The sequence below is a fragment of the Oncorhynchus tshawytscha genome, linkage group LG16 (assembly GCF_018296145.1).
Source record: "Oncorhynchus tshawytscha isolate Ot180627B linkage group LG16, Otsh_v2.0, whole genome shotgun sequence".
Lineage (NCBI taxonomy): Eukaryota > Metazoa > Chordata > Actinopteri > Salmoniformes > Salmonidae > Oncorhynchus > Oncorhynchus tshawytscha.
Window position 1 is genome coordinate 66,482,031 of NC_056444.1, and position 63,068 is coordinate 66,545,098.

Genomic DNA, 63,068 nt, shown 5'->3' on the forward strand with positions numbered 1-63,068 from the left:
GTGCTTTATACCTGATCTACCCCTTCCTGAGGTGCTTTATACCAGATCTACTCCTTCATGAGGTGCTTTATACCAGATCTACCCCTTCCTGAGGTGCTTTATACCAGATCTACTCCTTCATGAGGTGCTTTACACCAGATCTACCCCTTCCTGAGGTGCTTTATACCAGATCTACTCCTTCATGAGGTGCTTTATACCAGATCTACCCCTTCATGAGGTGCTTTATACCAGATCTACCCCTTCATGAGGTGCTTTATACCAGATCTACCCCTTCATGAGGTGCTTTATACCAGATCTACCCCTTCATGAGGTGCTTTATACCAGATCTACCCCTTCATGAGGTGCTTTATACCAGATCTACCCCTTCATGAGGTGCTTTATACCAGATCTACCCCTTCCTGAGGTGCTTTATACCAGATCTACCCCTTCCTGAGGTGCTTTATACCAGATCTACTCCTTCATGAGGTGCTTTATACCAGATCTACCCCTTCCTGAGGTGCTTTATACCAGATCTACCCCTTCCTGAGGTGCTTTATACCAGATCTACCCCTTCCTGAGGTGCTTTATACCAGATCTACCCCTTCATGAGGTGCTTTATACCAGATCTACCCCTTCATGAGGTGCTTTATACCAGATCTACCCCTTCATGAGGTGCTTTATACCAGATCTACTACCTTCATGAGGTGCTTTATACCAGATCTACCCTTCATGAGGTGCTTTATACCAGATCTACCCTTCCTGAGGTGCTTTATACCAGATCTACTCCTTCATGAGGTGCTTTATACCAGATCTACCCCTTCTAAGGTGCTTTATACCAGATCTACCCTTCATGAGGTGCTTTATACCAGATCTACCCCTTCATGAGGTGCTTTATACCAGATCTACCCTTCATGAGGTGCTTTATACCAGATCTACCCCTTCATGAGGTGCTTTATACCAGATCTACCCCTTCCTGAGGTGCTTTATACCAGATCTACCCCTTCCTGAGGTGCTTTATACCAGATCTACCGCTTCATGAGGTGCTTTATACCAGATCTACCCCTTCCTGAGGTGCTTTATACCAGATCTACCCCTTCCTGAGGTGCTTTATACCAGATCTACTCCTTCATGAGGTGCTTTATACCAGATCTACCCCTTCATGAGGTGCTTTATACCAGATCTACCCCTTCCTGTGGTGCTTCACAGTCCCTGAGGATTATTTACTTGAGGAGGTGCTAAAAGCATTGCATTTGGGACAAATTATTAGCTAAACACTAAACCTCAACTAAATCTTGTAAATCAATTAAAATCAAAGCACGCACCCCTGAGGGGCCCCCGTGTCGAGGATCAGCATGGGAGATGTGTTGTTGCCTACCCTTACCACCTGGGGGCGGCCAATCAGGAAGTCCAGGATCCAGTTGCAGAGGGAGGTGTTTAGTCCCAGGGTCCTTATCTTAAGTGATGAGCTTTGAGGGCACTATGGTTTTGAACGCTGAGCTGTAGTCATTGAACAGCATTCTCACGTAGGTGGGAAAGGGCAGTATTGAGTGCAATAAAGATTGTGTCATCTGTGGATCTGTTGGGGCGGTATGCAAATTGGAGTGGGTCTAGGGTTTCTGGAATTATGGTGTTGATGTGAGCCATGACCAGCCTTTCAAAGCACTTCATGGCTACCGACGTGAGTGCTAGGGGTAGGTAGTCATTTAAGCAGGTTACCTTGGTGTTCTTGGGGACAAGGACTATGGTGGTCTGCTTGAAACATGTAGGTATTACAGACTCGGCCAGAGACAGGTTGAAAATGTCAGTGAAGACCCTGTCCTGTTGGTCAGTGCATGCTCTGAAGACAAGTCCTGGTAATCCGTCTGACCCTGAAGCCTTGTGAATGTTGACCTGTTTAAAGGTCTTACTCACATTGGCTACGGCGAGCGTGATCACACAGTTGTCCGGAACAGCTGGGGGTCTCATGCATGCTTCAGTGTTGCTTGCCTTGAAGCGCGCATATACAGTTGAAGTCGGAAGTTTACATACACCTTAACCAAATACATTTAAACTCAGTTTTTAACAATTCCTGTCTTAGGTCAGTTAGGATCACCACTTTATTTTAGAATGTGAAATGTCAGAATAATAGTAGAGAGAATGATTTATTTCAGCTTTTATTTCTTTCATCACATTCCCAGTGGGTCAGAAGTTTACATACACTAAATTAGTATTTGGTAGCATTGCCTTTAAATTGTTTAACTTGGGTCAAATGTTTCAGGTAGCCTTCCACAAGCTTCCCACAATAAGTTGGGAGAATTTTGGCCCATTCCTCTTGACAGAGCTGGTGAAACTGAGTCAGGTTTGTAGTCCTTGCTCGCACACTCTTTTTTAGTTCTGCCCACACATTTTCTATAGGATTGAGGTCAGGGCTTTGTGATGGCCACTCTAGTACCTTGACTTTGTTGTCCTTAAGCCATTTTGCCACAACTTTGGAAGTATGCTTGGGGTCAATGTCCATTTGGAAGACACATTTGCGACCATGCTTTAACTTCCTGAATGATGTCTTGAGATGTTGCTTCAATATATCTACATAATTTTCCAGCTCAGACACCCATGCATACCCGACAAGACAAGCCACCAGGGCTCTCTTCACAGTCTCTATGTCCAGAACAGAGGCTAGGAAACACACAATACTATGTAGAGCCATGATGACTATATGGACCTCTCTTCCACCTCAGGTAACTCAAGCTGGCAGTAAAGTCTTATTTTTAAAAAATGATAAAACAACACCTCACGGAGCATCACGGACTACGAAGAGACACACACACATTGTAATATTGTACATTTTATATTTATATTACATTTGTATTATGCACAATGTATTATATGATGTAATGTTTTATTATGATGTATTACTTTATTCCTGTTTAGACCCCAGGAAGAGTAGCATAATGCCTCAATGACAAACAACGAAATTCGATGTTTGTTTTCATTACACTTAAATTACCAAATTCTCATTGGGTATTTAAGTAGAAACTACTCGTGAATATTGAATCTACTGATATTCCGACGTGCATGATTTGATTATCCATTACCTGTCTCTTCCATAAGAGTGATTGGATAGTTGGTGGCATACTATTTCACTCTGCAAACAGTTTTTCTCTAGCTGCTGTTGTGATTGGTCCTCTGACTGAAGACTGAATACCTCCTTGATTCCACCAGCTGTTTTACCCTGATTACAATATTCTTAAGATTTTGGCCAACAGCGAGATATCAGATGTTTCAAATCCAACTATGCTAATTTACGATAAGTACTTTTAGGCTCCTTCAAATTTCAGTGGTTCTCAACTTCTCACAGTTTCAGTCTTAGAAGACAGCAGCTTATACTGGGGCACAGTGAGGGGTATCATTGCAGTGTTGCCATTAGGCGCCTGTGCTATTTGAGTGTCTTCCTCAGCATGATGTCTCTACCCTGCTGGGAGTATCTCCACCTCATCCCCAGAATAATGTGAAGAGGAACAGTTTTCCATAATGCCATGGGTGGCAATGTCATTAAAGTGTTGTTGGCATAGTAATTCACCTCATCTACAAAATATACATCAGCTCATACATTATTCATTTTTCAGAATGCTAAATCTAAGTTTTTTATTAATAATTTGGTCATTTTTGTTCAATTTATGTTAGACTCACTGTAAGTGTAGCCTACACAGTAGTAGGCCTACCTCACAAACTGCATGGTTATGATGTTTTCCATTTGAAGATTATTGCTCTGACTGTGTTTTCATGTGTGATTCATTGTGGCCACTGGCAAGCACAGGAAGGGATGTGATGATTGTTGAAGTTGCTCACAGAATTGGCTAGGTACTACTCGTCAGGTACAATCGTCTATCATTATGGTACTGGGCGGGCAGTGGTAGTGTAAAACAAAATGCTGAGGACGGGACACACTAAAATAGTGCTGCTGTCTCTCAAAGCAAAAGTCATTCGCTGTAAGAGCCACCATGCTCTAGAAAGGCAAAGATACATGGATAATAAACTGGGTTTTCTCCCTGCCTGGTCCACAACTGCCATATTAGAGTGGATAAGCTCACAAAGCTCCTATGGAGTCTATGGGAGATTGGGTCTGACTACTATAGAGCCAGGATCTAGGGGTTAACAGCTCTGGTCAGGAGAGAATGGGTCCCTTACCCTCCCTAGCTTTCCTCGCTTCCTGCCTACTGTCCTTACCACTGGTACCTTCCACTTATGAGGACTTGGGCTTGTTTTAAGTGCTGGAGCCTGTCTCCATCTATGGTTATAAAACATCCCCCCCAAATCATTTTAGCAGTATAAAAAGAGTGCTTTTCCACAGAAGCTTTTTGCAGCTGCTTTTCAATGACAGAATGAGGACATGGTCTGTGAATCATTTTAAAACACAGATTCTTCACATTACTCTCCCAAACTAACACAGAACCTGGTTTCCAAATAAATAGCCTACAACTGTGGATAGCAGAGCTGCCCCTTCAAAATAAACAGCAAATCATTCAAATATAATCTTCACTCATTCTACAGTACTATCTATAATGATATCAGACACATCTCAAATCTTTTAGAAAGGCTAACAGATGAAAGTAACAGCGCCCACTGCTGGCAGGTGTAAATTATTCACACCAAAACATTTGAAGGTCATAAAAGCATAAAATTACCCTACAATGACCAAAAGAAGTGTAAATACACTTCATGAAAGATGTTAGTATGATGAAAATCTATTTTATATATTTTTTAAACACCTCATCCATCTGTTACAGAATGGGTCCAGTAGCCCTTAATAAAATCTTTAAAATTCCCTTGGCCTTTCCTCTGCGGATCCTACTGTGTGACCACCGAGGGGTGAGAGCGAAGCCCTCCTCTTTACCTGGAAGGAGACTCCTAAAGCCCAGCTTACCCTCTCTATCAGATAGTTCACTGTGTCTGCAGGCACAGACTAAGGAAAGTCCCTGAACAGCAGTGAACCTGATTAAGACTAATCAAGCTCTACACACCATTCCTAATGCATGTGTTATCTAAGCAACCCAAATGCATGCATCACATCACAGAGTACTCACATACGGCTGCACACGGAATGAGAGTCCACACATACGAGTGCACACACCATCCCATTTCGGGACTATCATTTTTTACTTTACATATATTTCACAGTGAAATTATGCCCCTGTCCTGTCCCCCACCTGACCTCAAATTTGAACCATCAACATCAAACTGTTATAAAATGTTTTTAGTACATTCTGTCAAAAGCTTCAGATGTCCCATGAAACTTCAAGTGTGCTCTTAATTCACCAAAACTACATGGTTATATTCAGTCCCCCTGCCACACACCAGCAAGATGCTGAGATCTGGGGAAGCTCCGCTATGGACTGAAATGGGATACTGCAGCGCTTGACAGCCATGTGCACAGAGAGTAACTTGCCTGGAAGCATTAGAGAGTCCCGCTCTAGCCTTCCCCCACCCTCTCTCTCGTTCCCTGTCAAGTCTCCATTATGTTCAAATTAAAAAAGGAAAAAATCTAAAAATGAATTACCAATGATTTAGATCCCATATCACTTCATGTCATAACCCAGTGTGAGAAACATACCCTCAATTATATCAATTAGATATTGAAGAAGAAAATAGATTCAAAAGCATCCCACCAGCCCAACAGTAGATGTGAAAAGCAGCATACCTTGGGTGCTGGGTCTCTTCCTCCTCAGGAAAACCTTCTAGCGGCTTCAGGGCACTTTGACATAGACAGAACAAAAACGACAATGAAGAAAAGAGAATAAATATTCCTTCAATAATGACTTTCTCTTATTTCCAGAGTTAGAATGAATAAGCCTGGACTACTACAGTATAGTCCTAGAACACACCTTTCCTCAGTCCTTCTGTGAACTCTTGCCTCACATCCACACACAATCACCCTAAGACTGGAGTACTACAGTAAATTGATAAAAATCAGCTCTTGGGAGGGATAAAAACTACACACTCACTGCAATTTATTTCTTGTCCACTCGTTCTTCTGTTTTTTTTTACTGCTGTATCTGCCTGCGCTGCCACCTCATTGGCTAAGATGCTCTTCAATAACATAAGCTCTCTGTTTTAATTGGGAGGAGGCAGTTTCATGGTGCATCAGGACCCCTCCCGCCTAGCTCTTCTCTTTTTTTTCTCTGAAGCGCCCGTGTAGAAGAGTGCTGAGCTCTGCAAATTCATACGCAGAGCGTAAAAAAGGAAGGGGAAGGGAGGATGGAAGGAGGGAGGACATGAGAAAAAAAACTGAGATTGAGTGTTAGGAGGGAGAGCTAAGGAAGAAATCAATGCCATATGACAAACACAGGCACACCGAGATAGGATGCAGCATTTTGCCAGGGTTAGGAGGATTTTTGAGACATAAGCAAGGACCATCTCTGCATGTCTGCAGTCTGTGATGAACCTCTGCAGTACAGTGGGGTGTCAGAGGAGTCTGAGGCCAGATAAAAGGGATATTGTCCGGGGCTAGCAGAGCGACTAGGTGGCTCTGCTGCAGTGTGCAGTCTAATTGCTGGGCAAAGGGGGATGGGAGGAGGAGGGGGTCGGATGCAGTGATGCTGAAGCACAGTCTTCCAGCCAGGAATACAGAGGGAGGAAGCCGCAGTGTACACAGCGGTTAATGCATTTTCCTCATGAATTATTGGTGCACCAAAGAAGGAGGTATAGGGAGTGGGTGCCAAGGGGCAAAGACTGAGACTCTACACTGTCTAGCTAACAACTGTAAGCTTGTGTTATCACAACCAAATGTATATAATTTTTAACTTAATATGCTCTTCATTTCAAGTAATGTTACTACAGGCAATCCATCGAAAGGATAGCTGGTTTTGTGTAGATTCAAATCAAGTTTCATGATGTACAGGAGGGCTTTCCCATATCTGTGGGTTTGAAATTGTGGTGGCAGATTCCCCACCCCCACTCTCCATTACATCTGGTGCCTACATTGTCTTTCAGCTGCGTTTAGAGTGCAATATACTCAAGATCAATATTACATCATACAATACCATATCTGCACCCTGCGGTGTTGGTCATAGAATTAGAATCACATTCAAGGTAGCTTTCAGTCAACAGCATTTTTATTTACCTTTATTTAACTAGGCAAGTAAGTTAAGAACAAATTCTTATTTTCAATGGCAGTCTAGGAACAGTGGGTTAACTGCCTTGTTCAGGAGATTCGATCTTGCAACCTTTCGGTTACTAGTCCAATGCTCTAACCACTAGGATACCTGCTGCCCCAAGACTCATGAGCAATGCCTGAATCACAGCACAGTGAATTAAGCAGTCAGTAAATGAAGAGATAGGTAGGAGTGACTGGATGTATTAGGCCCTCCTGTATTGTATGATGGGTGATATAGCTACATTTAGTCATAAGGTGAATATGATCCAATGATGACAACACCATTTACACTAAGACGTCCATTTCTGTATATTACACAATAACCACAGGTCTAGTGAAAGGTGTAAAACAGATGTTATTATATTGTGAAATTAAAATCACAATTTACTTTTATTATTCATGCAAGGTACTTACAGGGTTACATGGTATTTAAAATAAGCATATGACAAAAAGCAGTACAGAACAAGCCACTGAAGTGATGTGGAGAAAACAATCATTGGTGCCCCCTTCTGGTGGAGAGAATTCCTATGAATATGATATTGCTATTATATAGGACAGTAATTAAAGTGCAAAATATGAACATGTAATTTCATAGAACAATTAAAACAGGGGTAAAGAAGAGATGAAGAGGGGGTATGATTTCAAGGAAAAGTGTGTTTATTCTCTTTCAAAAGTACAGCCTTGGGCAAACTTTGTACAGGTGCATACCAGTATGCTGATGTATTGTCTGTGAGTTTAACTTAATTTTGTTTTACAGAAAACATTATTGGAAACTTGGTTTCCCCGTGGACTTGGTTTCCCTGTGGGTTTTACAGGGAGGGTGTACACAGTGATACTGATACTTGTGGGCTGGAATACCTTCTCAAGCATCTTTTCCACTTTGTCCCAGCTCAGTCGATCAAGGCCACAGCCAATGCTGTAGAATAGAGGGATAGAACATTTAGTTATACATTAAATGGAAATGATTGACATGTTAAAATAATTTAATGAAACCTTTTTATGTGTAGAATGTATTCATACAAACCGAGGCATTGATATTGCAGTTACTCTGTTTTTCAAGCAATGAGACTTCATGTCCTCAAGGCTCTGCCTCAGGCTGTCATAGGTGGGCTTGTTGCTGTACTTTTCCTTTGTTATCTGTAATAGAGTAAGACACAACCAGAGACAACAAAAAAAATGCTTTAAAATGTTTGTTGGTTGAATGAAACTAAGGCAACTGTCTTACCAGGTAGTACACAAAACGCTTGTGTCCTTTCAGTACAGCGCATTGTCCTGGCACCTTCTCTGTGAAGTAAAGCAAAACCAGTGAACAGTGATCTTGATCAATGACATGGGCTTAAGATATAAGCCATGCTTTTCCAAATTCAGGGCCCATTTTAAAATGAAAAGGGCACATCACAGCAGACTTCCATAGCATGCAGTGCATAATAACAAATAATACATTATACAGAACAACTCACTCTGTCCCTTTAGCTCAGCCACTCCACCAAACTTCTTCTTGAACATAACTGCGATGCCAGCCCCCATGTGGCAGTCTTTGCTGATACAGTGGGCCAGGGCCTCATCTTCAGGACCGGAGAACAGGTCCCCCTTCACATGACGTAGGCGCCAGATGCCTTCTGCAGGCTGGGCAGGAGAGAGCAGCATTACACCACAGAACCAGTCACCACTACCCAAAACCTTAGATACATTATTTATTTTTAAGAGTTTTCCCATCCTCTTCAGCTCCAGGTAAGTGGCTAGCTTTCTAAATAGGACTGTTCACAGTAATTAACAACATATTATAGCCATTGGTTACATGCCATTCAACGGTATGGCAGCATTACCTACTAGCTAACTAAGGCGTTTTCATGCTGGCCACTTACCTTCGATTTGTCAATAGAGCGCACTGGCTCCACAGATACAGTTGACATTACTTTGGCAGGTAAACTGTAGTCAACCAGGTGGGACAGATAAGCAATCTGTTTTGTTAATCTGCGAGGGAAAGCAATGCTACTTCGAGCAAATGAAAGTGCATTGATCATTTAAAACTGCATTAGCTAGTTATATCACTAACGTTACAGTCACAGCTGGCTATGCAGTGCCTCCCTGACCCTAGCTTTAGAATCTACAGAGCCGGCACATTTGTCTGAAAATTGCACACGGCAACTAGCTAGCTATGGTGCATTTGACCAAATATATCAATTTACTTAGCTAGTGTCGAAGTCGTTAAATTTCTCTTTCAATTTCACCAACGTAGGTATTATAAGGGTTAGAACTAGATGGGATCCAGTTTTTGTCAGATTTGACTTTTCGTAGGTTAGAATTTACGCAGCAGGTTGGGATGATTGGGTTAGAACAAATGAAAAAAATAACCAACTTTTGAGGTTAATTCGAAAAAAACTGTATCCCTTCTAGCATATACCCTCTATTATGGAGCTAGCATCTACTTCCTCTTTGCCACATGGTATAAGTAAGCCTATCAGAAGGCAAGGTGATGTTGACGCTTTTTCTTGTTCTTCTTCGATGGTATTATCGTGGTTGGCAAATATTAACGTTAGAGGTGCATGCTGCCCCCTGTTGTGTCAGCCTACTGTTCTGGCTTGTGTATTAATTACACTGTGACACACAAAGAGGAGGGAAATAAGAACGAATAAAAATAAATAAAAATTGCCCTACCAACTAACCCTACACCCATTAAAACCTCACCACTATTCCACTACCTTGGCTCTATCTGATCCTATGCCCGGCCGTCAGCCTGAGAGGGCATTGTTCAACACACGGTGCTGTAACTCTTTTGCAGTAACATTTTGTACACCCAAGTACTTCTCTGCAGCTGCCACCACAACATATATTTTATGTGATTTACATTACATGCCCCTACATTATTCATCTCATATGTATACGTATATACTGTACTCTATATCATCTACTGCATCTTTATGTAATACATGTATCACTAGCCACTTGTGTGTATAAGACAGTAGTTTTGGAATTGTTAGTTAGATTACTTGTTGGTTATTACTGCATTGTCGGAACTAGAAGCACAAGCATTTCGCTACACTCGCATTAACATCTGCTAACCATTTGTATGTGACAAATAAAATTTGATTTGATTTGATTAGAATTTCTGCAGTACAGTTGATAACCATGGCCAATAATGCTACTGATTCAACAGTCCCCAACCTCTTCTCCACCCAACCTGACATCACATATGGATCCACAAGAAGGAAAGGATCCGTTCTCTCAAAAAAAGGCTCAAACCCGCACATGGCACCACAGGTAATTCATCCTCACTCTTGTCAGGTTACATTTTTTCTCTTTGTACTTGACTTAAATCTTCCTCACCACACTGCTTCCCTCTACACTTAGCTCCTTTCCTTCTTCCTTGATGTCCATTTCCACAAACCTCCACGCACTTTCCACTCCTTCATCAGCTGTAGTAGCAAATGGTTCTTGTATCTTGAATTTGCCTCCATGTCTCGTCGATTCATAAAGCTCTACCAGCCGCAATTATCTGCCGCCTACGGCCATTACCCAAGGTGAAGCTGCTTAAACATATCCAGGCATTTAATATCTACAAGTACCTAGAGGTAGGAGGAGCTGAAGGTTGATTCTGCTCCTGCTCCAGTACCTACCTCCACCATCCATTCTGGAATGTGATGAAGTGAATACTGTCAAAGATGGGCAGTATGATTTCCATATTGTCAGGTTATTTATGATATTGTGATGTACGAGCTACCCTCATATACTCTGAAATTGATAGTGCATTTATTCGGGGTTATATAATAGACTTACATTCCATAAAATAGGTCAACATTGGTGTGTTTATTATACATCTTCATACACATTTACTGTTCAACATACACAAAATGAGTTGTTCTACAAATGCAAAAATTGTGCCAGATACTGTATGTAACAACCAAGTCTGCTACCGGAATACTATATCATTGTCAGCTCTAACCATTGATATTTTTCCCAAGCAAAACATAATTGCAAAATAAACTTTACGATCTGCCACTGCATGTTGTCTATCAACCATATAGAGATGGAGAAAACTGGTCACTTTTACTTTACACTGCACATACAAAATGAAATCATGGGCAGTAGAACACACACATAACCATCAGTGGGAACAGAAACACGCAGATATGTACACATTAGGGATTTCAAAAGAGAAAACAAAAAAGCTAAGAAAGAAGCAACAAGTGATAGTGTGTGGTGTGCAGGTTATGGGGAGAGAGGGTATTACAGCAATGGTTGCCCCCTCTGCACAAGAGTCCATAGTCCCCATGGGTATGGTGGTAGTGTCAGCCACCACCTGGGCACAGGGGCAGGGCACAGGATAGCTGAAGCTGCTGGTAGATGGATTCAAATTTTGATTGAAAGAAATCGATAAACTTATTACAGAGGTTCAGCTTCAGAGCTCGCTCCAGAGCTCTTGCGTACATTGATCCAGTCCCCAGGGTTGACGTCCATCTGCAGCATCTTCATCACCCACTTGTCCTTCCTGGCCCCATCGATGAACTCATCCAGAGACAACTCCCCTGAGGGAAGACACAGTTAGCATTACTCACTAACTACTGAAACCAAACACTGTTTACAATGAGGGAAAAACATTACTAACACCCATTGTCCAATGGTCCAATTTTCCAAATACTTTAGAATGTTACACACAATAATATGTTGCACACAGTCATAATGATATGGAATCACAGAGAACCTGCTAAATTATTACATTATTAAAACCACAGATCAAGCTGTCAGAGAACAGTAAGAGGGTAAAGAAAGCGTCCTCACCATCTCTGTTTTCATCAACCAGTTCAAATATTCTGTTGACCACTTGATCTGGGGTCAGGAGGTTACACTCTGCATCCAATTCTCCATGGCAGGCTTTCTTCAGTCTGTAGATGGACTGAGAGAGAAGACAAGCAGATTTTGGAATGATATCCCATAAATGTATGGGATATCATAACTGTATTTTATATAATCCTACACTAATCTTTGAACGTCTGTTACCTCTACAATCTCCAGCAGCTCTGTCTTGTCAATGCAGCCACTTCCATCTTTGTCGTACATTTTGAAAGTCCACTTCAGTTTATGTTCCAAATTGCCCCTCAAGACCAGGTTCAAGGCTGCAACATACTCTAGAAAATCAATTGTATTGTCCTGCAAAGGAAGGAAATTATAAAATAATGTTATGATACTCATCAAGAAATACAGAAATGAAGAGAAAGTGATGTTCAACAGTTATCACTTGAAGGACATGTGAACACTGTGGCCCTCAAAGGCCCCCATCAGATGACTGTAATCTGTAGGCTACTCACTCCGTTCTTGTCAAATGCGCAAAACATATTCTCAATATAATCGACCGCCTTCTTGTTGTTAGTAACACTGAAGAAGCTCTTGAACTTGTGCATGAAGAGTGTTCCACTTGGGCACTCCACCACAAACTTCTTATACCAGTCCTGCAGCTCTGCAACATCAATTTCCTGGTCTGAATCACTCTCCTCACTCAGTCGCTGACACATCAAATCAAATTTTATTTGTCACATACACATGGTTAGCAGATGTTAATGCGAGTGTAGCGAAATGCTTGTGCTAATCTAACCTAACAACTACCTTATACACACAAGTGTAAAGGGATGAAGAATATGTACGTAAAAATATGTGAATGAGTGATGGTACAGAACGGCATAGGCAAGATGCAGTAGACGGTATAGAGTACAGTATTTACATATGAGATCAGTAATGTAGGGTATGTAAACATAAAAGTGGCATTGTTTAAAGTGGCTAGTGATACATGTATTACATAAAGATGGCAAGATGCAGTAGATGGTATAGGGTACAGTATATACATATGAGATGAGTAATGTAGGGTATGTAAACATTATATTAAGTGGCATTGTTTAAAGTGGCTAGTGATACATTTTTACATCAATTTTTTTCATTATTAAAGTGACTGGAGTTGAGTCAGTATGTTGGCTGTAGCCACTCTATGTTAGTGGTGGCTGTTTAACAGTCTGATGGCCTTGAGATAGAAGCTGTTTTTCAGTCTTTCGGCCCCTGCTTTGATACAGCTGTACTGACCTCGCCTTCTGGATGATAGCGGGGTGAACAGGCAGTGGCTCGGGTGGTTGTTGTCCTTGATGATCTTTAAGTCCTTCCTGTGACATTGGGTGGTGTAGGTGTCCTGGAGGGCAGGTAGTTTGCCCCCGGTGAGGCGTTGTGCAGACCTCACTACCCTCTGGAGAGCCTTACGGTTGAGGGTGGAGCAGTTGCCGTACCAGGCGGTGATACAGCCCGACAGGATGCTCTCGATTGTGCATCTGTAAAAGTTTGCGAGTGCTTTTGGTGACAAGCCAAATTTCTTCAGCCTCCTGAGGTTGAAGAGGCGCTGCTGAAGTCCACGATCATCTCCTTTGTTTTGTTGACGTTGAGTGTGAGGTTATCTTCCTGACACCACACTCCGAGGGCCCTCACCTCCTCCCTGTAGGCCGTCTCGTCGTTGTTGGTAATCAAGCCTACCACTGTAGTGTTGTCTGCAAACGTGATGATTAAGTTGGAGGCGTGCATGGCCACGCAGTCGTGGGTGAACAGGGAGTACAGGAGAGGGCTCAGAACGCACCCTTGTGGGGCCCCAGTGTTGAGGATCAGCGGGGTGGAGATGTTACCTACCCTCACCACCTGGGGGCGGCCCGTCAGGAAATCCAGTATCCAGTTGCACAGGGTGGGGTCGAGACCCAGGGTCTCAAGCTTGATGATGAGCTTGGAGGGTACTATGGTGTTAAATTCCTCTTGTCCAGATGGATTAGGGCAGTGTGGTTGCGATTGCGTTGTCTGTGGACCTATTGGGGCGGTAAGCAAATTGGAGTGGGTCTAGGGTGTCAGGTAGGGTGGAGGTGATATGGTATCACGGAAATAGTTTTCAAATACTGTGATGAGCCTCTTTAGTTGAAGGTGTTGTCGCTCATGTTTGATTGGACTCCTTAGTTGAAGATGTTGTCTCTCATGGTTGAAAGTTGTCTCAGTCAGGGGTGTAGCTCTACTCTTTGGACATTCCACAAATGATTTTGCTCTTCCAACTTTTCATTTCCATCACAACTGCAACTTTTTAATCAGTCCACTGTGTCTGTACTATTACTGAAAAAATATATATATTTCCATAAAGGTACCACACATAAACAAAAACACTGTGGACAGAAACAGTGAGTTACTATATTACCCCTTGTCTGACAATTCTCCACTGATGGTAGAGATTGGGCAAGGACTGATGTAGATCACATGACACAAGGGATTAGGAATATATGCCTACTGTCTGGATCAATTAGTTCATAGTGAGTTCTTGAGAAGATTTGCTATTATCCATCTTCTATTGCCCCATCGTCAGTGTAAGAAGTCCAGTCAGTCCAAGGCAAGTGAACCTGCTAGAACTACTGCAACAGACAGGCGGTGAACAAAATAATAGGTATAAAGATGTTAAACTGCTAACTGAACTGCTAATTTAGACTACTAAACCTAAAAGAGCCCTTGACTTGACATTTTTCTTTGATCATGGTAATAGTGTGACATGAGGAAATTGAAATCAGCATACAAGTCATTGTAGAAAAGGTACAAGGCCAGTTTCTCAGACCCAGACCCAGTTTAGTCCTGGACTAAAATGCACTTTCAATGGAAACTATCAATTGGAAAAGATTTTTTCATCCAGGACTAGGTTTAATCAGGGTCCAGGAAACTGTCTCATGTCATCTCTACAGAGAATTACATTGAGCCATATACAGGCAGGACCCAGTATATTCCCATTGACTGTGTCTCCAAATACCCCGTGTTACATTTTTGTATACAAGACGTGAAAATCCCGATATCGATATGAGAAACATTTATCAAATTTATATACACTAAAGAGACAGGTTGCAGAGGTTGGAAAAACACACTTGTGGGACTGACTGTCCTTGTTTCCTATAGTTGAACAGTGTGAAGATCTCAATTGCATACTACTTGTGTACTCTCTCTCCGGCTCCTTCTCAAAACCAATTGGATCAGAAAGCCAGAGGTCCCTCCCCTCTGATCTCCGCCATTGGATTTTGAGGACGCGAGGAATATGCAATTGAGATATTCCCAGTGTGTTGACTGAACACCCCCGTCTAGCACATATTGGCTCATGTAATCTGCTGACTAGGTGTTTCATAGGGACACAGATAAGTATCATTAGCCTGAGTGTCAAGGCCATCTGGAGATACTCTCATAACTTTGCCTGAAAATGTACAGATAAGGACATAATATATTCAAAGGATGTATTCAGTTGGCAAAATTTACTTGAAAAACGTACTGATACAAATTAAGCAAACCCCACACTTAAAATGTTAGCATTTATTGCTTCATATGAATACTGTGCTGAAAGCCAATCATTCAATTTACAGAGATGTCAATCGGTTTCACAAAGGCAGTGAACACATATTACAATCTACAAAATCTACTTTACAGAAATGTTTATCCTAATATATAAAAAGACAGTTGCAGAAACTGGTAAAGATATGGCAGCCAGTAAACTCTCAAAATAAAATCAAACAAGATTCTTGTGATCAATGACAGTTAGTGCTGATATTGACATTTCAATTTGACAAATGTAATTTTATTCAATTGAAAAGATTGTGAGAACTAAAGTAAACCATGTTTTCTTACCATTTGAGTAAATCGGACACAAAAACTGACAGTAACTGTGGTCAACAAACAAAAGCATTCACTCAATACTGTCAGACAACCGAAATCAGGAAATTGCCAATATTATTGTCTTCTGATGTTTTGGAGGACTTAGCAACAGGTGAGAAGGTAGAGAACGATGAGATAGAGTGCTCCTGGAATGTTTAGAGCAATTTGTTCACAGCTATACAGTGCTGTCAGAAAGTATTCATTCCCCTCAACCTATCCCACATTTTGTTGGGTTAAAGCCCCAAAATTAAATTTTCCTACACAAAATACCCCATAATGTCAAAGTGAAAACATTTATTTTTGCAAATGTATTGAATCATAAATACATATAATTTACATAAGTATTCACACCCGAGTCAAAAACACCTTTGGTGGCGATTACAGCTTTGTGTCGTCTTGGGTACGTCCTGCATCAGCTTTGCACATCTGGATTTGGGGATTTCCTCCCATTCTTCCTTGCAGATTTTCTCAAGCTCTGTTAAGTTAAATGGGAAGTGGCGGTGAACAGCAATCTTCAAGTCTCTCCATAGATTTTCAATGGGCTTTGGTTGAGCCACTCAAGGACTTTCAAACTCTTATTCTGAAGTCATTCCAGTCATTCCAGGGGTCATTGTCCTGTTGGAATGTAAATCTTCACCCCAGTCCAAGGTCATTTGCACTCTGAAGCAGGTTCTCATCAGGGATTTGACACCATTCATTGTTCGCGGTATCCTTACCAGTCTCTCAATCCCTGCCACTGAAAAGTATCCCTATAGCAAGATGCTGCCACCACCGCTATACAGTAGGGATGGTGTTAGATGGGTGATTAGCTGTGCCTGTTTCTCTCTAGACATAGCGCTTTGCATTCAGGCCAATTTGTTTCTCATCAGACAACATAATATTTTTGCCTTATGCTCCATCTTTCATATGACTTTTTGCAAACTCCAGGCCTTCCATCATGTCCCTTTTTGCTAGGAGCAGCTTCTGTCTGGCCACTCACCCATAAAGCTCAGATTGGTGAAGTGCACAAAGACTTCTGGCTTCTGAGAACAGCAGGTTAGCCTAGTGGTTAGAGTGTTGTACTAGTAACTGGAAGGTTGCAAGTTCTAATCCACAAGCTGACAAAGTATAAATCTGTCGTTCTGCCCCTGAACAGGCAAGTCAGTTAAGAACAAATTCTTATTTTCACTGTTCCTATGCAGTCATTGAAAAAAAGAATTTGTTCTTAACTGACTTACCTAGTTAAATAAAGGTTTAAAAAAATCTAAACCTTCTGGCAGGTTCTCCCATCAGAGTAGTCATTGGGTTCTTGGTCACCTCCCTTACCAAAGGTCTTTCTTGCCTTGGTCGGACGGCTAGCTCTAGGCAGCAGGGTAAATCTATATTTTTTCAATGTCCCTATGATGGAGACCACTGCGCTCGCAAAAACTCTAAAATTGTTTTATACCCTTCCCCCAGATATATGCCTCATCACAGTTGTGTCTCGCACTCTACGGACAGTCCCTTGGACTTCATGGTAATAGTTTCTGCTTTGACATGAACTGTCAACTGTGGAACCTTATATAGACAGGTGTTTTTCCTAAATCATGTCCAAACAAATTAATCAGCCACAGGTGGACTCCAATCAAGTTGTAGTGACAGCTCAAGGATGATCAAAGGAAGTTGGCTGCTCCTGAGCTCAGTTTGGTGTGACATAACAAAGGGGTGTGTATACCTTTAAGTTAGATATTTATTTCATTTTCAATAAATTTGCAAAGACTTCTAAAAATATGTTTTCATTCTGGGATATTATGTGTTAACATTTACACTATTTTGAATTCAAGCTGTAAAAAAAATGTGGAATAAGTCGAGGGGTATGAATACTTTCTGAAAGCACTGTTTTGTTCAATCAGAGTGCAATAGTACATGAGGATTGGTTGCAATCCATGGTTTCGGTATGTTTACTTTGCAAGATTACCAAACTTGCAGGGCAAGGGCTTCCAGTGGTTTTATGGAACAGATGTGTGTCATGGACAATCCTTCGTACTTTACATTCCAAAGTATGGACAACTACACTAGAAATTTAAACATAGATGTGAACGGTAGCTTTACCAAGGGAAAACCCAAGGCATCCCACAGATCCAGAGGAGACCCTAACTGGGCCGGCCAACATGATACATTCACCACAGATTGAGATCACAACAAACACACAGAAGTGGCTGATTCATTCCTTATGACAATGTTAACCAAGCAGCTTTAGAACTGGTGTCTAAAATAGCAGTAAATATTAAAATGACAGTGATCCATGAGAGAAATAAAAACTATCAAGGTGATAAGAAAAAGTACAGCTGAGTCGTTTTTTTGAATGCCACAGGCTTTTAAAAAAAATAGCTGAAGGGGAACTTTAAATGATAAGTTCCAGTTTTTAAAAACGGACTGATGCGTGGCCGTCAGGAGGTGGGTGGGTCTTACAAGGCGTGAAGAGACCCGAGGGTGAAAATCCTCTGAGGCCTCACACAAAAAGCCTCCCTGTGCTGGGAGATTACAGGTCCATAGTGGTACAGAGATCTCCTGGGTTTGGTACAGTGTAAAGTAATGTTGGGCCTCAGGTTAGTCCTGTTCCATGGGCTCATCTGCAGTCTCTGAGCTTTCCGAACAGTTTTCTGCAGCAGCGCCCTCTGCCAACGACTCAGCTGTACTGCTGGGAGAGGCAGAGGGGATAGGCTCTTCACTGGGTGCTCCCTCCCCATTGCTGCTACTGCTGCTACTTACTGGGTCACTGCAATCGCCTTCCTCCTGTTCCTCTAAACTCAGATCATTCCCTGACTGAGCAAGCTGCTCCTCTGACTGGTCCATGGTGTTGTCACTCTTTAGTCTGTGGGTGGGGCCATACTCAGCCTTCCTCTCTGATGTCGCTTCCTCGTCAAAGGGATCTTCTGTCTGAGTACTAGAGGGCTCTGGGGGACAGAAGGCAAGAACAATAATACCATTACATCCTTCCATAAATCAATCCATTTTAGCAATGTTATTTTTAGATTCATGTAATTTTCCCTTTCACAAATCACGTAATGTGATTTGAAAATTCCCCATTGTACAAAATACATACCATGATCGTCTGTGGTGAGCATATCAGCAGACTTATCTTTTTCTTCCTCAACAACATCTGTTGACGATTCTGGCATGTCTGATGAACTTTGGGCAGGTGCAGGACATGACATCTCCTTGTCTACCTCATCCTCCTCTTCATCCATGTCTTTGTCAAACTTCAGCCTCTTGACTTCGTGGCTCTCTGCCTCCGTTGCATCCTCTTCCGGATGCTTGGTCTTCATCGGACTGCTCTGTGTGGCATCACTTTCCGATACCGAGGAATCACTAAAGGAAGGGTCAAAACATCAGAACCAGTTGCTCTAATTATATATATATATATATATATCTTCTAAAACATTTACATGTGGTATCAGTGCATATTTCTGCTGACAGTCACCTGGCTGTTCACACAATGCTATTTACCTGACAACATGCTCCTCCTCTTGTTCTGTGAGTGGCTCCTTATCGTCTGTGCTGTCAGGGAGACCGTTTGTAGCCAGAGAGGTGGATAGTGATAGCTTTGGTCTGTTCAGTGGCCTTGGGGTGCCTGGTCCATTTACATTCCTGCCGTAAGGAGAGGAAATAATCTCTGCATAATCTAATACTTTTATACAATCAAATGTTGTTACAACTGAATCCATGTTGCAATTTCATTTAATTAATAACAAGGAGATTAATTCAAGCAACACTACAGTGTCACCCACTGTCTTACAATCATATTTGTTATGAGTAAATTAGTAAACCTTCTCCCCCTATGTTCAGGGATCCCTGGAAAGAAAGACTGCTGGGTTTAATTTGGGTTCCTTATCCCTTTTTTTATGTTTTAATTTGTTTTAATAGCATAACTGAAAGTTAACCATTGACAAGTAGGTATCTCTCACCTTTCTGAATAAATAGTGGTATTGCCAGGGAACATCACTCCATTCATTCTATTAACACTGGTTGCCCCATTTTTCCTTTAAAAAGAGGCACAGCAAGTCAACAAATCCAAATGATTGTTAGCTTTAAAGTGCTATTCATAGCATTTTTTTTTGCATTGTAATTTCAGTACATTGCCATAATATATCTGGCGCTAATGGTGGAAGGATAGTGTTTCACAGTATTGCTTACCCACAGTGTTGTGATTGGCTATGATATTCGCCTATTGATTTTGCCTGCCGGTGCGGCATCTGTTGTCAAACTAGGATAGCTGTTCTGACTTTGTGGCTGTGTTATCTAGTGAAAACTAATTTATTGGTTGCTAAAATTCTACACTGTTCTTGTAAATGTGTGAAATGGCTAGCTAGTTAGCGGGGTGCGCGCTAATAGCGTTTCAATCAGTGACGTCACTCGCTCTGAGACCTTGAAGTAGTTGTTTCCCTTGCTCTGCAAGGGCCTGGGCTTTTGTGGAGCAATGGGTAACGTTGCTTCAAGGGTGACTGTTGTCGATGTGTGCAGGGGGTCCCTGGTTCGAGCCAAGGTAGGGACGGAAGCAGTATTGTTACATTCGCTCAATTTCTGTGAGAAAACAAGCACAATATTGTAGGGAATCATTGTACCATCTAAATCAATAACAACAAAAATCTTATTTTCAGCTGTTTGAAGAGGGTGAACCAAAACAAAGTTACTTTCGTTTTTTGGTTCACCAGCTTCAAACAGCTTTAAATATGATTTTTGTTGTTGCTGAAAATACGTTTCACAGCGATTCAGATGGTACAATGATTCCCTACAATATTGAGTGCTTGTTTTCTCACATAAGTGGAAATTGAGCGAACAGTGTAGAATTTTAGCAACCAGGAAATTAGCCATTTCCACTAGATAACACAGCCAAAGTCAGAACAGCTTTCCCAGTTTGACAAAAGATGCCGCACTGGCGGAAGAAATCAACAAGTGAATATCACAGTGAATCAAAATGCAACACTGTAATACTTTGAAACACTATCATTCCACTGATATTTTCTGTAATTACAATGCAAAAAATCCTGTGTACATGAGCACCTTTTAAGTATGTTTTGCTATATAAAAATAAAAATAAACACTTAGGTATAAGCTAAAGGGGGTAGGTAGAGAAACATGACAGAATACTTACTCTGACGTAGGACACACACAGCTGACCACCATCACATTCTGCAAAACATAAACACCATCAATCCCAAGCATTTATATTGTATATTAATACAAGCAATTCTAACTTGTTTATAAAAAATTCAACTTGGCCATGCGAGAATACATTACTCAACACAAGGACATGTAAGAATACCTATGTCACATATACTAGGCTTAATACCCTAATTCAAACACCCATTACAAGTAATGATGTCAGTAGAAGTGATGATACTTACCTTCTCCACTCCCCTGAGGAACTTGTCTGTTCCTGTGTAGTTCCTCTTTGGCTCAGTCAGTAACTCACACAGACGCTGGATGGTGAACGGAATCCTGGAAAAATATGGATTTGTCAAGAAGGTATACTTTCCTCATCGTGGCTGTATACTTGGGCTACACAAAAACCTACTGGTAAAACAAGAAAAAGGGTCATTTTATTAGACGTTTCAGCACTGGTTAGTAGAGGATACTCACCCGTTGTATCCTTCTACGATTTTGAGAATCCTCTCCTTCATCTCTTCAAATGGAATGTACTCCACATTAGGATTGGCTGGCCCTCGCTGGTCTGGTGTCGAGGCTCTGAAGTCATCCATTACCTTCTCAAGTTTAAACAGGAAATAACTTTTGAACTGTGACCATGAAATCCTGGAAAAGATGGAGACCAAAAAGTTATCCTCTCTAGATCAGACCTATCCAACAGAGATGCAGCCTTGATGCTGTGATAACTACCAGTCTTGGGACCACACAATCATGTCTCCTCAAACAACTTTGGATTTGGTAGCATATCGAGATTTCTGGAATATGACTATCCACGAGTTGTAATTTACCAGTCGTTTTATTTATATCCTGTATTGACACATTGTATTCTCATTATAAAAGTGGCTGGCACCGTTGGGATCATTTATCTGACACTCACATCGTTTCTCCCGTTTTGGCGACATGACACAGAAATTGATCCAGGGCAGGGCAGGCATCTTTCTTCCCTTTCTTCTCGAAGTCTGAACGTAGATGCATGAAAATAGGAAACTATTTCAAGTTATGTGCAGTGTTGGGTAACGTTAGCAGGCACCAATAATTAACTGCACGGCAACCACAGCGTTAGCGATCTAACAGTACCTAGCTAGAAAACTAATTAACCATCCATGGCCAACAAACTAGGTTACAGCGACTGGATAACTATGTAACTACAATGTGGGTAAAATAGTTAACACAATACACCTATTCACATACGTTTTGAATTATACAAGTACAGTAACGTTATCTAAATAAAATAGGCCTAGCGCGAGTTAGCTAGCTAACAATTTCGACTGATAGCTACAAGCTAGCTAGCCAAGTTAGCCGTCCAACGAGTATAATATATGCAGCTACTTAACGTTACGCTTGTAAATTCAAATGTAGCTAGTTAATCATGTACATATACGGAAAATCAGCAAACGCGAGTTGACTTACCCGTAAAACCCTCCAAAAGTGTGTCGATTTCCATGGTTGTAACGTAAGCTATTTTATGGCAACCGAAGTCCCCTACACACCAGCGACAGGAAATCAGAAAAAGCTAGCTACCGCTAGCTAGCAACAATGCATCCCAGTGAGTTTGTGGCGCCGTTTGACTCACACTTGCTAGCTAACGTTAGCTACACACACAACTGGGCATGTCCAGTCAGAGTATGTCTGGCAAACCGGCCTTCTTCTTTGGGATTGGTTTGACGGATCGCATCCAACTTTTAAGGTGCGTTCCCCGCCACCTACTGTACTGGAGTGTGAGGCCAGTCACAGTCTACCTACATTAAATTATCTTCGATAGTCCTGTTCCTCTAAGAAAGTGAAATAGAGCCCTAAACACCCTAATCTTAACCCCGTCGAGCCTCTCTAACCCTTTCACACAATCTCTCCCTATCTACATAATGCAGTTCACAAAATATCAACACATGCTCCACCGTTTCCTCCACTAAACACTCAACACTCTTCCCTGCGGACCAGTGGGACCTGAATATCTAGCCCCTCTCTCCTCACTACCACCACTCCCATCCTCTCCAATTAAATAAAATACCATTTCAAAAAATTGTCAAATGCGCCAAATACAACAGGTGTAGACTTTACAGTGAAATGCTTTCTTACAAGCCCTTAACAAACTATGCAGTTTTAAGAAAATACCACAAAAAAAAGTAAGAGACAAGAATAACAAATAATTAAAGAGCAACAGCAAATAACAAAAGCGGGGCTATATACAGGGGGTACCGGTACAGAGTCAATATGTCAATGTGCGGGGGCACCGGTGTCGAGGTAATTATGTACATGTAGGTAGAGTTATTAAAGTGACTATGCATAGATAATAACAGAGGCTAGCAGCAGCGTGGGGGGGGGCAATGCAAATAGTCTGGGTAGCCATTTGATTAGCTGTTCAGGAGTCTTATGGCTTGGGGGTAGAAGCTGTTTAGAAGCCTCTTGTACCTAAACTTCATGCTCCGGTACCATTTACCGTGCTGTAACAGAATGAACAGTCTGTGGCTGGAGTTTTTGACAATTTTTAGGGCCTTCCTCTGACACCGCCTGGTATAGAGGTCCTGGATGGCAGGAAGCTTGGCCCCAGTGATGTACTGGGCCGTACGCACTACCTCTGTAGTGCCTTGCGGTCGAAGGCCGAGCAGTTACCATACCAGGCAGTGATGCAACCCGTCAGGATTCTCTCGAAGGTGCAGCTGTAAAACCTTTGAGGATCTGAGGACCCATACCAAGTCTTTTCAGCCTCCTGGCGGGGAATAGGTTTTGTCATTCCCTCTTCACGACTTGGTCCAAGCATGAACTGTGCTTGGACCATGTTAGTTTGTTGGTGATGTGGATGCCAAGGAACTTGAAGCTCTCAACCTACTCCACTACAGCCCCGTTGATGAGAATGGGGACGTGCTCGGTCCTCCTTTTCCTGTAGTCCGCAACCATCTCCTTTGTCTTGATCACGTTGAGTGAGAGGTTGTTGACCTTGCACCTCACGGTCAGGTCTCTGACCTCCTCCCTATAGGCTGTCTCATCGTTGTTGATGATCAGGCCTACCACTGTTGTGTCATCAGCAAATGATAGTGTTGGAGCCGTGCCTGGCCATGCAGTCATGAGTGAACATGGAGTACAGGAGGGGACTGAGCACGCACCCTTGAGGGGCCCCCGTGTTGAGGATCATCGTGGCGGATGTGTTGTTACCTACCCTTACCACTTGGGGGCAGCCCATCAGGAAGTCTAGGATCCAGTTGCAGAGGGAGGTGTTTAGTCCCAGGGTCCTTAGCTTAGTGATGAGCTTTGAGGGCACTATGTTGTTGAACGCTGAGCTGTAGTCAATGAATAGCATTCTTATAGGTGTTCCTTTTGTCCAGGAGGGAAAGGGCAGTGAGGGGTGCAATAGAGATTGCGTCATCTGTGGATCTGATGGTGCAGTATGCAAATTGAGTGGGTCTAGGGTTTCTGGGATAATGGTGTTGATGTGAGCCATGACCAGTTTTTCAACGCATTTCATGGCTACAGATGTGAGTGCTACGGGTCTGTAGTCATTTAGCCAGGTTACCTTCGTGTTCTTGGACACAGGGACTATGGTGGTTTGCTTGAAACATGTTGCTATTACAGACTCAGACAGGGGGAAGTTGAAAATGCCAGTGAAGACATTTGCCAGTTGGTCAGCGCATGCTCGGAGTACACATCCTGGTAATCCATCTGGCCCAGCAGCCTTGTGAATGTTGACCTGTTTATTAAAGGTCTTACTCACATCGGCTACGGAGAGCGTGATCACACAGTCGTCTGGAACAGCTGATGCTCTCATGCATGTTTAAGTGTTAATTGCCTCGAAGCGAGCATAGAAGTTATTTAGTTCGTCTGGTAGGCTCGTGTAACTGGGCAGCTGTCGGCTGTGCTTCCCTTTGGAGTCTGTAATAGTTTGCAAGCCCTGCCATATCCGACAAGCATCGGAGCCGGTGTGGTACAATTCGATCTGAGTCCTGTATTGATTATTTGCCTGTTTAATGGTTCATCTGAGGGCATAGCAGGATTTCTTATAAGCCTCCGGGTTAGAGTCCCGCTACTTGAAAGCGGCAGCTCTACCCTTTAGCTCAGTGGAAATGTTGCCTGTAATCCATGGCTTCTGGTTGGGGTATGTACGTACAGTCATTGTGGGGACAACGTCCTAGATGCACTTATTGATAAAGCCAGTGACTGATGTGGTGTACTCCTCAATGCCATCGGAAGAATCCCAGAACATTTCCAGTCTGTGCTTGCAAAACAGTCCTGTAGTTTAACATCTGCTTCATCTGACCACCTTTTTATTGACCGAGTCACTGGTGCTTCCTGATTCATTTTTGCTTGTAAGCAGGAATCAGGAGAATAGAGTTATGGTCAGATTTGCCAAATGGAGGGCGAGGGAGAGCTTTGTACGTATCTCTGTGTGTGGAGTAAAGGTGGTCTGTAATTATTTTCCCCCCCCACACATTTAACATGGTCACGCCCTGACCTTAGAGAGATTTTTATGTCTCTATTTTGGCTTGGTCAGGGTGTGATTTGGGTGGGCATTCTGTGTTATTTTTTCTATGTTTTTGTATTTCTTTGTTTTGGCAGGGTAGGGTTCTCAATCAGGGACAGCTGTCTATCGTTGTCTCTGATTGGGAACCATACTTAGGTAGCTTTTTCCCACATGGTTTTTGGGGGGTAGTTGTTTTCTGTTCATGACATGACATGACATGACAGTTTCGGTCACGGTGTCATTTTTTTTTGCGTCAGTGGTCGATTCAATAAGAAGGCATGAACACTTACCACGCTGCGCTTTGGTCCGATTCCTCTTCTTCAGACGACGACTCACATGACAAACATGCTGATAGAAATGAGGTAAAACTGATTTAAGTTTCCCTGCATTAAAGTCCCCAGCCACTAGTTTTCCTTTTTGCTTATGGCGGAATACAGCTCACTGAGCGCGGTCTTTGATCCAGCAACAGTGGTAAGTAGACGGCTATGAAAAATATAGATGACAACTCTCTCGGTAGATAGTGTGGTCTACAGCTGATCTTGAGGTACTCTACCTCAGGGGAGCAATATCTCGAGATATTATGGGTATTGTGTAGATTGAGGGGGGTGGAAACACAATTTGCACTGTATGTACATATCAACTTCCATTTCCTCGTACCCCTACACATCGTCTTGGTACTGATAGCTATCATTGCTCATTGTGTATTTATTCCTTGTGTTTAGTTTTTATTGTGTCTTTTTCTTGTATTCTGCATTGTTGGGAAAGGACAGTAAGTAAGCATTGTAACTGTTAGTCTACACCTTTTGTTTAGGGAGCATGTGACAATGGAAATGTATTTGATTATAAAGGGCATTTATAATGTTCATTCACATTAAATTCATCAATCTATTTTATATTGGCAGATTCAATTGTCACTGAAAATATCACTGTCATGCTTAGATGTTTTAGTCTGAGTACCAGTTTGTTTAGTTTATTCTACTCTTTGCCACTCCTGTAATGATAAACTTTAGCATAATGACATGGAGTTCAAGGTGTGGAATGTTAGATTAACAGACTGGTACCCATGCTGGCCATAGATGTTTAAGGTCATGATACTGATTGAATATTATGATAATTCTGGATGATTTAGACATATTTACTTTATTGATGTTTGTGTAATGGACTGTGAAAAGTAGAGCACAAATATATTATATTCTACTGCATCGCGCCTGCCGCTTTTGGCAAGAACGTTAGGTCTGCAGACAGCAATACGTCATTTTACTGTTGTGGCGGCAGAACAGTGAAGCGACGAATGAGTCAGCAGAGTAGGCACTTCCTATACAATAAAAAGGGGAAACGAGATCTTTAAAAAAACAATCAAATCGCTATTTTTTTACAAGCAAGGAAATGGCAGTTCCTGCTGTCCCGAATCTGCAATTGAACAAAACAGTAAGTCAAAACTCCCCCGAATGTAACATCCATATCGACGAAAGAGAATTGGAGAACATCACGAATAACGATGGAAACGGTACTCTCCCATTACATTCTCCGTGGACTTTTTGGCTTGATAGGTAAGCTCACCATTTTATCATTACGTGGACTTAATGGCGATTCTTTCTATGCTTTCATGGGATGAGTTTGTCAACAAAATTGCATTTGCGATAGCTAGAAAGCCTTCTTGCCAAAACAAAGGAGTAGGCCTTTCAATCAGTTATGCGTATAACGCCGCAGAAAGGCAAGATGACTACCATATTCATTATACATTATATGATTATTACACTTGACTATAAGTCTGTTTTCGCAATCACGAGACATTGTTTCTTATTTCTCTGGTGATTTGATACCATGCGCACCATTAGAACATGTTCTCAAACTCAGTCTTTGATTTATTTTAAAACTTCAGATCACTGCTTCACTGTATTTGTAAATATTATTATATTATGGGAGGTGTACACATGACCTGCAGAAATTGGACTTTGTCTATTTTCATAAACACTGAGTGCTTGTATTGGGGCATAGTCTGTTAAGACCTTGGGTTGGAGAAAACACTTGGCCCTCTGATTTGTTGTAAACATGTTTTTTTATGAAACATCGGCCTAGTGGTGAAAGTGTTTATTTCCAATCTCAAGACTAAAAGTCAAATCATAGGCTGATCTGTTTTTTGTTTAGGCTATTGCCATCCATTGACACTTGGGCAATTTTTCTGTCTTGGTTTCAATTTAGATTTTTTTCTAATAAAAACATGTTCACAATAATGTTCACAATAATGGCCATAGATTATCATTTTGCATATACAGATATTTCCTTTCAATGTGTTTTTATTGAAATTGTATATCCGTCAATGTACTGCTCTGGCCAAGAGAACGCAGACAATTTAAAGGGGGTCATTCTTGTTTACTGCTGGGCTAGAGTCCAGTGGAAAGGGGATTGACACCTGATCTCCGACCTGGCTGCTTTGAGCACAACCTCTTTTGGCTGAGTTATCTAGTAAGGCCTGTTTACAGAGTGGGAGGAAGGCTTGCTATAGGTACAAAACTAAACAGGTTATTTTAGGTCTGATTGCTAGATAAATTCGTTTAAATATTTATATTTTGTAGTGCTGAGCGATTCCGAGTTCGGTTTCGTTTTGGGATGTTTTTAGGACTGCTAGATAGAGCATGCCAGATGCGGAGTTATAAATGTGTTTAAATATTGATGTTGTGCTGAGTGATTACTAGGTCGTTTTGGAAAAAATAGTGTTCGGTTTCGATTTTTTTTAAAGCATTATGTGGGTTAAATGCTGTAACATAGAATAAACAAAGTGATGGTAATGACATTTACTTTGACTTATTGGGCTCCTGAGTGGCGCAGCCGTCTAAGGCACTGCATCTAACTTGTTAGCTTCATCCAATGTCTGTCATGTTTTTGGAAAACGTGATCGCGTCGTCCCTGCTTGCACTGCTCCTTGTGCGCACGGAGTGCTAGTGCGCATGTGATGTTGGTCTGTACAAATCGGATACAACCCGGTTATAGACGGTTCATGAATCGGCGTAGTCTTACATGAGTCTCCAGTTTTTATTATACCACGGTGCTTGGGCCCCACAGGCTTGCTTGGCAAGAACCAACGACAACAAGCAGCTGCATGCGCAATGTATTCTGATCATTGTAGTTAAGGACCACGTTTTTTGCGCTTAAGTTGGATAACATGTCTGAGATCTCTCTAGAGAAACGCCATCGGTCATCGAAAAACATTTCAGTTAATCGCTCAGCACTAATGTTTTTGTTTCTTTCCTCCAGATCTTTACCAGGAACAACGGCAGCAGAATGTGAATCAGGTCTGAAAAAAATATACACTGTGCAAACAGTTCAGGTAAGGTTTGCGTGTTAGTTGAGCGTTTTAAGATCCGCCTGCATCACATTATTATACATACACATGTACTGTACTCTGTTATGGCTTTGTGTTTTTCAACAATATTGCAGCAATAATATGAATTTGATAATCATGGTAAAGAACCTATTTTCCCTTGCATCTTTTTGAATAGAGCTTTTGGAGTGTGTACAACAATATACCTGGAGTGTCCAGCCTACCACTGAGATGTAGCTATCACCTAATGAGAGGGGAGAGAAGACCCCTCTGGTGAGCCTAACTCACCTAATTTGTACATAAACACAAGTCTATGCATAATTATATGACCTTTCATTTACTATTGTCTTTTTTATCCAGGGAAGAAGAGAGTAATGCAAAGGGGGGAGTTTGGAAAATGAAAGTACCCAAAGAAAGCACTGTAAGTACGATACAAGTAATCTGTTATTTTTTAATAATTCACACAAATGTCATTTATCATGTTTGTTGAGTAAATGTGTATAGTGTTGGTTACATACTCAATGTGTCTTTTCTCCAGCCTGCTGTATGGAAGGAGTTACTGCTGGCCACTATTGGGGAGCAATTTACTGATTACTGTGCTTCAGGTAAGAGTGTGAAGGGAGAGAGTACATCGCGTGCATGTTTTTCAGACTCCAACTGTGGGTTTTGGTTTACATGGTCTGTTGTCAGCTTGTACAGTCAAGTCTAATGAGTCAGTCAACCATAGAGAATAACTCTGTGAAATACCATGCTCATCCAATGGTTTCTGGGCCTTCGGATGCCACCCTGTTCCACATTCCTCAGATTGTTCAGGTCCTGCGCTATGACAAGATGGGCTATGAGAGAGTACATCCAGTGGGTGGCCCAGAAGTCTCAGCTCTTGGCCTGCTAGTGTTAAGGTTGCGTAAATTCGAATCTGGTATCAGGATAAATATAACAATGAGTCACCGATTTTTGCTATGTATTTTTTATTAGCTAAGTAATAAATGGCAAATGCAACTTTCGTATATACGGGCTCACTGTAATACCACACAGGGCAGAACAGAGAACTGACAGAATGTATGTAAACAGTATTCTTTATACTGTGATAGACATAGTTCCAACCCGTCTGTTGGCCTATCACAGTAGAGGCTGGGCGTGGTTTAAACTTGCTCAGCCTATTGCAGGCGCTCAGGCGGGTCCCCGCCTCGTGGCGCTTCTGTTGATAGATGTAACTGTTGCTGTGAAGAACATCCATGCGCTCATGCTCGATACCGTTATCTCGCACCTGGCTCCTGTTATCTAACAAAAGACCGCTTGTTCTCGCAACACCCCGCTCTGAATGTGCCCCCCAACTCATTGAACAGTTCCTGTCTTCATGCTACTCTGTATTTTTCCATCATGAGAAAGGCCCATGGCCCTGACACTGTTAACTATGTTTCAAGTCAGCTATGTTGCATAACACATACATACATCCACACAAGCCAACAGCAGATAATATTCAATCATATATATATGGTAATGGCTATAATGTAAAACACAGAATCCAACACTAGTTCATCTGGAAGATGAAGACTAACATCTACCTGAATGAGGAGGCACACCACAAAGACCCTGACATCAGGGATCTTTTGGGGGAGATGATTGAGGAGATAATAGGCTCTGTCTGGTGCAGTTAAATACTACCAGAGAGAGTTTGACTTCAACAAAATCACCAACGTATCCGCCATCAAGCTCACCCCAAAGGGAGATGAGAGGAAGAGGGCATGTCTCAAAGCTGTTTGACAAGGTCTAGCAAGGCTGCTACCTGCCCAGTAACCCAGAGGTCATTGTACTGGACATTGACTATGAGTCTAGAACACCCATACAGAGTGCTGCCAAGGCCCTGTACCTGGTTAAGTTTAAGGTGAAGTGTTGTGGGGTCAGTGAGCTGGAGAGGAAAGATCTGCGTTGTCAGACTGACTCCCAGGACGTGGAGCTGGGCGAAGATGTAACTTGCAGGATCGTCTGGCAGGTCGCCATCTTTAAAGTAAGATGACTGCAGACAGGACGTGCTGGCTCTCGAGATCATTTGTCTAAGAACATCTTCCAACTGGCGGGACTGGACCTGTTTTTGTTTCCCTACAGAGTGGTGGCTACCGACCCTGGGTGTGGTGTGATCGAGTGTATCCCAGACTGTAAATCCCGTGACCAGATGGGCAGACAGACTTTGGGATGTATGAGTACTTCAGAAACCAGTATGAAGATGAGTCCACTCTAGCCTTCCAGAAGGCGAGGCATAACTTCATCCGTAATATGGCTGATTACACCCTGCTGCTCTTTCTGCTACAAATCAAAGATGGACACAACAGGAACATCATGCAGGACAGCAAGGGACGGCTTATCCACATCAACTTTGGCTCATGTTTGAGAGTTCTCCTGGTGGTAACCTGGGCTGGGAGCCAGACCTCAAGCTGACTGATGAGATGGGGGTGATCATGGGCGGCAAGATGGAGGCCATACCTTTCAAATGGTTTATGGAGGTGTGTCGGGGGTACCTGGCTGTCAGGTCCTACATGGATACAGTGGTGTCTCTAGTCACTCTGATGCTGGACACTGGACTACCATGCTTCAGAGGACAGACCATCAAACTGCCCAAGCAGCAACTCAACCTCATGAGGTTGCTGCTTTCAAGGTCATCCAGATTTGCTTCCTCAGCAGCAGGAGCAAGACTTACGATATGCTTCAGTATTACCAGTATTACCAGTATTATCAATCACATACTGTGTGTGTAGCTGCTCCAATGTAGTTGGGTCCAATTCAGAATAAACCAGTGTTTTGTTTACCTACTAACCTTCTAACTCTGCATGTCTCACGACCAGACCTTCTAGTAGTAATGTCTTGTATGGATTTAGTAGTGGTTTTAAACAGGTGTGTGAGATTCTGTTTGGAGACATTCTTTCTGCACAAAGAGATTTAATTTGCCTTCAACCCTGTACTTCAATCTCCTGGATTTGCTTTTAGTATAAACGGTTGCATCACTGCCAGGTATGGCAACTGCTCGCCATCTGACCATAAGGCGCTACAGAGGGTAGTCCGTACGGCCCAGTACAACACTGGGGCCAAGCTTCCTGCCATCCAGGACCTCTGTACTAGGTGGTATCAGAGGAAGTCCCAAAAAATAGTCAGACTCCAGTCACCCAAGTCATAGCCTGTTCTCTCTGCTACTGCACGGCAAGTGGTACCGGAGTGCTAAGTCTAGGACCAAAAGGCTCCTTAACAGCTTCTACCCCCAAGACATAAGACTGCTGAACAATTAATCAAATGGCCACCCGGACTATTTGATTTAGTGTCTTTACACTGCTGCTACTCGCTGTTTATCTATGCATAGTCACTTTACCCCTACCTACATGTAAAAATTACCATGACTCACCTGTACCCCCGCACATTGATTCAGTACTGTTATGCCCTGTATATAGCCTAGTTATTGTTATTTTATTGTTACTTTTTATTCTTTTTAGTTAATTTGGTAAATATTTTCTTAACTCTTTCTTGAACTGCATTGTTGAATAAGGGCTTGTAAGTAAGCATTTCACGGTAACACCTGTTGTATTCCGTGCATGTGACAAATAAAGTTTGATTTGGTGGTAGTGGTGATGAAGACCCCAAAAGCAATTTCTATTAACCTTGGCACAAACAGAAGGGTAGTATTAAATGACAACTACACTCCTCTGTTATCATCTTAATGTGTGACAACATATGAGATTGCTGTGAGTTGCGCTTCAGAAACCCTGCTGTTGTCACGCTGTATATCAACTTTCAGGCTTTATGAAGATGCTTTACTTGATTGTTTGTAAAGAGAAGTAATCTTACATCTGTCTATCATTTTATATTAGATGGTATGTATTTTTGTTCTGAATGGACATGTTATTAATTATTTTACTTGGATGTATAAGATGAAATACCCTATATGTATTACAAAGTGTGTTTGTAATATAACGTAGTCGGCTATTGGTGAAGCGCATTGGGCCAGTAACCAAAAGGTTGCTGGTTCGAATGCCTGAGCTGACTAGGTGAAAAATCTACTGATGTGCCCTTGAAAGACATTTATTCTTATCTGGAGTGACTTACAGGAGAAATTAAGGTTCTGCTAAATGACTATGTAAAGTTGTAAAAAGTATTACAGCTTTACAATATTCCATTGTAAAATTGTACTTCAAAATACTGAAGGGTATTGATGTGTTTGTTTCAGAGGATGAGGTGGTTGGAGTTAGTGTCAGTGTTCGAGACAGAGAAGATGTTGTTCAAGTCTGGAATGGAAATGCCTTTTTTGCTAACGAAGCAAACATCCTAGGAAGGATCTATGAACTTCTTCCACAGATCACTTTTAAAGCAGTATTTTATAAGCGTGAGTACTTTCAATCTTGTATGACATGATTAAAAATGAGAGTAGAGTACGTGCTAGTTCACTCCATCAAAACAACGTTACTCTTCCCTTACTATAGATGAGTCTATTGATAACTCATGAGATGAATGTGTTTTTCTATTTCAGCACATGAGGAGCACCATGCCTTCGAAGGAGGTCGCCCAAGACATTAGCAAACTTTGCACATTTGACACTTTGTTGTTTTTGGTCTTGGAAATTGACTGAATCTTCTGAGCTCTACTGTCTTTCATGAATGTGTTATACAATTACTTCAATTTGGGCAGACAAATGTCATAGCTGGGCTTCATTTTAGGATGACTGATACATGTTCCTTAGTGTTAATTTTTTATACAAAGATATTTAGCTAAACCACACTATCTCAACAGTGCACTTTTACCAGAGCCTTTTAGTTTTCCCTGTTTCCTGATCTTACATTGAATTTACATTGTTCCCTGATTCTAGAATGAATGGAGAGTATTTTCCTCAAGCCAGTATTATTCATACAGTTTTATGTGAAAATGTTGCACATTCAAATGTTTTATTTATTTGTTTTTTGGGGGTTGTAGTTTATTTTTGGCGGGGGGTCTTAACTGTTACTGGTTGTTAGATTTGTTAAATAACACCAACTTTTTTACAAAAAACTAAATCACCACTCTGCGTGTTACCAGATAAATGCTATAGTTTAGTTTACCCTGAGTGTTTTGGTAATCAGCAGTGGGTCATTGTACAAACGCACTCAATTGTTGTTTCCGAAATGCACAACAGGCCTTTTTAATTTTTACTGTAATGAACAGGATTACTAAGCAAGGAATCTAGACTACGCCTAGATGGGTATCAGTTTTCTGAAGAATATCAATTGCACATGTCAATTGGTTCATTCTATTTTTTTTCTTAACTTTTGTGTTTATTACATTTCATTTCTATCATGAATATTGTTGTCATTTAAGTCCTACAAACTAAAAGAACCATTTTAAAATTCAAAAAACGATATGATGTATGAACTGCTTTGGGTTGAATGAGTACTTATCTTTACCAATGACCTTTCTAACCATCTCTCTCTCTCTCTCTCTCTCTCTCTGTCGTGTGCACATGCATGCATGCTCCCTGCCAAGCTTTTTAAGTTTTGTAACCTGTTGGTTGTAATTGTCATCAGATGCGGTCTCTGTAGTTGCTTGATTGCTTCTCTGTGACTCAGGTCATCCATGTTCAAACACTAAGCACATTAATTAGGGACGTTTTTGTTGAAAGAAACAAATAATCGAACATAATGTAGCTGGACTTTCTGGCAGTTTTTACTATAGTGCCCAGTCAAGGTGAGATCTCAACTGATTGTTAATCTTTGGAATGGTGCCTTGTGTTTTCCAGGGTTTCAGTCTTGAAAGTTGTTTATTTTTAACATTGAACCAGTCAAAATGTAAAATCAATATTTTTGCTGATAGATTTAGAAATGTTGGAAAAATGAAATGGTAAACAATCATGCCTTGCTATCTGTGGTCTCTGGTGCTGTTTTTTGTTTGTTTTTTAATCAGGTGGCTGTGATGTCATCAAATGCACAGTCCAGTGTCAACTGTTTATCTGTGTTTGCTAACGGTGGTTGCTGAGTGAGTGTATTTCAATCGCTTCTTATCTTGCTCAACAAGACGTGCCAAATAGCTAGCTAGTAGCTCAGGCTACACATTGATGCCCCGGTAAGTAAATGGTAGAATGCTGTTATTGGATAGCTGATGCCATTTATTCATCTCGTTAGCTAGCCTAGCCAGCTACTAGCCAACATAGGCGGTAAACAACCACACCAACCCTTTGTTTAGCTAAATAACATTCACGTTATACAACAACGACGAAGTGGCTTTTAACAGCGAGTTAACTAACCAATATGTTTGCTCTCTTGGATAGCTAGCTAAGGTTAACGAATTCCAATGTTGTTCGGTAACTTGCCTATCTACGACTGCTAGCTGTTCGCTACATTTACTTGCTAGCTAACGTTAGCTTTAATACCAAATATGTATTTATAAATAAACCAAGATAGCCCACAGCCATACGTTTAAAAATGGGAAGAAATGAGTCATAGTGGACAGAACAATAAAGGAGTTGGGCAGAGTCAAGCAACTATTAGTGAGTTCCTATTGGCGCGTTCTAGCAAATATTTGCATATTTCCGTTAGGGAACGCCTACTCCGAAGTGCGCGTGTGCAATAACTCAATTCGCCTTTGCACTCCTCAGCAACACATTTGTTTTACTTTAGCAAAGGGTAAAGTTTACATACTGTTTGTAACATTATAGTTTTGGCAACAGAAAACTATTGAGTTCAGAAGTTTCAATGAAAAAATGTGCAGAATTTCGGCCAAAATCCATCTTGTTCCCTCTTCTATCACTGCTGGCCACTATGCTTCCTCTCACTACCAAATTTGGTAGTAAGTGGAACCGCCAAGCGGACGCTTCACATCTATACATCCGGTGTTTTATCCTGTTCGTTGTTGTGTGTTAATACTAGCTAGCTAACATTAGCTAGAAAAGTACATTTCCATGGTCCGTAGTTATGTTGTAGATATTTTGCCGTCTTTAGCTAGATAACGTTAGCTAAAACAATGCATTTCCCAGTGGTGGAAAAAGTACTACAATTGTCATACTTGAGTAAAAGTAAAGATACCTTAATATAAAATGACTCAAGTAAAAGTGAAATTTACCCAGTAAATTACAAATTGAGTAAAAGTCTAAAAGTATTTGGTTTTACATATACTTAAGTATCAAAATTATAAATAATTTCAAATTCCTTATATTAAGCAAACCAGACGGCACAATAATATTATTATTTAAATTTACGGATAGCCAAGGGCACACTAACACTCAGACATCATTTAGAAACAGCATTTGTGTTTAGTGAGTCTACCAGATCATAGGCAGTAGGGATAACCAGGGATCTTCTCTTGATAAGTGTGTGAATTGGACCATTTTCCTATCCTACTATTCATTCAAAATGTTAAAGAGTACTTTTGGGTGTCATGGAAAATCTATGGAGTAAAAAGTAGAATAAAATGATTTACGAATGTAGTGAAGTTGCCTAGTTTATTAAAGGTACCAAAAGTAAAAGTTGTCAATATAAATAGTAAAGTACAGCTACCCCCAAAAACAACTTGAGTAGTACTTGAAATCATTTTTACTTAAGTACATTACACCACTGGCATTTCCTTTTTTCTCGCTGTGAAATGCCCGCAATGCCCCATTTCAACAACACCAGCTAAGAACTTGTAGCCTCTTAAGACCAATTGACTGTCCCTCTTCTGTTCCCATGTGTTTGGCAATCTGATTCATGGATGGATGTGGACCCCATAAACTGGATGAATGTGGCCCCCTCACATCCTATAGCGTCTTGTGCCAAACCCGGAGTTTACTTATAACAACTGCAAAGAGTTTTCAGTTGGGCAGGTGTATGTCTGGCAGGTGTGCTGTCATTAAAGCATTCACATTAGATGTAATGCGCTGAAATGTTATCACCCCATGCTGTTTTGTATATTTTTGCATGGTTTCCAATGTAGTTATTTAGGCTAGAAGTTGCTACAGGATATGTGATTCTCCATACCCTTTACAGGTTTGCTAATGGAAAGCCTCGTACAAGGAATTTTAACTAACCTGTTATTGATGATATTTTCTTAATTCTCAATTCTATGGAGAAAAAATATATATCTTAGAAATGTTCATGTCCAGTTGCAGGTGGTTCTACAAAAAACAGCAAAAACTCAGAAAGATATTAAATCTACATTTTGCACCTAGTGATGAGTTCCCCTGTCATTTTAATTCCAGACATCTTGCATTTCCCAACATCTTTACAGGAACTTGTTGTATTCTTCATTTTCATTGTTGGACATAAGACTGTAAAAAACATCAAGTGATTTTAATTTAAGAAATCTGTTCCCAACTATTCCCACGGATAATAGAGAGACACGACGTGATCGTATTCAAATGTAAGCAAGGTTTGAAATTATTGTTTTAGTCAAACTTTTATCTGTTTTGTGCTTCTTGCAGTCAATTTGCTGTCTACAAATTATTTGTAATTATGTTCCGTCCTCCCAACCATCCACTCAAGAAGAAATCGTCCCACGACTGAATCTAATTGATGATCCCTGGCATACAGCATATTATGATCATGTAGGGACCAGTCAACCTGGCTGACAGAACAGATGCTTAATGTTATACTGCTGCTCAAGCTGATCCATGATAGAGTTTGATGGTTTTGAGTGGATATTCTTTTCAGAACCACTATCCTGTGGTGTCTCTCCCACAGCAACAAAGAAGATGATGATGATATAAGCCTAGTCTAGCATCATCCACCTTGTTTATGAAAATGGCAATAAAACTAAACTTCCTGCGGGTCAGCTATGCAAATGTTCAATGAAAACATTTGATTGAATTTCACATTTGCTTATTTCTATTTGCATTATCCAGTAATTGTTCCCCAGAGTGGTAAACTTAGCATGCAAGTGATTGATTAACACACATTCACTTATAAAGGATAGCCTTACAGTATGTAGGGCCCTATAATATCCACGTTGCAGAGAATGCGGACAGAATCACAGAATCCAGACATTAAAATGTAATTCAACAATATTCAAAAAGGTTTTGAACTTTGTAGGAAATCAACTAAATGTATTGAACTTATTTGACAATTCATTAATTTGCCCAAATTAATCATGTCATGAACAAAATGCGTCAGTGATTTTTATTTTACTGCAACTTTCTGAAACGTGTGTGGGGGAGTGCGCATGTCTACACTTTGTGTAACTGTTAGCAATTATGCGAATGATTACCTTCTGGTAAAGATGGAAAGGCTTTCCCGAAAACCTTCTCAATTAGCCTGTTAGAATGATACCATGATTATATGCATCAATCCACAGGCCATTTGCTTAACAAACTCTGCAATCACATGAGCACTACAGAAACATCACTAACCAAAGGTCTCTTGCTGGTGCACACTTGCATTAAAGGTTAACTACACCCAAAAATAAAAATGTCTTCTATTTTTCCCAGACTTCCAAAGTGGTCACCTGATGTGGTTTAAACATTGTTGTGGACTTAAAACATCCAATGTGGTTTTTCCCACGCCTAGGATTTTATAGTGCCCTACTAATGCTTTGGTGCAGGCATACATTGCCTTTTGTTTGTGGCTCTGAATGATAGTTTTGACTAATAAGAGTGACAACTCCCAATGGAAACACAGGGGAAATGTTGATCCCCAAAAAGTAGCAAGGAGCTGAACATTAGACAATGCAATGTGCATTCAATCAAATTAACAGAATGTAGGTATTCATTGTGTATGCCTGGACAGACAGGAATTGCAGTGGGCATATGGTTTGCCCTTGTTCTATTTGCAGAGTGTTCGTGTTTATGCAAACAGGCGTACTCCTGCATTTTAAACCACAGCACCTGTTCATGTGTTCACAGTCCACATAGGCTACACACTTCTTACGCTACTGCTTTGAACTCAGTTGAACACCTACAGTGCTGTGCCTTTTCTGCCAAGGTAAGGATGGTGTACTATTGTAAAGATGTGCATAACAGTTGATTTGATATTTTGGCTAGAACCCCAAACTCTCGTTGATGATTGGTCTACTAATTTGACCTTTCTATAGTTTGCTTTGTTATAATTCTTAATGTGATTTTTCTTTCTCATTGATCTGTATTACAAATCTATGGTAGGCTAGGCTTTATCTAAGATTCAGGATTGAAATGCATTGTTGCATTGTGGTATAGACTAGGCCTATATTTTCGGTCCTGACTGTTGAAGTAGGTATTCAGAAGATTCCCCTCTACTCTAAAAACCTGCTGTTTGTGTTGCTTGTCTGCTTTGCTAGCAGCACTGGATCCGACATTGGGAATGTTGAAGGGCATTAGGATGAAACACTGTTTTGTGTGCAAATACACCCTTGGCTGCTGTAGCCTAAAATAAACAGGAATCAGTTTTGCTGTGGAATGAAAAGGCCAGTAGGTACTGAAGTCAGACTTGATAGGCAATGCAATATTGTATCTAACAGTAGGTTAGCCTATTTTTCAGCTTTCTCCAGAAGTCGATAAGTTATAAATACATACATTTGATGAATCTACGTTTTCAGCTGAGGGGACATTTGCTGTTTATTTTAGCTGTGTTGCATTTGAGTCGAACGCTTCCCCAACTGTACACACGACCCTCCCTTTAATGCGGTATTGTGCTACCTGCCAGATCTGTTTATCGCACCACCTGGTTAATGTTAAATTGCTCCAGAAGGACGACATGTTTACTCATAAACACCGAACCAGGGTCTCTTTGTTTACCGTAGCCATGGCAGCAATCAGCTACTCAACAAATATCTCCGGTTTATTTTGGCAAGAGGGAAACTGTTGCCTTGATTAGTTAAAGCAGAGTAACATCTTGTCTTTCTCTGATCTGCAACAATATTGAAGATGTTTCTAAGATTGTCTTCAGTAAGCAACCGCATGTGGGCATTTCCATGTAAAAGGAACCATGAGCACTAATGTGAAGTTTGTAGGAGCATGTTAAATGAAAGCCTTCTATAAATTATAGTTAGACATTATTTGCCTTCTTTAAATGTAAGAAACATTGCCTTGTGCCTTGTAATTCTGTTGCCAAAGCTCTATATCTTTTAAGTTATTTTCTCATTTCTCTCCCTTATGAGAGAGGATAATGAACATTCACAGAAATAACAAGTAAAGGTAGACCTACCAATTAGTTAGTTTTTATTTGTTTATGAATTATTAAGTGATTAAAACACATAATTCTGTAACCAAATCAGTCACGTAATTACTGCAATTGAATTGGCTACAATTGGAAATCCTATTCACAAACCACAGCTCGGTCACCTGCTACTGTCCTTCCTTCCACTGGCATACTGTTCAGCTCATACCTTTTGTCTGGTGGTCAAAGCAAGACTGAAAACAGTCTGGTTCTGTCTGTCTGTCTGTCTGTCTGTCTGTCTGTCTGTCTGTCTGTCTGTCTGTCTGTCTGTCTGTCTGTCTGTCTGTCTTTCAGTTAATGTCACCTCTTCTGACTCTTTCTACCAACCACCCACTTTCCATTTAGTGTAACAAGCATCCTCACCCACTGACCATCGACCGATACCAAAGATCAATGGAAGTTGAAATTTGGTCAGTCCGCCATGGCCGGACCAAATCTGAACCTTTCATAAGCTTCTATATTTCACAGGTTTGGACAAAACAGTACAGAAAAGTAGAGCACACTAGAGTGAAGTACAATATAATGTACTGAACATACCTACCGCACTCTACTGTGCTGTACTGTGACGTCTAAACTTGTAAAACGAAGACGTCTGATTGTTTCAGATGTGGTCTTGTTTGGGGGCGGCGCTCATTACAATAACAGCTAGTGTGAAGCATTATACCCAAATATGCAAAATAAGGATATTGCATATTTCTACTTTTATGTACCAATTCAGGATACATCACCATGAAGAGAATGATATTCATGTCCATAATTATGCATTTCTGTTTAGTACAGGTCAGGATGTAATTCCATTACCGGATGTAAATCCACTTCCCCTACTGTAGTTCAGTAACCAAAATATATTTTCAAACTCAAGGTGTCATGTAGCTGACACCCCATTCTTTCTGCAGACCTCTTTGAATCTTAATTCAGAGCTGATATTTAAGTTTTTTTGGAGAATGTGGTTGAACAAAAAACTTGAGGGAGATTTTAACGTAATTCTGTTACCAATTTTTGCATCTACACAGTTTGTTCAGTTAATGTGTTTTTGTGAAATTTCTGTGTAAAATTGTTCAAAGTAGTCCATGTGCATGTAGTTATATGGGCAATCTGAATTCAAGCTTAATTCCGTTATCGTGGAATTGCCCATGTGCATATGTAATTGTTCCAACAAAAAAAATGTAGCCTAAAATCAGTATTGTGGAAAGTCACTGTGGATTTACATGAGGTTTACAGCGGCTCTCTTGTTCTTGTTCTGTTCTCAGGTCAGTGAGTCCAGATGCATGAGTCTGGGTCAGAACAGACAGCCTGCACCAGTCCAGCCAATCAGACGGAGAATGGGGACAGTGCTGAGAAGGATGATTATCTGAGTGCTAAGCCACTAACTCCAGAGGGTTCTGGGGCTGACAGTCAGCAGCAAAACCAGGTTACCAAATGTATTTTATAAAGTGTGCCACATGCTTACTTTCCACAACTAAAGCATATGGGTTCTCAAATTGTCACATTTAGCATCTTTCTTTGTTTGCATGATAGGTAGGATATCTCTCACTGAACTTTGAGCCAACTGTAGTGCTGCAGACAGAGACTGCTGAGACACTTTGTGATTGGTGGAGAAGGATAGATCTGTGTTATTGGTTAGTTTTGTTTATGCACACAAGCACTTTGTCAGACTGCCAGACAGTGTAATGTTGTGCTCGGCTTACTGCTCTGTCTTTCTCCACCCTGTGTCTCTAACTGCCAAAGACGACCACTGTAAATGGAGTTGGTCAGGTTTGTCAGCTTTATTATTGTATTTTGGTCAACTAGCCTATTTCTACATGTAGCTAGATAACGCTCTATGTTTACTGGTATATACATTGGTAGAATTTGCTGGATGAAAAGGACTACGTTAAAGTGAAACACTGGTCATCTGTGTAAACTAAGGACCAAGATAGTAATTGTGACTGTGTTAGTTAAAGTGAATTTGCATGTGTCACTACTACCTAACATATTTATAATGTTATTGTACTGTATAATCAAAGGTAATTTATTTAAATCATATGAAAATGTCCTTAGCTCTTTATTGCCTCTTCCAAGCATTTTTCTTACTTGGGTCTTGTAGATTATATTCCTTTGTGCATTGATGGTTTGTGTATGTCTCAGTTGAGTTTGGTTACATACGGTTTGTTAAATCTCAGTTCAGGGAGAGATTAAGTACAAGGGTCTGTTATATGAAAAGGGATTATATTTTCTGGGTTTCAGAAAAGGGATGTAACTTGTTTTTGGCAACATTAGTCATAGAGCACATACCTCTCTTTGAGGACTAGCCCAGTGTTTACATTGTCCTTCATGGGTATGTGGGTTTCTGTCACATCAACAATAATAATAACAAAAGATGTTTGGGCTGGTCTGCCCTGACGTCATGGAAACAAGGATTAGGTGCAGGATTAGGTTTTGCTGATGTTGTGCATACAAAAGATGAGCCTTTCCCATACCATATACAGTGACTAACTGGCCCTATCTGGCTCTCTGAAGTTTTTTTTCTTCTGTACTGCAGACTTTAAGTCCAGCTGATGCAATTATTTTACCTTCTGCTTTAAGTCATGTAAGCCATGAGTTTATCCTCAGTATCTGCTCCAGGGTATAGGTCTATAAGGATCTTGATGAGCATCAGAGCATGTTTAGTCCGTGTGGGAAAGGGCCATCTCCTTGGCAATCCACTGTTATTGTTAGCCTAGAGTGTATGTGACATCCTCCAGCAGTTTGTTTACTGGATCCCAAACAGTGCCAGCCTTAGTGGGAATTGTTTGTTTGTGGTTCAGACCTTAATTAAGGCCCTATTCCCACTAGGAGATATGAAGAAGACTCTAAGGAGCGGGGTGGCGAAAGAGAATTCAACTTTTCAATTCACATTACATCCTTGCCTTACCTTTCGTTGTGGCTGGCCACATGACAATCTTGGTCCGTAGTTCAAATTGACCGTAAATATCACAGCCACTAGCCAGAAAGCACAAACTATTCAACATTGACAAAAGTGCACCCAAACCATATTACACTGCAACAATTCACAAGCATGTATGTGCAGTCAATTTAAATGGTTTATTTTCTCGTCTGTAGGCTACACTCAATACATTTTTAGCTTCAAGACAAAAGCACAGTTACTGCTAACAAAATGTCTTCATCAAGTAACGTTAGCATATCAAAAATGAATGATTTTAACCCTCTCATATTATTATAAAGTACAGTAGGCCTACATTACAACATCACAACAAACCAGGCTTCATTTTGAACAACATCATGAAAATAATTGAATGTGGTAAAAGCGAATTGTGACAGGAAATGTGAGTATAACTGAATTCACCACAACAAGCTGTTTTATATGGAAGTCTATACCCACCACCAAATTTGTTTAATAAAAAGACTGATGATTTGTCAACATGCACAATTAGTCTGTGCTTCAGTCTGACCAACTACAGCCTACTGACGACAACCACAGCTGCAGGTAGCCAGAGAAGCCTATGCGCTCTGATCCCATCTGGGCTTGGCCAGGGGAAACATAATGTCATGTTTTTTATAGCCTAAAATAGGCCCATTTATTTGTGTTCTGAGAAAGTGATTTTATATTCACACTTCGGGTGACAAGGCAACCTACACTATATATACAAAAGTATATGGACATCCCTTCAAAATAGTGGATTTGGCTATTTCAGCCACACCCGTTGCTGACAGGTGTATAAAATCGAGCACACAGCTATGCAATCTCCATAGTCCAACATTGACTGTAGAATGGCCTTACTGAAGAGCTCAGTGACTTTCAACTTTCATAGGATGTCACCTTTAAGTGCTGTTATTGTGAAGTGGAAACGTCTAGGACCAACAACGGCTCAGTCGCAAAGTGGTAGGCCACACAAGCTCATAGAACAGGATCTCAGAGTGCCCATGATTTTGGAATGAGATGTTCGACAAGCAGGTGTCCACATACTTTTGGTTATGTAGTGTAGGTCTTTTTAATCCAAAATGATTGACTGGAATGAATCAATCAATACAATAGTGATGACATGCTATATGAGTATCTACACGATGCAACCAGCCATACAGAGAGCTCAGCCCTGTTCGTTTTTGTCACATTTTTAAACCATATGACTTAATAAATCTGGTCCCATCATAGCCCATATAAAACAGTTTATGAATGTTTTTTAAAAAAATTTCTAGCTGATTTATGTCATACACTACAACTAGGGTCCAGAGTTGGTTAGATTAGCCTACTATCAGATCAAGAATAACTCTGGGCCCCAGGAACCCCCAAGTTCCTGCAAGTACGCTTAGTTTACATTTGAATATTATGTGTATCCGACGATATTTTTACAGAAAGTATTGTAAGTGTGAGGCTCTAAAATGCAATGCAGTTCTGTTTTTGCAAAACTTGCCAAGCATCCCTGGCTTTGTATTCATTTTTTTATCTATACTAAACAAAAATATAAATGAAACATGCAACAATTTCAAAGATTTTACTGAGTTACATTTCATATACAGAAATTAGTCAATTGAAATAAATAAATAGGGCCTTAATCTATGGATTTCACATGACTGGGCAGGGGTGCAGCCATGGGTGGGCCTATGTGTAATGTGTAATGATCATGCTGTTTTAATCAGCTTCTTGATATCCCTCACCTGTCAGGTGGATGGATTATCTTGGCAAAGGAGAAATGCTCACTAACAGGGATGTAAACACATTTGTGCACCAAATTTGAGAGAAATAATATTTTTGTGTGTGTGGAACATTTATGGGATTTGTTTTATTTCTGCTCATGGTGCATTGGACCGACACGTTGCATTTATATTTTTGTGCAGTGAATTTATTTGGCTTTAATTATTATGTTTACTGTAAACATCCCCAGAGCTGTGGGTGTTAGGCAGAAAGGGAGGGGTAATTGCTGGATGCCTAGCAAAGGTTGTTCATATGTTTTGGTTTTAAAATGTTTTAAAAAAAACACTTCAATGGTGTTGTTTGCATTTTGTTTTTCTGTCATTTTCCGGCATGGCTATGTCTAATCTGTGCTCATCTGTATTTGTGTGTTGGCAGGTTACAGTTTCAGTGTCTATGATGACCCCTCCGGTGGAGACTCCTCAGCAGACACAGCAGCAGGTCCTCAACCCACAGCAGATCCAGGCCCTGCTCCAGCAGCAGAAAGCACTCATGTTACACCAGGTAACTACATCATATTCACCACACAAATCTACATGTAAATGCTTTATTGTGTTCTGTTTCACAATTGTAATATTAGCAGGGATTTTTGTTAATTTCTCTGTACGTCACCTATTTTTCATGTGGATCTTCTAGTGAGATGCTGATGGCTTGAACGTGACCACTGTATTTCCTCATGACCTTCCATTAACTCAAGGTGTTTTTTTCCTTCTTTTTTTTCTACAGCAACACATACAGGATCTCTGCCAGAAACAGCAGGACCAGTTCAACGCCCAGCTCCTACAGCAGAAGCATGCTGGGAAGTCAGGCCAAGAGGTAGGCCGACATACTTATTTTTTGTCATACGTCTGTATTTTGCTGTCATCTAAATGTTCCAAAGCGCTATATAAAATCAATGTATTATTATAGTATTGCTGAGGCCTCATGTGTACCTCTTCCCCACTCTCCTACAGCAGCTAGCTGCTCAGCACATGGCTATCCAGCAGCAGCTCCTGCAGGTCCAACAGCAGCACCTCCTTAGCCTCCAGAGACAGGGTCTCCTGTCTGTCCTGCCCTCCATGAGCCCCTCTGCAGCTCAGGGTAAGTGTTTACCCCCTCAGCCCCAACCCTAATCTAACATACCTTCCCCCATCAAGTATCTTCCCCATGTTTGTTGTTGCTGTCCTCTTCCATGGCTGCAAGGCAGCTACATTTGTTTTGGTTGTTGTTGGGCAAGAATATTATAGTTATTTGGCTGAATTACTTGTGTATTTCTCCTAGGTTTAATGAAAGGGTGTGAGAATGGCACCAGCCTGCTCTCTGGTGGTGAGAATCCAGCTACTCTTCAGAAGAACCTGCTCCACAGTCAGCATTCCACCACCAATGGGAATCATCCATCACAGATCCTAAAGAAGAAAGACAGGTGATTAGTCATTTCGGAACAGTGTTTATTCATTCTCATCTGTCCAACCTCTTCCTGAAGTGTTACATTGATGATATATATGTATGTCTCTCTGCAGTGGGCCTGTGGATAATCACACACAAAACACTCACCCTCTCTATGGACACGGCATGTGCAAATGGTCTGGCTGTGAGGCTGTCTTTGGAGACTTTCAAGTTTTTCTCAAGTGAGTTTCTTCTCATCTATTCAATCTCTCAGAGAGACAAATTAAGGTCAATCTCTCTTACTATAATAGTAACACTGGGTTCTAGTGGCTTCTTCAGTGTTTTCTTGTTTTATAATAGAATGTGTTTTCCCCCCAGGCATCTGAACAGTGAACATACACTGGATGACAAGAGTACAGCACAGTGTCGAGTGCAGATGCAGGTTGTTCAGCAGCTAGAACTGCAGGTACACAGTAGACAAGACATTTGCTTAAATAAAGCCCATTCATTGTACAGTACCTTCTCACTGTAATCAACTTCACATGACATCTTTGTTGTTTTATCTTCTCCTCAATGAAGTTGAAAAAAGACAAAGAGCGTCTGCAAGCCATGATGTCTCACCTCAAATCCTCTGATCAAAAGTCCAAACCAGCAACCCCAATGGTAAGTCTCTGGAGTATTAAAGTGGGCATGTCTTAAATTCAAATCATGTTACTAACAGAGTAAGACGAGAATTAGCCACAATGGTAAAATAATCACCCTTCAAGTTTGCATTCCCTACAGCTGTGTTCTCTGTATTGCGTTTTAAATTAATCTTTACTTTTTATTTTCTAGGGGAATCTTGTGCCCAATGTCTCCATCTCCCAGGTGACATTTCCCAAGGTGCTTCCTTCCATGAGCTTGTCTCAAAATGCCACTGCTCCTTCTACACCCCTGACACCACCCCCAACCTCCTCCTCTATCCTCCCTCCCCACACCCTGCTCACTGTGAGCCCTGGAAGGAGATGGTACTCAGACAGCAAGACCATGAAATACAGCAAGACCATGAATCAAGGTGAGTTAGCAGAGTGATTCTGAACCTAATGAGGGTAGTAGGGTACATTTTTTTTATGCCTGTGGTAGTTTATCTACTTGAATGGCTTCAATCATTGATTTTAATAAAACACATTTTGTTAATTCCTTAACAGATATTGTTCAGAATAAAGAAGCTAGACCGCCATTTACATATGCAGCCCTAATAAGACAGGTAAGGAATCTTTTCTTTTATTTCACCCTGGTTTACCCGCTGATGACTAAATGGTAGCTATTTGTAAGGAGTGCGTCTATTGTTTGCTAACTGAATGTTTGCATTTTTCCAGGCAATATTTGAATCCCCCTATAAGCAGCTGACACTAAATGAAATCTACAATTGGTTCACGCGGACATTTGGATATTTTAGACGCAACGCCGCAACATGGAAGGTATTTCGTTGTCTATTTAAAGGGTAATTTACATGTAATATGAATACCCTTGTCCTACGTTTAGTTGCCTTTCCATATTCATTATGTTTTTTAGGAATGTTACATGGTATTAGATCAACTTGTATGGAATAATGTTCTTCTTTCTGACTCTGCAGAATGCAGTGAGACACAACCTCAGCCTCCACAAGTGTTTTGTGCGAGTGGAGAATGTAAAAGGAGCTGTGTGGACAGTTGATGAGATGGAGTTCCAGAGGAGAAGGCCCCAGAAGCCTGCTGGTGAAGGGTATGTTTAACATGCTCGGTATCTCCAGTAAAGCTCCATGTATGTCTCTGTTTCTCAACATGTTAAACCTGCATTTCTGTTGGTATTATACTAATATAAACCATGTAACTAAGTTTGGGCATGATCTGATTTTTCTCTAGAAAAACTGCAGAGCAATGTGCACATTGAGCTCACAGAAAAACCCGAACTAAATGGAATTCATATAATTGAATCGACATCGGTCACTCAGTTGTTTAAAAAATAGAAAATAACTGATATTTCGGTTATTCGCTCAGCACTAGTAACTAAAATAAAAGTGTCTTGTGAGGATATGTTGTCCCTCTATTTCCCAGTGTGTGTTGGATAGAGGAACATGTGTTTATTTGTGACTGCAGGTCTCTCAAGAGGGAGAACACTGACCATGGTCACTGCTCAGCTTTCCTTACTCCTAAGGTAAATGCTCTTTTGACAACTTTGAGTGCTAAACCCAGGATCGGCGTTAGGGGGCCTGGCCACATACTGTACCTCCTTTCCCGTCCAAATAAAATATTGAAATCTTGATAATTTATTGGGCCGAGAAGCGTGCCGACAGAAAGACTCATTCATCTCAGATAAGCATCCGAGTGACACAGTTCCTCTCTGTCTCAGTATGTGTAGACTGTGTATCTGATGCTGTCTGGACAAAAACAATATGGCATGTCATACTATTTCTGTCCAGACAGCGTCAGATAGATGGTCTACATATAGTAAGACAGAGGAGTGCTCTTTCGCTTGCTCGGATGCTTTCTCCTGTGAGAGTTTCAGCAGAAAGGAAGAGGTGACACGAGGGCTCACTCTCGCCACAAACTCTGTCCAGAATAAGCCCAATGATATTCTGTGTCAGGCTTTCAAGAGCAGCTGTGATTCCCTTTAATATTGATCAGCTTTAATATTGCAGATTGTAGCTTCCATCAATGTAATTGTCTGCATCATTTCCAATCGCCCATATATACAGTTGAAGTTGGAAGTTTACATACACTTAGGTTGGAGTCATTAAAACTAGTTTTTCAACCACCACAAATTTCTTGTTAACAAACTATAGTTTTGGCAAGTCGGTTAGGACATCTACTTTGTGCATTACACAAGTAATTTTTACAGACAGAATATTTCACTTATAATTCACTGTATCACAATTCCAGTGAGTCAGAAGTTGACATACACTAAGTACCTTTAAACAGCTTGGAAAATTCCAGAAAATGATGTCATGGCTTCTGATAGGGTAATTGACATGATTTGAGTCAATTGGAGGTGTACCTGTGGATGTATTTCAAGGCCTACCTTCAAACTCCTTGACATCATGGGAAAATCCAAAGAAATCAGTCAAGATCTCAGAAAAAATATGTAGTCCTTCACAAGTCTGGTTCATCCTTGGAAGCATTTTCCAAATGCCTGAAGGTACCACATTCATCTGTACAAACAATATTACGTAAGTTTAAACACCATGGGACCACGGAGCCGCCATACCGCTCAGGAAGGAGACGCGTTCTGTCTCCTAGAGATGAACGTACTTTGATGCGAAAAGTGCAAATCAATCCTAGAACAACAGCAAAGGACCTTGTGAAGATGCTGGAGGAAACAGGTACAAAAGTATCTATATCCACAGTAAAACGAGTCCTATATCGACATAACCTGAAAGGCCGCCATTTAAAAAGCCAGACTACGGTTTGCAACTGCACATAGGGACAAAGATTGTACTTTTTGGAGAAATGTCCTCTGGTCTGATGAAACAAAAATAGAACTGTTTGGCCATAATGACCATCGTTATGTTTGGAGGAAAAAGGGTGAGGCTTGTAAGCTGAAGAACACCATCCCAACCGTGAATCATGGGGGTGGCAGCATCACGTTGTGGGGGTGCTTTGCTGCAGGAGCTTCTGGTGCACTTCACAAAATAGATGGCATCATGAGGCAGAAAAATTGTGGATATATTGAAGCAACATCTCAAGACATCAGCCAGGAAGTTAAAGCAAAGGGGTCTTCCAAATGGACAATGACCCCAAGCATACTTCCAAAGTTGTGGCAAAATGACTTAAGGACAACAAAGTCAAGGTATTGGAGTGGCCATCATAAAGCCCTGAACTCAATCCTATAGAAAATGTGTGGGCAGAACTGAAAAAGCGTGTGCGAGCAAGGCCTACAAACCTGACTCCGTTTCATCAGCTCTGTCAGGAGGAATGGGCCAAAATTCACCCAACTTATTGTGGGAAGCTTGTAGAAGGCTACCCAAAACGTTTGACCCAAGTTCAACAATTTTAAAGGCAATGCTACCAAATACTAATTTAGTGTATGTAAACTTCTTACCCACTGGGAATGTGATGAAAGAAATAAAAGCTGAAATAAATCATTCTCTCGACTAATATTCTGACATTTCACATTCTTAAAATAAGTGGTGATCCTAACTGACCTAAAACAGGGAATTTTTACTAGGATTAAATGTCAGGAATTGTGAAAAACTGAGTTTAAATGTATTTGGCTAAGGTGTAACTTCTGACTTCAACTGTATGTCACCAGTAGGTCTAGTGAATATACTGGCAATCCCTGTCATTTGGTTACATACATTTCTGTTAATGCATGTAATAATTTGTTGTTTACTATTCTCATTCTGAGTGGAAACATTATTAGCAGGTTGTGAACTCTGCAACACAAGTTTAGGTTTATTTCATAACCATAATTTAAGAGTTTTGTAAACTTTTTCATTGTCTTTTATTTGGAGTGCTTCATGTGAGCAATGAGCATGTCTGGTTTCTCTGTCCTGATAACGGTGAGGGAGCACACGCCTGAGCATGCTAGTAGTAGGCCTGCTGTGTGCAAATGTAGGAAAGTGCCCATTTGATTTCTGATTGTCTTAACTCACCACGTCCACTACTAATAATAAACTGAGCTTCTCAGTAAACATTTTTTTTTACCTCACACAGTAAGGCAACGAAGCCTACAGCCATTGCAAATGATAGTAGTTCCTCACAGTATTTGAAAAATCTTTCCAACACTCCTGGCCTCGATAATCATCAAGCCTCGGTGTGAAAGAGCAAATATATCATGATCTGGTGACCCCATATATTCAGTGGAAACGTCATTAAAAAAAAACTGCTGTCTGTACGGTGCTCACTGGTACCGGAAACACTGAGGGCCCCGGAATAGGCTAATTAAATAGAAAGGGAGGCCTATAGGTGGAGTAGAGATGAAAATTCAAGTTCTTTCAATCGCATTCATCAGGATGTTTTTATTTGTCGGCTTTAGGTCTATCTATTTTACTTGGTTGACGATGGAAATTGTAGCCCTACTACTGCATTGGCCTATAGGCTAGTTCCATGCACTAATTTCTTTAGCCGCCAATGGGCCACGGTGTATCAATGTGTCCATATGGCAGAGGCTGGTATTCTTGCATTAGTTGAATTTTATCTTTTAGATTTTTATCATTTTAATTCAGATTTTTATTATTAACCACATGACAATGATTTTGAGAAATGAAAACGTTATCGAAATTAAACTGTTTCATGAAAATGCACATACCGTATATACAAATAATCATAACTAGCATGCAGATAGTTTAGAAATGGTATGATAAATTGTTAGCTTCCCCAAACTTGAAACTCACGAGCTGCCTATGGTCTTTAACACCCATGAAAACAATAATTTGCAAGCGTGTGCGTGCACACATGGGAGGTCCCCTAAATATATATATATTTTTAAAGGTGCCCCGCCTATGGAAATCAAATGCCCATCCAACTTATTCGTTCTGGCACCGGCCCTTGATAAACCTATGGCATGTCTTTTCAGGCTGAATGGCTAGAGAGTAGTATACCTCCATTCAACCCAGCCTCTATAGGAGCTCCCTTTATGTTCTCTGTTCCAGCAGGAGGAGATGAATGCAGCTCTCTGGTATGGGAATGGATCCTACAGTGACAGCAGTGAAGAGCAGTACCCAATTCACCCTCTGTGAGTTCTATCACCATTCAAAACTAGATTTGATAGAGGAGAAATGTTTCATAATTCATTATAAGTACATTTCTTCCTTATCATTACTTTTCTTCTCAGCGTGAAAGAAGAGCTAATGGATGAGGAGGCATATGAGAATGTGCCCCATGACTGTTCAGAGACTGAGAGCTCTGATGAGCACAGCTCAGATGTGGACCAAGACGGCGGTAGCCCAGAGAGACCCAACATGCAGCTGGCCCATGTGCCTTCGCAGTGAAAGGGACTGTTTTCAAACCTGTCACTCTCCACTGCAAGACTCCCACATTGGACAACTATGAAATATACCAAATTAATATAGAACTGCTTCATATCAAGTGGAAAAACACACATTTTCTGTTGAGGAAATAAATTACTATTTTATTTATTGAGGATATTTTGTCCTCGCTGTTGTATTGGGTTTTATCCACCTGGAGCTCACGTTGAAGACAAGAGCTGATGGCGGAACCTTTGTAACACCCCTTGTCCTCAAATAATGCATCCCTATCGGCTTATTGTGAGGCTGTACAACCAATGACGAAGCCCTATGGGGAGCTGGCTCAGTGATGCAGATATTTTTACATTTTCTTTCAAGAATGTGTATATCAATAACCAGAGCATTGGCAATATTTATGGACAGCACTTCATGAAGATGAATCTTTGTTTTCTCCCCCTAATTCATTTTTATATGAGAGTACCAGACAACCACCAAATTGTAACAAGTTGTTTTGTTTGACATGATATCCTTGAGAATTAGTTACTTTTAAAAGGGAGCTGTACACTGCCAAAAATATGATTTATGTGTAACCGATCTGTTGGGATATTATTATTTATGTAGCCTAATAATCGTATTTTTTTCCCCCCACTATCCCAAACATGGCTTTTTGGACTTATTTAGTGTTGTATCATACATTGCCATAGTTGTGCACTAAATGCTGTCTCTAATACATTCCGTATAAAAAGTGTGTGGCGAATGTCTGGTTTGAAGCATTCATTATTGTGTTTATGTGCAGGTTTTGAGTTATGACCGGAGTTTGTTTTAACAGTGTGGTAATGGCCATACTTCAGTGGTCAATATAATGTGGATATCTAATGGATGGCAGGCAATGGGAAGAAGACGTTGTTTGGCAGGAGAAGGTTCTACTGTAAATATACTCCCTTCATTCAGTTCAGACCACATCATCATCATCAACCAGCCTGGATGTGTGCACACTGCATAGAGATTAGTAGGTAACCTATAGTGGCATCTATATAAGGTTATCACGGTATGAGCCATCTGACTGAGGTCGTCAGAGTGATAAAATATACTTACAATTGACCAAAACTCATCCTGCCAAAACTTTTTGCGCTGTCTGGTTGGCTATGGCTCGGATCCAGATGGGGGTGTGTCCTGTCCTGCCCGTTTACAGAGCACTGCGATCCAAGCTGCACTTCATCCACACGAGGATACCGCAGCTTTACAAGGATTGGATGGTTCTGTCCCATTGTGGACAATAAATCTTTTTTTTGTTAGCCTTTGTGAAGTTTTGTTTCAGGGAACGTCAATTTGATTTATAATTAAGAATAAGTATCTTACCATAAATATGCATACGTGAAAGGAATGGAATATGATCTGCAAATATTATATAGGCGCATAGGTCATATTATTAGGTTGCATGGGCATGTGGTAATCTTATCAAACATTTTTAATAACTGAATCTTGAGAGAAAAAGCTTTGTTTTTAAAAATGGGTTATCTTCTATTTTTCTGGTTAGGGTCATCTTTGTATTTACTGGTTAATGGTCAAGCCAAGTATCATACTGGGGAATTTATCTCCATTGCAAGAGTGCTTAAGCAAATGTGGTCCCATTCTACCTTGACAGCTGCAGACTTGTATTCTGTAGGGGAGAGTGGGGTAAGTTGAGCCAAAATGTTAGTTGAGCCACCCCTAAGAATCCATACATGAAATTAATCGTGTCACCAAATATTTAGGAAGAGTTCATCATTTCCTGGAGTCTGTGAAGGAAGAAACTACATGGAAAAAGTGGTAAGTAATTTGGGTTAAAAAAAATATTTTTCACAAAGGCAAATTCATTTGTGTTCTAGGTTTCATGATGCTTGTACAGTATCTAAACTAAAGTAGATCGTTTTAAGATTGTTTTATACATCATTTGGGGTCTCTAAGCTACAATATAAGGTCCTAAAGCTAGCATGAAAGTGCATCCTTGTAGCGGTGTGGACTAATGTAGTCAAAATTGTATAAAACCCCCTTAGATATTAATTTAGTGTCCTTTAAATGTAATTAGATCTACAATGACATTTTATTGATCTACCAGAATTTTAATTTAGAGATTCTGGTAAACTCTTTGTTTCCTTTCATGTGTTCTACCAATTATTATTGAATTATTCACTATGGCAACCACTTGTTAGTATAAAAACTAAATGTATTTCTCAGTTTGGTTGGCTTTCGTGGAGATCGGACCATTTCCATTTGCAGGGATATTTGTCCGTTTTTGACCAAATAGTACATGTATGCTCCGTTTCATCATTAAACTCCTAGACTGGGCTTCTGTGTCTGTCATCACCCTTTTACCAGAGTGCAGTCCGTTATTCGTTTACTCCTAGTGGCCTATCCACACATTAGAGAGCACCAGACTCTGTTTTAAAAATGTTTACCTTGGGGTAAGTTGAGCCCAATGGCCACCATACCCCATACAAATGACACTGAACAAAAATATAAACGCAACATGTGAAGTGTTGGTCCCTTGTTTCATGAGCTGAAATAAAAGATCCCAGAATGTTCCATGCGCACAAAAAGCTTATTTATCTCAAATTGTGTGTACAAATGTATTTAGATCCCTGTTAGTGAGCGTTTCTCCTTTGCCAAGATAATCTATCCACCTGACAGATGTGGCATATCAAGAAGCTGATTAAAAGTTTTGATCATTACACAGGTGCACCTTGTGCTGGGGACAATGACAGGGCACTCTAAAATATGCAGTTTTGTCACACAACACAATGCCACGGATGTCTCAAGTTTTGACGACGCATGCAATTGGCATGCTGACTGCAGGAATGTCCACCAGAGCTGTTGCCACATAATTTAATGTTCATTTCTCTACCATAAGCCGTCGTTTTAGAGAATTTGGCAGTATGTCCAACCAGCCTTACGACCGCAGGGCGAGCGGTTTGCTGATGTCATTGTTATGAACTGAGTGCCACATTCTGGCGGTGGGGATACGGTATGAGCAGGCGTAAGCTACGGGCGATGAACACAATTGCATTTTATTGATGGCATTTTCAATGCACAGAGATACTGTGACGAGATCCTGAGGCCCATTGTCGAACCATCAATCTGCCGCCATCACCTCACGTTTCCACATGACAATGCACGGCCCCATGTCACAAGGATCTTTACACAATTTCTGGAAGCTGAAAGTGTCCCAGTTCTTCCATGGCCTACACACTCACCAGACATGTCACCCGTTCAGCATGTTTTAACTATGTAAATTGCCTTAGTATTGCTGGACCCCAACAAGAGTAGTAGTTGCCTTGGCAATAAAATACAAATACAGAGGGAGGAGTAACTGAGTGCACACTACAGGAGAAAGGTGGAGAATTGGGACGCAGTACATATCCTTCCAAAATGACAGAGCCAACTGTGTCCCATTCAGTAAATGAGGGCTTGCACTGACATGACGAGTCTGATAGTGGTACGAGCCAACAAACAGAGTTCAGTCTGTTGCAAGTGAACTGGGAATGGAACAGACAGACTGGTGCACCGTCTCAGGAGGGATGGTTGTCAGCTGCTAAAATGTGAGTATCATTTACATGTTGTCTTTTTCTTGTGGAACAAATTGAAGGATTTATCACATCTAGTCATAAGCATGTCAAAATGATGATCTTGCTGAACAGCAGTGTAAAAAAAAGGCAGTATACCTCTGTTTCCAAATCTTAGGAAACAATACATTATTGAATACATTTGATTAGTGTTCATTTAAACTATATTTGTTATTTTAGAACAGGGCCTATTTTAATCTTATGAGATGCATCATTTTCTGTTGACTAAATGTGGGTCAGCAGGGTTTTTTGTAGAGCGGTGACTTATTTACTGGAAGACAGAATCTCTTTCTATTTTGGGTGCAGCTGCCATTTCAGCTTGTGGTTCTGTAGGTGTACAGTAGACCAGGATACTGGAAACGCTGTTTAATACTTTCAATTTTGTCTGTACACTTTGCATCCCAACTACTGTTCTTGTTGATGGTGTAATTTTCATAATATTGTTTTCATTATTAAAGATTTGAGATGTTAAGTATTTATAGACAAGCCTGGCAAAAATAGTAAAGCTTTATAAATCCATGGGTTGTAACTGATGGCAATTCTGTTACCATTCAGACGTGCCACTCTCTGACTGTTGTTGTGATCACTTACCATTTCTGCTGGCTCCTCAGCATCCAGAGCTGAGGAGCACTGTCCTGGACAGTGGTCAGCTCCAATGTGTTCACCTACAGAGTGATCCAATGCCACAACCTGCTGGATGATGGGATCGACCCACTGCTGTGTGGTCATATAGAGGACCAGGAGGAGCTCAAGGCCATCAGAAGCAACACCAAGCGCATCAACGGCTTCATTGTCATTGATAAGGCAGTCAATCAGCTCTATGGCTCCCAGGTCACCAGGTACTTTGATGCCAGAAATGTTCTCTATAGGATCCTCCCACTGCCCACTACAGAGGAGAACAGGTCCATTAAATGTTCTCTATAGGATCCTCCCACTGCCCACTACAGAGGAGAACAGGTCCATTAAATGTTCTCTATAGGATCATCCCACTGCCCACTACAGAGGAGAACAGGTCAATTAAATGCTTCCAGTCCTGTGACCAGAAGACCAGTGGCTGCTGTGACATGGAGGATGCTGCCACTACATCCCCACAGATTGCCATAGAAACCATGCTAGAGGAGTTGGCTCCCAACTTATGGGAAGATGACCTGGACAGACTGGTGGACTTTGGCCACCTAGTCAGCCCTGAGCTACGAATGGTAAAACGTTTATTACTGAGTTAATATGGAAGGGATATGAAAGGATGGAGAAAACGGCATCAGGGAAGGTATGAATGCTCAGATATATTTTTGACAAGTGAAGAGACAATTTGGTAAATATGCATGCAGTATAACTTGACCTTCTTTGCAGAAAGTGCTGACTGTGCTGCTCCACGGGGAGGCGTGAACATCGACATGTCCTTCATGGTGTACGTGGCCCACCAGAAAGGGCTCCAGACGGAAGAGGAGAAGGCGTGTATCAGCCGCTGCATGATGGAGCTGGAGCTGCCTGTGTGGCACCAAGACTGCACTCTGGCCCTGGTGCAGGAGTCTTTAAACACTCTGCAGGGTCCCTGAGGATGCTTCTTCATACAGGACTGTGCTGTGCAGGTCTGGACATATTTCCTTTAAAGGGGAAAGATATGTACCCATTGATTATTGAAGAATATAATTTATAAATGCCTCATGAGCTAAGTTTAACTGTCTTACCCCATCAGAAACCAAAATATAAGCTTGTTTTACTCCTATTTTTGTAAACAAAATAAATTTAAACAAACAGCCTCAAAACATGGTTATATCAGTAATTGTGATGTCATCGATGGTCTGTCCTTGCAACAATAGCTTCCTCTGAATTTGAGAGTGGTTACATTTCTCCCACCCCATCCCTCAGCTTTTTACCAAAATAGGGGTGGGGAGCCCACTTTGTTATTGTCTCAACTGCTGATTGACGCTTTAAGAACAACATCAAACTGCCTTTTTAAATCAGAACATTCCTAGACATTCCATATAGTCTGAGTTTTGGAATTTCCAAAACAAGTAAATGTATCCGATGGGGATGTGTGAAACTCAATCCTCAGCCTGAAGTGTTCCTACTTTTGTCACAGAATAGCTAGCTTTTTGCGTGGCTGGACTGGTAAGACACTTCGGGAGTACAGTCCAGTGTGCTAGCAAGACAGAGGTCCTGGGTTCGAGCCTCTGTGTGAGCTGAATCAGTAGGAAGTGGTAATCGCTAAGCAAGCAACGTGACATCCGTTACAGATGGTGCCGCGACCTGGATCTGCAGTTGCGCTCAGCTCAACACTGGGGTCTCTGTGGAGTAAGTTTGAGGGGTGAATGTAGCACATGGGGATGTGTGAAACTCACTCTTCGGTCTGAAGTGTCCCCACTTGTGTCCCCAATAGCTCGCTTTCCCTAGCTTTCCCTGTGGCGCGACTGGTATTACGCTTCGGTGGGGCAGTTAAAAGGCAGAGGTCCTGTGTTTGAGGGAATTAGGATGGAAGTGGTTCTCGCTAAGCAAGCAATGTTACAGTACGTCCACTACACAAGCACATTTACTGTACAGTCTCATCTCTACAGAAATCTTCCATGACATCGGTGATGACATTCTGTGTCAGGCTTTTAAGAGCAGCTGTGATTACCTTTTGATATTGATCAGCTTTAATATTGCAGACAGATTGTAGCTTCCATCAATGTAATTGTCTGCATCATTTGCAATCTCCCATATATTTTTTGGTAACTATATATATACAGTTGAAGTCGGAAGTTTACGTACACTTAGGTTGGAGTCATTAAAACTTGTTTTTCAACCACTCCACAAATTTCTTGTTAACAAACTATAGTTTTGGCAAGTTGGTTAGGACATCTACTTAATGCATGACACAAGTCATTTTTCCAACAATTGTTTACAGATGTCATGGCTTTAGAAGCTTCTGTTAGGCGAATTCACATCATTTGAGGGAATTGGAGGTGTACCTGTGGATGTATTTCAAGGCCTACCTTCAAACTCAGTGCCTCTTTGCTTGACATCATGGGAAAATCAAAAGAAATCTGCCAAGACCTCAGAAAAAAAATGTAGACCTTCACAAGCCTCGTTCATCCTTGGGAGCAATTTCCAAATGCCTGAAGGTATCACGTTCATCTGTACAAACAATACTACGCAAGTTTAAACACCATGGGTCCACGCAGTCGTCATACCGCTCAGGAAGGAGACGCGTTCTGTCTCCTAGAGATGAACGTACTTTGGTGCAAAAAGTGCAAATCAATCCCAGAACAACATCAAAGGACCTTGTGAGATGCTGGAGGAAATAGTTACAAAAGTATCTATATCCACAGTAAAAACGAGTCCGATATCGACATGACCTGAAAGTCCACTAAGCAAGGAAGAAGTCACTGCTCCAAAACCGCCATTAAAAAAATCCAGACTACAGTTTGCAACTGCACATGGGGACAAAGATCGTACTTTTTGGAGAAATTACCTCTGGTCTGATGAAACAAAAATAGAACTGTTTGACCATAATGACCATCATTAAGTTTGGAGGAAAAAGGTGGATGCTTGCAAGCCGGAGAACACCATCCCAACCGTGAAGCACGGGGGTGGCAGCATCATGTTGTGGGGGTGGCAGCATCATGTTGTGGGGGTGCTTTGCTGTAGGAGGGACTGGTGAACTTCACAAAATAGATGGCATCATGAGGCAGGAAAATGACGTGGATATATTGAAGCAGCATCTCAAGATCTCAAGACATCAGTCAGGAAGTTAAAGCTTGACCTCAATCCTATGAAAAATGTGTGGGCAGAACTGAAAAAGCGTGTGCGAACAAGGAGGCTTTCAAACCTGACTCAGTTACACCAGCTCTGTCAGTTTAAATGTATTTGGCTAAGGTGTATGGAAACTTCCGACTTCAACTGTATGTATGTGTGTGTGTGTGTGTGTGTGTGTGTGTGTGTGTGTGTGTGTGTGTGTGTGTGTGTGTGTGTGTGTGTGTGTGTGTGTGTGTGTGTGTGTGTGTGTGTGTGTGTGTGTGTGTGTGTGTGTATGTATGTATGTATGTATGTATGTATGTATGTATATATATTTACATATACAGTACCAATCAAAGGTTTGGACACACATTCTCATTCAAGGGTTTTTCTTTATTTGTGCTATTTTCTACATTGTACAATAATAGTGAAGACATCAGAACTATGTAGTAACCAAGAAAGTGTTAAACAAATCCAAATATATTTTATATTTTAGATTCTTGTGGAGGCCAGGTCATCTGATGCATCACTCCATCAAGCCCTTACACAGCCTTGAGGTGTGTTGGGTCATTGTCCTGTTGAAAAACAAATTATAGTCCCACTAAGTGCAAACCAGATGGGATGGTGTATCGCTGCAGAATGCTGTGGTAGTCATGCTGGTGTTAGCCAAGTGTGCTTTTGAATTCTAAATAAATCACAGACAGAGTCACCAGCAACACACCCCCACACCATCACACCTCCTCTTCCATGCTTCACGGTGGGAACCACACATGCAGAGATCATCCGTTCACCTGCTCTGTGTCTCACAAAGACACGGCGGTTGGAACCAAAAATCTAAAATTTGGACTCATCAGACCAAAGGACAGATCTCCACCGGTCTAATGTCCATTGCTCGTGTTTCTTTGCCCAAGCAAGTCTCTTCTTCTTATTGGTGTCTTTTAGTAATGGTTTCTTTGCAGCAGTTCGACCATGAAGACCTGATTCGCGCATTCTCTTCTGAACATTTGATGTTGAGATGTGTCTCTGTGAAGCATTTCTTTGGGCTGCATTTTCTGAGGCTGGTAACTCTAATTAACTTATTCTCTGCAGCAGAGGTAACTCTGGGTCTTCCTTTCCTGTGGTGGTCCTCATGACAGCCAGTTTCAGTGCTTGATGGTTTTTGTGACTGCACTTGAAGAAATTCTTGAAATGTCTGACCTTCATGTCTTAATTGTCTGACCTTCATGTCTTAAAGTAATGATGGACTGTCGTGTCTCTTTGCTTATTTAAACTGTTCTTGCCATAATATGGACTTGGTCTTTTACCAAATAGGGCCATCTTCTGTATACCATCCCTACCTTGTCACAACACAACTGAGTGGCTCAAACAAAAAGAAATAACACAAATGAACTTTTAACAAAGAACACCTGTTAATTGAAATGCATTCCAGGTGAATACCTCATGAAGCTGGTTGAGTGAATGCCAAGCGTGTGCAAAGTTGAAGTATCTCAAATATATATATTAACACTTTTTTTGGTTACTACATGATTCTATATGTGTTATTTCATAGTTTTGATGTCTTCACTATTATTTTACAATGTAGAAAATAGTAAAAATAAAGAAAAACCCTTGAATGAGTAGGTGTGTCCAAACTTTTGACTGGTTCTGTATATACAGTGCATTCAAAAGTATTCTGAACCCTTGACTTTAAGTAAAATGAATTAAGTAAAAAACAGAAATACCTTATTTACATAACTTACAGACCCTTCACTATGAGAGTCGAACTTGATTGGAGTCCACCTGTGGTAAATTAAATTGATTGGACATGATTTGGAAAGGCACACACCTGTCTACATAAGGTCCCACAGTTGACAGTGCTTGTCAGAGCAAAAACCAAGACATGAGGTCAAAGGAATTGGTTTGTAGCTCCGAGACAGGATGGTGTTGAGGCACAGATTTGGGGAAGGGTATCAAAAAATGTCTGCAGCATTGAAGGACCCCAAGAACAAAGTGGCCTCCATAAATCTTAAATGGAAGAAGTTTGGAACCACCAAGACTCTTCCTAGAGCTGGCCGCCTGCCCAAACTGAGCAATCGGGGGAGAAGGGCCTTGGTCAGGGACCTGACCAAAAACCTGATGGTCACTCTGACAGAGCTGCGGAGTTCCTCTGTGGAGATGGGAGAACCTTCCAGAAGGACAACCATCTCTGCAGCACTCCACCAATCAGGTCTTTTTCGTAGAGTGGCCAGACGGAAGCCACTCCTCAGTAAAAGGCACATGACAGCCTGCTCAGAGTTTGCCAAAAGGCATCTAAAGGACTCTCAGACCATGAGAAACAAGATTCTCTGGTCTGATGTAACCAAGATTAAACTCTTTGGCCTGAATGCCAAGCGTCACGTCTGGAGGAAACCTGGCACCATACCTACGGTGAAGCATGGTGGTGGCAGCATCATGCGGTGGGGATGTTTTTCAGTGGCAGGGACTGGGAGACTAGTCAGGATCGAGGGGAAAGATGAACGGAGCAAAGTACATCGAGATCCTTGATGAAAACCTGCTCCGGAGCGCTCAGGACCTCAGACTGAGGCGAAGGTTTACCTTCCAATAAGACAACGACCCTAAGCACACAGCCAAGACAACACAGGAGTGGCTTCAGAGCAAGTCTCTGAATGGTCCTTGAGTGGCCCAGCCAGAGCCCGGACTTGAATGCGGTCGAACATCTCTGTAGAGGCCTGAAAATAGTGGTGCAGCGACACTCCTCATCTAACCTGACAGAACTTGAGAAGAATGGGAGAAACTCCCCAAATACAAGTGTGCCAAGCTTGTAGCGTCATACCCAAAAAGACTCGCTGTAATCACTGCCAACGGTGCTTCAACAAAGTACTGAGTAAAGGGTTTGAATACTTATGCAAATGTGACATTTCAGTTTTGGATTTTTTATACATTTGCAAAAATGTCTAAACAGTTTTTGCTTCATCATTATGGGGTATTGTGTGTAGATTGCTAAAACAAAGCAATTGAATAAGGCTGTAACGTAACAAATGTGGAAAAAGTCAAGGGGTCTGAATACTTTCTGCAATGCACTGTATATTAAAAATCCTTGTGTATCTTAATTCCCATAAATAACAAATAATATGCGTAATAATGTAGGCTGTTCATGCAAAGAATTATTACCTATAACCAGGATTGCCATTACAAAAATAATATTTTTGATAAGTAATTATTATTTTACCACACATTTATTGTGATTCATCCTATATTGTCCCTAACATCATTACCCCCTAGCAACAGATGTGGAATACATACACACACACACATTCATACACACACACTCAACCCCTTTTCCCCATAAACTACCATAAGCTCAGACGCTCAACAGTTGTTCCATCCCTGAGCCCAACTCAAGAAAGGACTTGTTTTATGAATGCATATACAGTTGCAGCTGTTTGAGAAGGCATGCAAAATTTTGCGAAAAATTAGGAGATTCCATTAACTATTGTTAAGTCCTAGGTGATGGAGATCAGATACACATGGAGATCAGATACACCCCCTTCCTCTGAAACACACACACACGCTGGTCCCCCATTGTGACCAATTTCCAAGCAACTCTGTGCAGTCAAACCTTTTGATTATTTTGTGCTACCAGGGCCACAATAATATGCCCCCTCCCCATGGGTTAGTGCAGCTCTTCATGCCAGCGCTGCCACTACCTGGGTGGGGGCACCCCACCGGAATCCCCATCGGCTAGGTAAAAGGTCGTCAAAGGTTCAAATTAGCAGCTTTGAGAATTTCCTTGCATATTATCCTCTCCCATCAGGGGGCTTTAACTTTGCAGGACCAACCCTGCCAGGCAGGCTCAGAATCTTGAGAGGCCGGTGCTGCTTTAGTAGGTGTCTGTGTGATGAACTTGGTTCTTCTTGAAGGCTGGTGATAATATCCATGCCATGATGAGCAGGTGAAGAAGA

General features: G+C 41.1%; 6 protein-coding genes across 21 annotated transcripts in view; 2 read left to right on the forward strand and 4 right to left on the reverse strand.

The window, feature by feature from the left end:
- Nucleotides 1-6,040, reverse strand: part of LOC112216139 (synaptotagmin-2) — a 97,390-nt gene extending 91,350 nt beyond the window's left edge. For 4 of the 6 annotated variants that reach the window (XM_024375889.2, XM_024375884.2, XM_024375885.2 and 1 more), the window contains exons 1-2: nt 5,841-5,954; nt 5,657-5,710 (exon numbers count right to left, since the gene is read on the reverse strand). The gene's annotated coding sequence lies outside the window, so the exon portion shown is untranslated. The other 2 variants (XM_024375886.2, XM_024375887.2) reach the window with 1 other exon arrangement.
- Nucleotides 6,041-7,745: 1,705 nt separating this feature from the next.
- LOC112216140 (ADP-ribose glycohydrolase OARD1) lies at nt 7,746-9,559 on the reverse strand. Of its 2 annotated transcripts, XM_024375891.2 has the most exons (6): nt 9,301-9,559; nt 8,977-9,040; nt 8,572-8,737; nt 8,337-8,395; nt 8,136-8,248; nt 7,746-8,027 (listed from the first exon to the last, which is right to left on the reverse strand). In XM_024375891.2, exons 2-6 carry the CDS (start codon nt 9,022-9,024, stop codon nt 7,847-7,849), a joined length of 567 nt encoding a protein of 188 aa, XP_024231659.1. In that variant the 5' UTR covers nt 9,025-9,040; nt 9,301-9,559; the 3' UTR covers nt 7,746-7,846. The 2 variants fall into 2 exon arrangements, with proteins under 2 accessions (XP_024231659.1, XP_024231658.1); XM_024375890.2 differs by having other exon boundaries at nt 8,977-9,558.
- Nucleotides 9,560-10,997: 1,438 nt separating this feature from the next.
- LOC112216608 (guanylyl cyclase-activating protein 2-like) lies at nt 10,998-12,621 on the reverse strand. Its single transcript, XM_024376592.1, has 4 exons — nt 12,418-12,621; nt 12,110-12,259; nt 11,891-12,005; nt 10,998-11,637 (listed from the first exon to the last, which is right to left on the reverse strand). Exons 1-4 carry the CDS (start codon nt 12,619-12,621, stop codon nt 11,495-11,497), a joined length of 612 nt encoding a protein of 203 aa, XP_024232360.1. The 3' UTR covers nt 10,998-11,494.
- A 2,824-nt stretch (nt 12,622-15,445) lies between these two features.
- On the reverse strand, nt 15,446-22,631 carry LOC112216141 (serine/threonine-protein phosphatase 4 regulatory subunit 2-A). 2 transcript variants are annotated; one of them, XM_024375893.2, is made up of 9 exons: nt 22,376-22,631; nt 21,843-21,952; nt 21,401-21,571; nt 21,166-21,259; nt 20,913-20,950; nt 19,726-19,800; nt 19,268-19,408; nt 18,864-19,129; nt 15,446-18,714 (listed from the first exon to the last, which is right to left on the reverse strand). In XM_024375893.2, the coding sequence occupies exons 2-9, from the start codon at nt 21,938-21,940 to the stop codon at nt 18,368-18,370; spliced, it is 1,230 nt and encodes a 409-aa protein (XP_024231661.1). In that variant the 5' UTR covers nt 21,941-21,952; nt 22,376-22,631; the 3' UTR covers nt 15,446-18,367. The 2 variants fall into 2 exon arrangements, with proteins under 2 accessions (XP_024231661.1, XP_024231660.1); XM_024375892.2 differs by having other exon boundaries at nt 21,843-21,924; nt 22,376-22,630.
- Nucleotides 22,632-26,668: 4,037 nt separating this feature from the next.
- LOC112216144 (eukaryotic translation initiation factor 4E type 3) lies at nt 26,669-34,611 on the forward strand. Of its 3 annotated transcripts, none has more exons than XM_024375901.2 (7): nt 26,669-26,968; nt 28,674-28,746; nt 28,919-29,013; nt 29,101-29,161; nt 29,279-29,345; nt 32,951-33,106; nt 33,251-34,611. In XM_024375901.2, exons 1-7 carry the CDS (start codon nt 26,805-26,807, stop codon nt 33,295-33,297), a joined length of 663 nt encoding a protein of 220 aa, XP_024231669.1. In that variant the 5' UTR covers nt 26,669-26,804; the 3' UTR covers nt 33,298-34,611. The 3 variants fall into 3 exon arrangements, with proteins under 3 accessions (XP_024231669.1, XP_024231670.1, XP_024231671.1); XM_024375902.2 differs by lacking the exon at nt 26,669-26,968 and adding an exon at nt 28,375-28,544; XM_024375903.2 differs by lacking the exon at nt 26,669-26,968 and adding an exon at nt 28,375-28,527.
- A 57-nt stretch (nt 34,612-34,668) lies between these two features.
- Nucleotides 34,669-52,565, forward strand: LOC112216143 (forkhead box protein P1-B). Of its 7 annotated transcripts, none has more exons than XM_024375896.1 (16): nt 34,669-34,725; nt 41,099-41,259; nt 44,896-45,021; nt 45,244-45,333; nt 45,471-45,597; nt 45,778-45,919; nt 46,017-46,124; nt 46,261-46,348; nt 46,462-46,545; nt 46,717-46,936; nt 47,070-47,128; nt 47,241-47,342; nt 47,498-47,625; nt 48,000-48,057; nt 51,494-51,576; nt 51,676-52,565. In XM_024375896.1, exons 2-16 carry the CDS (start codon nt 41,113-41,115, stop codon nt 51,830-51,832), a joined length of 1,719 nt encoding a protein of 572 aa, XP_024231664.1. In that variant the 5' UTR covers nt 34,669-34,725; nt 41,099-41,112; the 3' UTR covers nt 51,833-52,565. The 7 variants fall into 7 exon arrangements, 6 of the variants coding, with proteins under 6 accessions (XP_024231664.1, XP_024231667.1, XP_024231666.1 ...); XM_024375899.2 differs by having other exon boundaries at nt 34,687-34,812; nt 51,497-51,576; XM_024375898.2 differs by having other exon boundaries at nt 34,687-34,812; nt 45,474-45,597.
- The last annotated feature ends 10,503 nt before the right edge of the window (nt 52,566-63,068 follow it).

Excerpts from the sequence above, each read along its gene's own strand:
- LOC112216140 (XM_024375890.2), bottom strand. The coding sequence starts at position 9,135 with ATGATCAATGCACTTTCATTTGCTCGAAGTAGCATTGCTTTCCCTCGC. Across the intron at positions 8,249-8,336 it reads AGCGTTTTGTGTACTACCTG|ATAACAAAGGAAAAGTACAG; the intron begins GTAAGACAGTTG and ends ACTCTATTACAG. Across the intron at positions 8,028-8,135 it reads ACTGCAATATCAATGCCTCG|CATTGGCTGTGGCCTTGATC; the intron begins GTTTGTATGAAT and ends TCTATTCTACAG.
- LOC112216608 (XM_024376592.1), bottom strand. The coding sequence starts at position 12,621 with ATGTGTCAGCGACTGAGTGAGGAGAGTGATTCAGACCAGGAAATTGAT. Across the intron at positions 12,260-12,417 it reads GCGCATTTGACAAGAACGGA|GACAATACAATTGATTTTCT; the intron begins GTGAGTAGCCTA and ends CTTCCTTTGCAG. Across the intron at positions 12,006-12,109 it reads AGCTGCTGGAGATTGTAGAG|TCCATCTACAGACTGAAGAA; the intron begins GTAACAGACGTT and ends CTTCTCTCTCAG.
- LOC112216141 (XM_024375892.2), bottom strand. The coding sequence starts at position 22,409 with ATGGAAATCGACACACTTTTGGAGGGTTTTACGG. Across the intron at positions 21,260-21,400 it reads ATCGTAGAAGGATACAACGG|GATTCCGTTCACCATCCAGC; the intron begins GTGAGTATCCTC and ends ATATTTTTCCAG. Across the intron at positions 19,801-20,912 it reads TGTGTGTGTCCTACGTCAGA|GAAAAATGGGGCAACCAGTG; the intron begins GTAAGTATTCTG and ends CTCTTTTTAAAG.
- LOC112216144 (XM_024375901.2), top strand. The coding sequence starts at position 26,805 with ATGGCAGTTCCTGCTGTCCCGAATCTGCAATTGAACAAAACAGTAAGT. Across the intron at positions 29,014-29,100 it reads GGGGAGAGAAGACCCCTCTG|GGAAGAAGAGAGTAATGCAA; the intron begins GTGAGCCTAACT and ends TTTTTTATCCAG. Across the intron at positions 29,162-29,278 it reads AAGTACCCAAAGAAAGCACT|CCTGCTGTATGGAAGGAGTT; the intron begins GTAAGTACGATA and ends TCTTTTCTCCAG.
- LOC112216143 (XM_024375896.1), top strand. The coding sequence starts at position 41,113 with ATGCATGAGTCTGGGTCAGAACAGACAGCCTGCACCAGTCCAGCCAAT. Across the intron at positions 46,349-46,461 it reads TTCAGCAGCTAGAACTGCAG|TTGAAAAAAGACAAAGAGCG; the intron begins GTACACAGTAGA and ends TCCTCAATGAAG. Across the intron at positions 51,577-51,675 it reads CAGTACCCAATTCACCCTCT|CGTGAAAGAAGAGCTAATGG; the intron begins GTGAGTTCTATC and ends TTTTCTTCTCAG.